Raw genomic sequence first — 72,089 nt, 5'->3', positions numbered from 1 at the left:
TTTGATTACAGTAGTTCCGTTTGTTATTATATCAGTATTTAATGTTATGATAATGCGAAAACTTTGTTTACGAAAATCACAATTTCGTGTATTCGGCAGAAAGCACGTGAACAGACGTGATAATCGATCGATCACATCTCAATCAACATCAGACGAGAGTTTGATAAGACTTGAGTTTACTCTTATATTGTTTACAGTTTCGTTTTGCTATATAGCATGCAATGGACCGTACTTTATTGTTTGGTTTAGGAATTTTCTACATAGTAAACATTTATCAACACATGTACATTTACAATATTCAAACAATGGCGTGGAGTATTGGCAGGGAATTTTGTATATAACCAAAACTATATTTTATATGAATTACTGTATTAACTTTTTTCTCTACAGTATCACAGGGAGGCATTTTAGACGTGAAGTCAAATCGTTGTTAACATGTGGACATAAAAAGACGTCATTTAGATATTCCCAATCAACTGCAACATGTTCAAAAACGTGTTCATGGGTTTAATTGGTGCAACGTAACAAGCTTTTTTCAAAAATACTCCTAAAAATAAAGAACACATCAGTTTTAACTTAGGTTGTTTATGAAGTTTGAAAGATCATTTAATTTGAATTCAAAATTATATATTATACAGATATTCCACATCCATACAAAAATCGAAGCAATCAACTATTGGATAGAAAAATAAAAAAAACCGAACTACTCAACACAATAGAGAAAGAAATTATAGTTGTTCAGAACAATTATTTCATGTTCGACACTAAAATATTTCGCGAAAAATCAGGTTCTGTAATGTGTACAGAATTTGCATCTAGTGATAGGATACCTACAGATTAAGATGTATCTGAGTTCACAACGAAATTCGGACATTTATGGAAAAGATACATAGATGACTGTTGTATTCTATGGACTAACTGCTTAGATATGTTAAGCATGTTTGCTCCTCTCTTTTTTTGAATTTTTGCCAGATTTTCGAAATCCCCTGGTTTTATCCATGTATTGCCATTAAAAAAATTGCCCACTAACCCCTACTTTTCTTTTCATAATTTTATTACATAAAAAGCCATATTTCAAAATTTTATAAAATCCTTGTTTTTTTTCGTATTTTTTTAAACAAAAAATGTGCCAATGTTAAATATAAGATAAATCTAGAGAGAATTCTTTCCCGCCAAATTTTCTATGGCTTATATCTCGAAAACAAGCACACAGACCTTCCATTTTTTCTGCTTTTTTAGTTTTTTTATTCATCAACTATTATTTCATATCAATCTATAAAAAAGCTTGTTATTTTTAAACAGAGTAGCGAAAATCTTTGGATTGTGCTTTGTCTTTAGCAGTCATAGTAAATAAACTCATCATAGATACCAGGACTAAATTTTGTATATACGCCAGACGCGCGTTTCGTCTACAAAAGACTCATCAGTGACGCTCGAATCCAAAACAGTTAAAAAGGCCAAATAAAGTATGAAGTTGAAGAGCACTGGGGAACATTTCTACACCTTCTTATCGTAAAGAACGGAACACATATAGAAACAAATATTTCCTATACATCGACTTATTCCAAACCATATAACCGAGCTGATCGCATATGCACTATAATTTCAATCCTGAATACAAGATCAAATGAATTGAGATACTTGCTTTTAGACCGAAAACAATCGAAGGGAATAATTGATGACGGTATAGTCAGACCAAACTTGATTACATCACAGGAATTAGGACAATCTAAATCGCATAGTACGAAGTAATCGTTTTATCATAAGTTTCATCTCACAAACCAAGAAATAATGAATTATTCAATACCATACATAATAATTTACCATTTATACAGAGCCATGATGAAATTATATAATTTAATTAAAGTCAGCAAAGGCAAACAGTAACATACATCATTGAATCGTTACTAAACCGTGCCCTATTCTACACAGAATATAGTCAACCAAAGGTACAATAATATGACAAAAAAATAGTGATTCTGTTTAAACTTATCCAAGGAACAGAATTTGTTTTTAATCCGGACACATTTTAGTCATTTTATTTTTAAATCCAGAACACTTTTACTTGTGCTTCGGAAAATCTTCTACATATTATCATTTGCAGTGATTGTCCTGAAAATTATATTGACCAAACCGACAACACCATTAGAAAACAAATGACAGTACATAAATAGCAATTTCGAGATCAAAGTACAAGACAAATCCGATCTATATTCATAATTATCTATTTAATATCGAAACCGGTAGTAAGTAATTGGGAACATTTAAGAACATTGTTATGTAAAAATACAATCATGTAATAGGAAAGGACAAGGTACGATAAGCATCAGAGATCGGCCCCCTAATTTCTATCAAATAAAAAGTGATTTGCCATTAATTATAATACATTATTTTTAAAGTTTAAAACCTATATTTTTGTAAACACCAAATTACGAAACTTCCGCTGATATTATTCATGCTCTGTTGCTGTAAAGACCTCAAGATTCGCAAAAAGGGCAGAAAAATTGCAGTTTCCAAACCTTTTTTCTGCATTTTAAACTATGAGCGTACCTACGACCCATGATAATATTTATACCAGACATACCTTGAATATAAATGTTGATACCGTTCAAATATTTATGTGGGTCGTAAGTACGTTCATAGTTAAAAGTTCAAAAAGTGACAAAAAACGTCGTAGTTTTCATTGAATCATCGAAATGTTTAAACGAACTGCGGACCGGAGATGATTTCCGGTATTTACTGGATCCGACGATGGACATGTATTCATGCTACGCTAAAATGGCTTGTTTCTTTAGGACGAAAAATAAACATATTTGAGACAGAAAAACCGGACATACCTGTATTCATTTTTCTTGAATTCAAAGTGAAATTTTAGCAAATCGTCGAAATTTGACCCAAAATTAGACTGAACTATGACAAACTTCAGAGGAATTATTGGAACGTAATTGTGAATGAATATAATAACTGGTTCATACTCAAACAGTGCACATACGTATTTTGTTTCATGATTGACGAAATCGTCGCCCTGGAATGTTGACACCTTTGTGAAAAGTGCTTTCTTTCACATCTGCATTTTTACCAAGTATGGCATGCCAAGTTAACATTTTAGGCAATTATTTAATATAAACATAAATGGCGAAAATAAATGACAGAACTGTGAATTATAACATACATTGTAATTCATCTGACATACAAAGACACCATGTGACAATTTTAATTAGTTAATTGTGTCAGTGTAACAATAATCAAGATTAAACAAAACTATCCAACACTTTTATGATCTAAATTATGTATCTTGAGTTATTTTTTGGTCATAGTGTTGAATTTATTGAACTTATTATTTGTAATTGTCGCCCGCCTTCCCGTTGTTCTATCTTGACGACAACGCGTGCTACTTCGTATTTCTTGTTTGCAAATCATCTTCTACATATCTTTCCATTATAAATATGCATGCATAAAGTATTTGTCACTGGACGGTCAGAAAACAACATTCAATCATATATCTTCTAAAATAACAGTACTATAATGAATTTAAACATATTCAAAAGCATAAAAGCTTCTTTTATTTTTTAATCAGATATTTACACGTCAACATGGTCAAAGGAAAGAAAATCTATACTATTAAACGAGAAGACCTCATTTTGTGTGTCGCTTCTCTTTTTTCCACAATAAATTAATCATCACGCTTCTGTGTCCTATAGGTACAGTGCATAGTCGCATTTGTCATCCATTCATATGATTATTCAGATTGAGTTATTTTGGGAGAAAAACGAGAAAAAAGGCATCCGGATATTGTCCCGTCATTGGACGAAATTTAAAGTCAAATAAGACTTCCGTTGTTCTGTATACTTTGAACATACATATACTACGAATAAAGTGTATTTTCAGAATTCTATCTGCTTTCATTTTCAAGTTTACTTTCCACGGCGGTCACAAAGTTTATTAAATAGAGAGGGTCTGTATACTGTATACTATATCAATGACCACCATGGATCGATTAGAAAACTTAGAATTGTAAGTAAATACACTTTATTTATATAGTAATGAATGTTCATAATATACAGATTATTTATGTGAACTTTTCATACCTTTTCTGAAATTCTCCAGTCATTTAAAAAATTCATTGATTACAAACAAAAAGAAGATGTGGTATTATTGCCATGTTGAGACAACTCTTCACAAGAGACCAAAATGACACAGAAATAACAACTATTGGTCACCGTACGGCCTTCATCAACGAGCAAAGCCCATACCGCACACTCAGCTTTAAAAGGCCCCGAAATGATAATGTAACTTAGAATTGAATGTTCATAATATACAGATAAGCGCTAAAATTATTCATGTGAACTTTTTATACCTTTTCTGAAATTTTCCAATCATTTAATCTTTTACAAAATTCATTGATTACAAAAAAAAAGAAGATATAGTATGATTGCCATGTTGAGACAACTCTCCACAAGAGACCTAAATGACACAGAAATTAACAACTATAGGTCACCGTACGTACTGCCTTCAACAACGAGCAAAGCCCATACCGCATACTCAGCTTTAAAAGGCCCCGAAATGACAATGTAAAACATTTCAAACGAGAAAGAAAACTAGCGGCCTTATTTATGTACAAAAAATGAACGAAAAACAAGTATGTAACACATAAACAAACGACAACCACTGAATTACAGGTTCCTTACTTAAATTGTCATAATATATACTAAATGTATGTTCATATTGAAATTGATAAAAAACTAAATATTCGGAATTTTGGAAATAAAGGAGAAGGGTTAAAAAAAAATATTTTTCTGTCCCCAATAACCTATGACTTATGATACTTTTGCTGAAATTCTCCATTCATTCAATATTTTATAAAATTCTTCCAACAACACTTTACATACTATAAATTACGCTCTGAATGCCCGCGATTTCGCGGGATTGTTCTAGTAAATATTGAATATAAAAGGAATACAACGCATCATAATTAAAGATATCTTGCTTGTAAGACGTGTGTTTCGTATACAAAACACTCATCAGTGACGGTCGAATAAAAAAATGTCAAAAGACCATGAAAGGCTCAAAATTCCGTTTTTTTTTGGCCAAATACAGCTAATAAAGGTTAATTATTCCCGCATATATCATCCGTAGTTTTTGCAAACAATATAATGTTTTGTTAACAGTTAATTCATTAAATTGACTATTTCAATAATAATTCATGTTTTCACAAGTGCTAACTTTTTGACATTGTGTTGCTGCATGTCTTGTTTTTGTCATTAATTTTTATTGTGCTAGCTAAAAAGGTTACAGTCCGCTAAAAAGGTTACAGTCCGCTAAAAAGGTAACAGTCCGCTAAAAAGGTTACAGTCCGCTTAAAAGGTTACAGTCCGCTAAAAAGGTTACAGTCCGCTAAAAAGGTTACAGTCCGCAGGAAGACATATTACCCTAACTTGACACTCCGATCCAACTAGTCTTTGCCCTTAGTCTAACCCCTTAATGCCAATTGATTAACGGAAATCTGCAAATACCAATTTGTAAGTCTTAGGTTTGACCAGGCCGGTATCAGAACCCATGATATCAGGCGTTTTAATTCATTTGTTGTATTTATTTAATTGTACAATGAATTAATAAAAGGGTGCATACTGTAAGAATCCATCTTGAATTCTATATGAATTCGCGCTAAAACATACACATCCACCCAAAAGAAACAACTTCTGTACCATATATAGAAATAAGAAGATGTGGTATGAGTGCCAATGATACTACTCTCCTTCCTGGACACAACATGGAAAACGTAAACAGTTGTAGGTCAAATTACGACCTTTAACACAGAGCTTTGGCTTACACCGACCAGCAAGCTATCAAGGACACAAAAGTGACTAATGTACCAATTAAAACTGGAAAACCAACGGTTTAATTTTTATATTAAAAAAATTAGAAACGAGGAACACGTATGAACCACGGCAACCACTGAACAGGTTCCTTACTAGTTGCAAACAAACACAGCATGTGTAAACGTTTAAACAGGCAAAAACCTTCACCCTAACCCGAACTTATATACTCTTATTAGTTATTGCATGTCCAATTATAACTGCAGTTCATTTTGATATTTTTTTTTATAAAAACACAAAAACAAAACGAAAAAATACAAAATGCAAATTAATCACATACATGCATTTTACATGATATTTCACAAATTATTTGACACTGACAGGAAAAAGATGCCATTTTTTGTCATTGTCAGTATGCACATCATAATAACAGATATAGAAAATGTTCTATAGATATAAGAAGTTGTGGTGTGAGTGCCAATGATACAACTCTCCATCCAAATAACAATTTATAAAAGTAAACCATTATACAATGTAGGTCAATGTACATCCTTCAACACGCGGGGCCTTGGCTCACACCGAACAACAAGCTATAAAGAGCCCCAAAATTTCTACTGTAAAACCATTCAAACCATAGTCCATTTCATCGTGAAAGAAACATCAGTTTATTCTGTACTCAGTTCTCACTTGTCATTGTCAATTTTCCCTGGCTTCCAAAATGAAATGAATGGATACATTATGTTAAGAAAGCTGGCTTGTCATGTTTTGGATTTTTTGTCCGATTTTCGGAATCCTCTGGTTTTATCCATTTATTCTTGTTTTCCTGAAAAGACCTTCACATTGAAACAAAGGTGTTATAGTGGTCTACAATTAAAAATAAAATGTTTGCTATTGCTAAGCAATATGTTGGATTCTATACTCGATAAAGAATTCGTCCGAAAAATAATGATAATCTAGATGTTTATATTATAGTGTAACACCTAATTAGGATGTATATTCCTAAAAAATAACTCAGTTCATACTTCAAAAAATATAAAGAACCTATTATTGTATGGTTGATATGCACTTGTTATGTAGCTAAATTGTTGATCAGCGTGTAGTGACCTACAATTGAACTAACTTTTCATTTCTAACTAAACATGTTCACAAACAGACAATCTGCATTGCATTCAATTTATTTTGTTCAATAAAATGACTAATTGATTGTAGTTGGCTTAAATTCAAACATGTTTTGCTGTTGCTAAGCAACACTTGTGTAGCTATGCTCAATACGGAATTTGTTAAGAATAAAAAAAGATGTATATGAAAAAATATTGGAATGAAACATCATATGAAAAGAAAAATCTTCAAACAATTCATGCTTAATTCATCGTTAAGAGGTGCAAGCACCCATTTTGTAACCGTTGCTAGGCAAAATATATGTTGCTAAGGTTGTTTTTAAGCATATAGAAAACAAAATCAAAGGAAATTTTCATTTGTGACTTCAATATAAAAAAGAAGATGTGGTATGATTGCCAATGAAACAACTATCCACAAAAGACCAAAATGACACAGACATTAACAACTATAGGTCACCGTACGGCCTTCAACAATGAGCAAATCCCATACCGCATAGTCAGCTATAAAAGGCCCCTATAAGACAATGTAAATCAATTCAAACGAGAAAAGTAACGGCCTTATTTATGTAAAAAAAATGAACGAAAATCAAATATGTAACACATAAACAAACGACAACCACTGAATTATAGGCTCCTGACTTGGGACAGGCACATTCATAAATAATGTGGCGGGGTTAAACATGTTAGCGGGATCCCAACCCTCCCCCTAACCTGGGACACTGGTATAACAGTACAACATAAGAACGAACCATAAAAATTAGTTGAAAAGGGTTAACTCATCAGATGAACAAACATACAAGTGGACGTGGCCCGGTACTTATACATCTCGACACAAAAAGACACAATGAACAGATCTGAGAGTACTCGCAGTTATCTGACAGCTCGTTCAAAGCCATTAACAACAAATAAAAAAATCATGCATCTAAGACTAAACTATCAATCCGTACACATCCAACATCCAATGAATTTAGTGTAAAGACGTCATAAACAGCCAGAGAAAAACATGACCTTGTGCAATGCAATGTGCAAGTTCTTCTTGAACAAACAATATTATTTGCATATATTAAAATTTGTAATGATAAAGCAATTTATATATGATCATTTTCATTATTAATAAAAACCGTTGCTAGGCAACCTTACTTTCACTTTATACTGCCGATCCCGCTACCATCCGCTTTTCTGTTTTTAAACAGTAGGCAGTGTAAACCTGCTCGATTTTCAAACAATTTGGATTATTTTGCCTGTTTAATTTATTCTATTATTCAGACAGTAAAACAAATATAACATCGATTGTATCTTTATTATGTCTTGTATGTCTGCTTCAATTGCTTTTTTTTCTTTGCAGCTAAAGCTTATAAAAAAATGTGTATTGCATAGGATTGAATACTTAATACATACATGATATAAGCTTGTAGGTATTAAAGGTCTTTTTATATGTGTTGCGGTGCATAAACCGAAATATAAAACAGTGTAAACAGTTTAAAAAAAATTCTAATATATTTCCATCGCGAAACTGAATGGTATGTTTTTATCAGTATGTACATGACGTAAGTAAAAAACAGTAATTATGCAAACGACAAATGGATGTTCATAAGCTGATTGTTAAAATTTGTTAAAGTGTCTCTTAAGAATTATGGAAGTGTATAAAATAATAGAATCCTTTGATGAGATAGGACATGGAAATGGGGATTGTATCAAAGAGACACCAATCTGACTAAAGAGTAAAATTAAACAACAGCTGAAAGTCATCAATGGGTTTTCAACACAGCGGGGATATCCCGTACTAGGAGGCTTACTTCAATTGGCCCCAAGTATGATAGTTATGTCCTTGCGCTTCTGTGTTTATTACAAATAAACACATTAACATGATTGAATAATGTTCTATCATTTTCGATCAGGGAATTGGTACAATCAACATCAAACCGTTTTATCTTGCTCAATATGTATTTGAAAAATATAAAACTAAATATGACGATAAATTATTTATAAACCAACTTTTTGAAATGTGTTGACTTTAATTATCTGTATTCGAATAATTATACTAGGTATTGATTTTACAGTCAGCTTGTTCATTCTGTTAAAATAAACATTGATATAAAATTGGTTTTGCAAATAGGATGTTTTTGTCAATTGTAATTCATTCGAAATATGTATAAAGATTGAAAAGAAAACAAACACAGGTCATTATTACTTGCATGTTCTGTGCAAGTTAAATTCTTATTTGTGTTGCTAAGTTTTTTTTTTTAAATATCTATGATATGTCTTGTGTACTATTATTTTTCTGTTTGTCTTTTTCATTTTAAACCGTGACGTTGTCAGTTTTTTATCTTTAATTTTGAATAACCCTCTTTTATTTTTCGCCCCTCTTTTATCACTGATTGCTTATAACTTATATATGTTGTGTACAAGTTATCATTTTGTACAAATTATAAATTATAATTTGTATTTTGACTTTGTACAAATTGTAATTTGTACAAAAAGTGTCTGTACAAATTACAATTTGTACAAAACTTGATGACAATTCACTTATAACTTGTACAATATTTTATAATATATATTTTGGTGAAAAAAGCATTGAAACACACAACAGAATTGCTAATTAATGACCACATAATTCACCATCATTATCAAATACTAAATTAATTCTGTATCTTTCGTTTGAGATGGCATCGGGAATGCAGTACATTATCTTTTGACTTTCACATTTTTACTTTTTAAAGTACTGTACCGGCCTATGCATTCACATGAAAGAAACCCCTGACAACCTGTTTCAAAGGCTGTTTAACTGCGATACATAGCAAAAGTTGAAGCCCAAGAACAGTTACTGGGAATAAAATGTGTTTTTCCAAATTGGTCATTTAAAACCAATGGTGTGTATCAATGCTTTTTATGGCCCCGCAACAAAGTTGTCGATGCCATATAGTTTTACCCTTGTCCGTAGTTCCGAAATTCCTTCATTCCGCAACAAACAATTATACTGAGTTTTTTTTCTAAACAGCTGATTTTTGGTAAGTGAGTTGACCATGATGAGTTACAGATCGATTTTCAGTTTCTTTCCGCTCCGTTAATTTTTGCAGAAATAACGGGGTTTGGACTTTGATAAATTGTGGAAAATCACAGTTATACAGACTTTTTTTCTAAACTCTTTCACATGTTTGGCTGATTTTTGGTATGTGAGTTAACAAAGATGAGTTACAGATCAAGTTTAAGTTTGTTCCGCTCGGCTAATTTTGTCCTAAATTACAGGCTATGGACTTGTTTAAAATCACAGTTATAGACTTTTTTCTATACGCCTCCCCATTTTGAGTTGATTTTTGACTACCATCATGTTTGTGTCCACATGTGTTATTAAAATTGCAGATTTTCAACTTTTTGAGCATTGATTACCTTAGCTGTATTTGGTAAAACTTTTAGGAATTTTGGTCCTCAATGCTCTTCAACTTCGTAATTTATTTGGCCTTTTTAACTTTTTTGGATTCGAGCGTCACTGGTGAGTCTTTTGTAGACGAAACGCGCGTCTGGCGTACATACTAAATTTAGTCCTGGTATCTATGATGAGTTTATTTGACACATCTAGTTTCATCAAAATCCAAATTATGAATTATTGTTCAAGTTATAAGTGAATTTTCGTCAAATATTGTACAAATTGTAATTTGCACAGGCACTTTTTGTACAAATTTTAATTTGTACAAAGTCAAAATACAAATTATAATGTGTACAATTTTTTTGTACAAATTATAATTTGTATAAAATGATAACTTGTACACAACATATATATAGAACTATTCCTATCAACTAAATGCTGCTAATGAGACATAATGTCGATGATAAACTAGTTTTTTTGTTTAGATAGATGAAATCTGGTTATTTCTCAATCAGTTCTAGCATCAATACCTTTGTTTGTGAACTTCAAGTTGAAGAATGAACGTTTTTGCAGTTCCTCCAAATGTTCAAAAACGGGTCTGAATAATCTATGGTTAGCAATATCCATCACCATGGCAACTATTTTATACTTCGTAGATCGACTATCTGTAGTGTTGCATTCTTCACACGCTTTCAATGGAGGGTTCAGTCTAGAAAGCGGAAGTGAGTACATTTTAGAGCGAATGTGATGAATTCCAAGAGGTTTATTGATATGTTCGGCAAGGCCATCTATAGAAACATCATGCATATCAGGTGGATTATAGCGACAATGTCTGTGACTCCTCGGCCGACGAAGAGACCTATTGAATAAATCCATCACATTAACTGAACTACAGATAGTTAAATGTTACACTGGTATTTTTCGTACTTAGGTATGACATGAAAGAAGGACTTAAATGTAGGTATATATCTTGCTTTGTATTATTGTGTGTTAGTTTCCGGGTGCTTGATAATGTAAAAGTTACGTTGTATGCGAGTTTCAGAGAGTATTTTTGATATTACAAAGCAATATTTGGTTTCATACGGACACTTGTCGCTATATTTCAATTTCGATTCTGATGTTGACAAATGCCTTATCAAATATTTAGTTAATCATAAACATTTAAGTATTCCGGACTGATTGCTGTGTTTAAATAAAATAGACAATTATAACGGTTTGGTAATTTAAGATATATGTAAATATGATTTACTTGAGTGTTTTGGTGTCACGCAACCAAGACGTAATAATCAAAATTCAAATCAATTGGAAATTAAGACCTATTCTTTAGATATTCAAGTCATGTTTTTAGTTTTGAGTATGTATATGTAAGAACCGTTATGGAACAATCAATGTACAACACGATTTCGCATACCTTAGTTAAAAGTTAATTCAATATCAGACTTTTATTCCTCCGAGCAGTGGCATAATACTTAAATCAAATTAGTTAGTAAAACTTCTTATTAGCATCTTTGTTATGTGTTCTTGTAATTCATATTTGTTAAATGAAGAATAACTTTATATGTTTATTTGTTCTGAAAATGTCTAAATTTGTCATGGTTTAGGCCAAATCAAATATTTGTTTCACCTTAATTTTGTCCGTTTGTTAGAGCGCAGTTGTTAAAATAAAAAGTTACACAATTAACTTATTGACAAATGAGAAGCCTTGTATCCAAATTTGGTTAAAGACGTGTATCTACAGTTACAAAACATAGCAGCTAGCTATATAGTTATTCGTTTAAACATTGTGTTCTAGCAAACTATACACCTTCGGATTTATTTTGATCCGTATTATGCCAATCTAAAAAATAAAAGGATATGCGGATTGTTATACGCAAGTGATACAGCAGCCCAACAAAAACAAATATCTATACGATATATAAAGGGCACCATACATTCTTCAACAAAAAGATGGCTTACTATACAATATGTCTATCTCTTTATTGCCCAAAGTCTATAAAATTGGATAAATTAAACGAATAAAATATAATTATTAAATGGCTTAGGACAAACAAAACACTATGGGTAACAACACCATCTTAAGTACTTCTATTTCGGGAATATCTGAAATGAAATTGAAGTACTTGTGTGACGTTCTAGTGGTATCCATATATAAACATTTGAAAGTCGTTAAAAATGATTTGGTCAAATAGCAATGAAAACCAAATATTCTATAAAGTTGTGCATTGAAGCAGAAACAATATTTTATTTTCGGTAAACGTACTGAACATTTTGAAAAAGTGAGATGTAATGTAGTTAGCAACTATTTGACATGTGCAAGTATTATTCTGATTCAAATTATACCCTATATACTTATAAATTTAAATTAATTAACTTTTTATCTATAAACGAAGGTAATTACCAGCTTGTTTTAATGTTCGGAAGTTCCTTCAGCAAAAAAAACATCAAAACAGAATGGTTAAATTGTGTGATTATTTTGCATTAACATGATTTTGTTTGTGTGATTTGAAAAAAAAACAGATACCAGAGGGACATTCAAACTCATAGATCGAAAGTAAAATGACAACGCCATGGTTAAATGAAAAAAGGCAAGCAGACAAATAATAGTACTCAAAACACAATATCAAAACTAAAGACTAAGCAACATGAAACCCACCAAAATTTTGAGTTGATACAAACCGCTCCGACAGGGTAAACAGATCATGCCCAACACGTGGCACCCGTCGTGTTGCCCATGTTATTACCAGGTAAATAGTCAAATTCGGTAGGTCACACTTGTGAAAAGGGAACAGGATTGTATTTTACAAGTTAATTGCCACTTTTTATAATAGTAGTTCATTCTGAATTCATTTATTTGTGAAATATTTAATTTATCAGTGTTAAACAACCATCAAGCCAGATGAAGTTTTCGTTTTGTATATGGTGTGTTGGTGTTATGAAAGTAAATAGAATTTAAGTTATCATCAGGTTAGAATTGAGTCATATTATTTTGGTATTCATATCCTGAAATAAGGATTAAATATGTCTTTTTAGTCATCATTAAGTACCTGACAACATCATTAAAAAGAATTCCGTGCGGAATTAGGAATTTTGGGTACCTTATAACGTAATTTTGCGAACGTCATGTATGTGAGAGACTTAGGTAGATATAAGGTCAGGCTTGATCCTCCATGATTTGCATGGAGCAGTGCTGTACTAAGTCAGGAATATGACACTCCGATTGATATGTTTGGACTTTTGATTTTGCCATTTGAATACGGACTTCTCGTTGTGAATTTCCTTCGGAGTTCGGTATTTTTGATGTACTAATTTTTACCTACATCATGCTCATTGACTTGTACTTTTTTCTTGGTTCTAGTGATTATTTCGTTTACGTAATATGATGACAGGTTTGTCTTGTTTATACAATTTTTTTTTTATATATCACTTTTAAAGATACCATGCATGATGAAACCGTCAATCAATTCAAATGGTGGGCTAGTACACTACTGTACCATGTAAACAGATGTTTAAACTCACCAATCTATATATGTGCCTGTCCCTATTTGAAAACATATATGTAAAAGTTATTGTATGTTTTGTTTATCATATTTGTATCCGAATCTAGACTTTTTTCAATGGTTTGAATTATTTTACATTTTTTATTCGAAACCTTTAATATCATGCTACAGTATAAGTTTTACTGATTCCGAGAGTGACCTATAGCTATTTACTTCAACAACATTTTGTCTTTCGTAGTAGGTGGATAGTTTCTTATTATCGAACATTCCGCATCCTTGTATTTTTTTAATAAACATGTGTGTTTCATTTGTTTAACTTTATTATGCAGCAAATATATCTAGACGAAAGCTAACGTACCATCACAATCGACAGTTTCATTAAACATTTAAATCGTGGCATTTAATTGTATTTACTCATTTGCTATATATATTGAAGTTACTAGGGGCAATCAAATGTATACTGTTTTTATTTACACTTATACATTTTGCAAATAAACGAATAAAATTATGACGAGCAAGGCGAAATGTTTTTATAAAAGTGTCGATTAAGCCAACAAAAGCACCATCCCACAAAAAATAAACACATTTGATTAAAATACAGAAAATATAGTCTTTTTCATCATAGACTGATATGAATTGCTTTGTTATGCTATATATCTATAGTCAAGACAGCGCATAATGTGACCTTTTAAAGTAGGTGAAATACACATGAGCCATAATAAGAACAAGTCCTATTGCCGTTGGTCCTAGCAATCCAAGAAAGGATTCTACATTCAGGGTGAACCCTATCACGCACATCAGCAGTAGACAGCTTATTATTACCATAGAAACCCATCTAACAACAAAAATGATCTTTGCGTTTCTAAGCCCGTCCGGAATATTAGTTGTCAATTTTGTTTGGGATGAAGATACCGCTGAGGGAAAATCATTGTTCATTGAATATGATGACGTCATTTCACTACCAACCACATTCCTTTCCTTGGTTTGATAACTGGACTCTTTTGTTCTTGTCTGGTCCAATTCTTTAGGAGGAGCCTCGTTCCCATAGTACCAAGCTACTTGGAAACCGTTGACGTATGCTACACTGCTTGAAAAATAGCACATGATGACATACTGAATAGGCATGACAAGGATGTTGTTGGCGAGAAAGTCGGTCGTCTTTCCTACCATAGCTATAACAACTGAACCGGTCGCTTGACCACTGGTTGACTGTAGCCTCATGTTCAGTAACACCTACAAAAAAAACATACAATTTACTGTGGATTCATTTATTTTTGTGGGCATCAATTTTCATGGATTTCTCTAAACTTTCATATTCGTGGATATTTGATTTTGTGGTTTTGTCAATCTCTGTTTACTAAGCCTTATGAAAATATGTTATTCGTTGAAAATTTGAAGTTTATTATCTATTAGATTCTTGTATTCCTATGGAGCAGGAGTAACCAATACATGAATGTCTCATATTTTGATGAAAGCTTGTTTTTATCATCTCCCAAAGTAAGATCTTGTTGTTATTGTGACAAGGCCAGTTGACGTGTATACGCAACAAGTAATCGAGGTGAACAGAAATCTTACAGTTTTTACTATTTCAATCTCAATTAATCTATCTCTGTTTATATAAAATCTAGTATATCTTCATTGTATTGCAGCTTTTTCACATACAAAATAATTTAAAAGAACAGCTGTATTGATGATCGAAATACTATTTCATTGTAGAGAATGTTTTACCAGGAATAAAAATCAGGCCAGAAATGAATTCAAATACTTTCTATAATCAGAACAGCACATAACTGTTGTTACTCAATATGAAACGATGAGTGGTCATACTTTAGTAATTATATATAAAGTAAAATCACAAAAATACAGAACTTAGAGGAAAATCAATTCGTAAAGTCCATAATCACATGGCAAAATCAAATAACAAAACGCATCAAAAACGAATGGACAAGAACTGTCATATTCCTGACTTGGTACAGGCATTTTCAAATGTAAAAAATGGTTGATTAAACCTGGTTTTATAGCGCTAACCCTCTCACTTTGATGACAGTCTCATCAAATTCCTTTATATTTACATTGATGCCTTAACTATAAAAGGTCCTTATTTCCAAATAACTACAGAAAAGTTACCCCTAGAGCTACATAACTCTCAAACAAAACATTTTTTTTAAATACATAATGGAAAACTGTTGTTGCTTCGTTTCTTTTCTCACCTTTAACAATAGGATTATGAACAATGCATATGAGATGTGGTATGATTGACACAGTTCACGAGGGACCAAAGTATGATAATTTAAACAAGTTGAACAATTATTTGTCTCACAATATTGTATTATATTTTGTATTGCGTTTATTGTCCTTTTGTTTTGTGCCAGCTAACAAAACAATTTCGATCTTAATATGGAACAATATTAACGTTGAAAGTGAAAAAGTGCATGTTTTTTAAATAGTACATCAAACCTTTAATTGAACGTGTTCTTTTAAAAACGGTCCTAACTAAGTTATTCCTCCTTATTTGTGAATTCTGCTAAAAAATTGGACATCTGAATGGTAAAAAGTAATTAAGACTTAAATTTCATTTTCCGATTGCCCTCCTTACTTTTTAAATGTAAGTAGCACAGCTGCATTAAGATACTGAACTACTAACGACGTCATTTCATTCGATATAGAGTGTGAATATTTTATCTTAAATTCCTAATAACCAAATGTGAGTGCAATTATCAATCCCTCTGACGATATAGCCTGTGTAAATATGTTCAACACTCCCTTTAAAGTAACAAGAAGCACTGATATCAAATTAAGGCAATCCAAAAGAAAATTGATTTGTTGAAAATTGCCCTAATTTCATGTCTGTTCCTTAATAAAGAATGATGAATTATCAAATCAAAAATGGCTAGAAAATAGAAAAATTATAAGATTCTTGATCGAAGAACTGACGACAGACATTTCTTAATTGATACATGTTTCTATGTTATGACATTGGTTTCTTATTTATAACAGTTAAATTATCTGAATGTATGTCATACTTTTACGTTTTGTATTGTTATGACGAGAGAGCGCTCATATATGCTAAGGGTCTTCTTATATTATGTTTAAAATAAAAAACCAGTTCAATATAGGCGTTTAAATAATGATTAATTTTCTTATACACAGTTTAGATGATAAGTCGTAAGATTTTGTTTGTGTTTTTTTTTTTTAAAGAATAAAGACAATTCGAAAGTCTGTGACGTATGATGCGGCAATTTTTGTTTTTCGGCTTTCCTCAACAATAATAAGAAATACTGCAAAACCAAATCTTCAACGTATTTTGTGTTACCGATTTCGCGTTCTTAAATAACATGAATAACAAATTGTATGAAATTGGAAAAAAATGAGATAATAGTATTAAAAGCACAAGAACTTGAATTTCATATGGGTTTTTTTTTTTCAATTGACAAATTCATCGTAGATACCGGAATTAAAATTGATTACACCAGATGCGCATTTTGTCAACAAAAGACTTGTGAAGCTCGAAAAATAATTCAAGAGCTAAATAAAGCACGTAGTTGCATTTCATTGAAAACCCGATATTGCAAAGGATTTTGATAATTGCAGCTAAAAGGTTTGAGCGTTTACCTCGTGAAACATTAAAAACACTGGTAAAAAATGTGCTAGAGATAAAGCGAATACTGAAGGAATATATAAACTCAAAACGTTAAAGATACACTGACAACGGAGTGCTACAAATTGAAACACACCTGTCCCAAGTCAAGAATCTGATATTCAGTAGTTGTCGTTTGTTGATGTGGTTCAAAAGTGTTTTTCGTTTCTCATTTTTTTTTATATAGAAATCAGACCGTGGGTTTTCACGTTTGAATGGTTAACAATAGTATTTTTTGGAGTCCCTTTATATTCTGTGTGATCCAAGGTTCCGTATTGAAGACCGTAACTTGAGCTATAATGGTTCACTTTTATCAATTATGACTTGATTTGGTACTCATACCACATCTTCCTATATCTATTAAATTGAATTTATTGTTCCTTTAAAATAAATATTTTGGTATATTAATAAGTACAAAACGAGTTTATACTTCAGACATAGATTTTCGGGGAAAAATGAAACCTGCAGTATTTTCGTTGAATAGGTTAATTCGTATTGTTGTATTATTTGATCACGCTGCACATATAGATTCAACTACTACCCATATCACGGAAACGTTTATTCTACATCAATCATTATTGTGCATAATATGCAAAATAGTTTCTTTTAAGTGCACCTAAAATATTATTATAAAAACTTTATATTTAACCCTCTAATTCTTGTAAAGTAAATCAACAACAAGTGATATGACTTTACCATGTTCACATCCCTACATATGTTTCACATTGTTGTAGGCGTGTACCATAGCACTTAGAAAACTAGTATGTGAACATATGTGCACCAAAATATAAATACAACACATATTCTATGAAATATTACCTGTGGAAAGGTTTCTATGCACCATAATACAATTGCCACATATTCTATGAAATTCTCCACCTTGAATAGCAGTTCAACAGCAATAATAGCCGACCACGTGACAACACACACAGCAGGGTAAATTATTTTCAGCATCTTTTGGTACTTTCCATAAATCAAAAATTGCACGAGAAGTGCAAATTCTAAAATAGGACAATACACCGAACTTATTTGACCATAAATTGGTATTTTGGCATATATGAATACGAAGAATAAGTTTATCAACGATGCCGTAAAATTCGATGTTGCCCATAGTACACTGAGTCCTCTTACTGACTTCCGGCGGAAGTTCTTCCATACTTGCGGAAGTAGAACAATGAACCACAGCGTGGTGCTACACATGCCGCTTACATTGCCAAGCGTGCATGTCCAAAGAGGCCAACTGTCTCGACAGTTTTGCTGTAGGAATTTGTTATTGTCACTAAAATTCCCATCTGCCATAATATGTGTGATATTATACACCTGCAAGTAAATGTAAAACAAAAACAGAAAACGATTAATTTAAACAATCGAAAAAAATAAACGTACGAAAACTAAAAGGTTCAGAATGACGCATGCCACAATGTGACGCAGGATCTGCCTACACTTCCAGAGCACTGAGATCACCAAACGTTTAAAGTTGGATTCATGTTGCGTAGACTTAGGAATTTTTTATTTTGTATTAAAATTTTTCTGAATTGCAGCTTTTCTTTTTTACGATGTCTGCAGGCCGACTATATGATTTTAGAAATTATACTTTATCTAATAAATTAACAATTGGTTTCTGAAAAAGGTAAAGCGAGGTTTTGTTCTTCCACATTGTTTTGTTATTTAAAAAATATCAATATACTGGTCCTTTGTTGGAGATCGATTGTTAACATTTTGGGGCTTGTCATAGCGTACAATGCGGTATGGGCTTTTTTCATTCTTGAAGACCGTATTGTGACCTATAGTTTTTAATTCTGTGTCATTTGGTCTCTTGTGGAGAGTTGTCTCATTGGCAATTATACCACATCTTTTTTTTATATAACCTTTATTTTCTAAATTTATTAGTTACACTATTTGTGTTTCATTTTCTCTTGTTAAGTCCGAAAAATTGGAATTAACAGTTAGCAGGTCTAATGAAGCATAAACTTCATGTACTAAGCTGTCAAAACGTCTGGTTCATAAATAACATATGTATATTTTATATTCACGTTTGATCAATCAACATATAATATTCATATGTATTCATATGCATTTGAATAGTTATAGTAGCTACATTTACTTTAAAAACTACCGCCATGATGCAGTCAATTGTGCTTTGAAAGTAGCAATAATTCCCAAAAACCAAAAAAATGCATATTCCAGGAGATATGTAATCACTTACAAGTTTAAAAACATGATCGAGATGTGCATCATTCGTCCATTTATTTCACTAACTTAAGGTTGATTCATTTTTTTGAATCGACTGAAATGTTATATTTTCGCTTCTGTCCCTTTTAACTTTTCTATTTATTGTGTTATCTATTTTCGAATATCAATACAAAAAAAGAAGATGTTGTATGACTGACAATGAGACAACTCTCCACAAGACACCAAATGAGACATAAATTGATAACAAGGTTATTCGTCAGACAAGGTCTTTGATGTCAATTAAACATCTTTGCTATTATAGAACAATGATGCGTGCTGCATGGTAATTGCCCAAAGCTACCGAAAACAACAACACAGATCACAATTAAGTTATTTAAGGAAAACAAAAGGCAGTGTGAACTATTGGCTTTCTTCCTTGCCACATGTCAAGTTCTAAAAAGCGCCGAGACAATGTTGTGATTTGATTTTACTAAGTCGTCATCTGTTATATATAAGTATATAAAGTAATACTTAAACAACCTGTCTGCACTCAAACGATTCTAATCATATTAGTATACGAAGGTTGCTGATTAGATTTGATTTAGATTTGTATAAGAGAGACATACCAAAGATACATTTAAAGTCATAAGTTGAAAACATACTGACAACGCTATGGCTAAAAAAAAACTAAAAAACAGACAAACAAACAAGAGTACAAAGTAAACAGAGCATATCAAATAGAAGACTGCGCAACATAAACCCATATACATTTTCTTTTCTTTTATATAGATATTATTTCCGTTACTTATTATTTAATTCTAAAACTACATAAACTATGTATATCCTTGAATAATTGACATCGTTTTCTTTTTTTTTTATATCAAATCTACTTGTTGACACTAGTAATGGTTTATCCCTTAAAAGTCATAGTTTTGGCAAGGGTTTGCTCATTGTAGTCTTTCTAAAAGTGAGTTTATTTTAAACTCGGGGCAATTATATTATTTGTTTTCGTTTCATTTCAGACTCATCCACTGCGATAATTTCAGTAGTGTTTCAAAGTCAACTCGCTTCCATTCAATTTAGATATGTTTCGTCTATATATAAAAAAAAAATAGAAGATATAGTATGATTGCCAATGAGACAATGTCCACAAAAGACCAAAATGACATAGAAATTAACAACTATATGTCACCGTACAGCCTTCAACAATGAGCAAAGCCCATACCGCATAGCCAGCTTTAAATAGCCCCGAAATGATATGCATGGTATTCATATCGTCTGCAGTAAATAGTTACTTGAACAGTACCTACTAGTAGTTGTTTGGAAGAAAAACAAATCACTCTCGAACACTCCTTAATACTTTGATGTTTAAGTTTCAAATTGGTGTATGTATTTTAGATAAAGATAACCATTTAAATCGAACAATTCATTCATCAATGATCGGTGTACACAGTTGAAGACATGGTTGTACTTGTGTAAGACAGCATATTGAATCTATAGATCTCTTTATTCCGTTTGTGTTGTAAGGTTGTTGTCAAATTGTATGTATTGTCTCTTTATACAAACACTTACCTGTATCTTTTTTTTTTAAGCTCCTACTTTCATTTCAAATCAACTGAATATTATGTCAGTAAGTAAACACACAACTGCACGTTGTTATCTACATATTACACATGTTATATAATTTCGACTTTGAACACTTACAAGTATTTTTAGAAAATGTATGTTGAGTGCACTCAAAAGCCTTATACTTTAAAGTACTTTACTGTTTACGAGAAAATATATTCAAACTCGTTGATAGAGTTTACATTGGATGGCAAATTATATCAGCTATCAGATTTAGTCCTCAATGCGTGCTCTACAGAAACAAACATGTATAAGATATCGCTATCACAAACAGAATATTGGCTTTTAATTTACCGTCCTTGAACTAATGTTTAATTCTTAAATGTGTCAGAAAGAAAATTGTATTGTTTCATTTTAGAAAAAAAAACATGTAATGCCAGGAAACTGAAGCTAATAATCCAAGGACTGTATTGCACTTGCATTGAGGTTCCATGTTGTATCTCGTCATTAAGTCCTTGTAACGTACGTTAAGACGATTTTTTTGTACAGTGCTATGAATGAATACACGATATTACTAGTTCCTATTTTTAGATCAAGGATGTAAAACATTTCAAACTTATCTATTTGTTTTAATTTGTTTTACATGTTTAGGAATACCAATCAAACAGTGTCTGCAATTACATTAATAGAAAACCGCTAATATTTATTTGATATAATGTCCATTTAAAAAACAAATGGTTTAGAACAGATTTTTTTTATAAAAATTGGGTGTTTTTAATATCCTATTAGATAATTACAATGATTGCCTAATTACTAAAACATTGATCATTTATCTATAAAGTTATCAATTTAGCAATATTTGATGTCTGCCACATTTGTGTTGATGTTTGATAGATTAAAACCGTTAGCTTTCAAATTTTAAATATTTCACATTTTATCTTACCTGTTCCTTTTAACGTTTACTATACGGTATTGGTTCTGTTCCTTGTTGAAGGGTCTATGAATTGGTTGCAGATTGTCAGTTTGACTTAATTGATAAATGTATACATCTCGTTATTTCTATATACATGTACATAGGGGTGGATACAAAGTTTGAAATCCACTTGAAACGCACAGATAACGAATGAGTTACGGAGCATTCCAACGAAATCTCGTATAGACTTTCATAAACAAAGAGGGTATCCGGAATAAGATAATATATTTATGGAGCTTTATTACTGAGTGACTTGATCAGATTTGCCCAACAATTGCATGCACATGTATTCAAAATGTAATTGAAAGTAATTTAGCAGTACATGCTTTTTTTTTAATGTAATTAAGTACATTACCAGTACATGTAATTTAAAAAAATGCTTAACTACACATTACACATGTATCTGTGTCTGAGTGTTCAAATAAAATCTTGAACATTCAATTACATTGAAAATTGTAATGCATTACACTTAATTACAATTACATGTTCAATTACCCAATCCCTGCTAAGTACAACCTGAACGCTGATATCTTTCATGAGTTAACTGGGTTGTCTCAAACTGTTTAAACATCTTACCGTTGATTGAACTAGTATACTCCTTTTTTCGTTTCTGACAGAAAAAGTACTGTCGACAAAGAAACAACTGCCAAGAGTTATCTCATTACATTATTTTGACTTTGAGTGTAAAATCATTTATAGCTAAATGTATGTTGATTTCATTTAATAACTGTCTACTAAAATAGTCTTTACTATTTATTATTAGTACATAAAAGATATATTCGAACTAAATCTATCGTTGACAAGGTCAATTCTTTGACATATTTCTTTAAGCTATCGGATTTAGTTCTGAATGCGTGTTTTACAAATACATTCATCTATCAGATATCGATAACAGCATTCGTTTTCATTTGAAGGGCGAAATTACAGACTAAATCATGTTTTTTGTTCACCTGTTCATGTAATCCCCTCGATATCTATATGTGGTCATCACCACATGATAGTCGTTGCTATCCAATCATACACATGTATGTATCTTATAGGGACACATTTAATAATGAAGATTTCAGTGTAATCCATGTATTCATTGGAAAACGAATGCCGGTATACCAAAATCGTCACCCTTATTACTATTTATGATACCTTCTATCTACCGAAAGCCTAAAACTAAATGATTACTGATTACAGAATGGAGTTGTAAATCAAATTGGTGAGCTAACTACAAAGAAACGATTGTGAAGCATTCAGGTCAAAAATCTGTAGAAATTGTATGGACATGATCGAGTTGACCTTGCTCTAGATATCCAAAATGTTTTTTTCTACCATTTTCCAATTCCCCTATGTTATCGAAGATGATAGAGGCTCATCGTTTAGAAAATAATTGTGACCTTTCTATTTATTTTATTATAAATGGAAATATAAAATTGAATTCATATTAACAAATGCATAAAACTTAAACCAGATAAACATCAATGTGACCAGTAAAACATACATACAAGCACACAAGTTATTTATTCACGACCATTGCTGTTTTTGGGACGACCTCTTACATTTTTACTGGTCGATGTCGTTGTCGACTGTAGATGTCATCATTGTTGCTTATAGTAGCAAACCTGTACTTGCTGTGTTTAAATATTGTTTGTAAATTTAATTGAAACAAACATATACTGTGGATTCATTAATATTCGTTGGATACCAATTTTCGTGGATTTCGTGGGTACAGGATAACCACGAATTTAAATGTTCAACGAAACGTACATTTTATATATGCTTTGTATGCAGATATTGACATAACCACGAAATCAAATATCCACGAAAATGCAATTTTTCGTCAATCCACGAAAATTGATACCCACGAAAATAAATGAATCCACAGTACCAACAAAGATGCTGTAGAAGACTTTTATTTTTCAGAATTACTTTCAACAAAAACATTAAGATTAAAATAAAGGTCATGCACACACTTAGTTATCTGAAGTAAAATGTTAACTAGGGTGCTTTATTATCTAAATTGTTTGAAAGATTTGTCAACATACAAGGTAGAGCTATGTCATCATTGTTTCAAGTCGATTTTCGTGACACTGGTCATGAAATACATCTTGCATTGTTTTGTATTACTTTTATGTCTTCTATGGATTAAAATCCAGGATCGCGTGATTACATTTCACTTGACGTTTTCGATGAAATTGCATAGATTGGTTCAGTTACTAAGTCAGGTTCTTTTGATTTGATCTTCATTGAACTTTTCGTTGATATAGCATAAATCGGTTCATTGCTTATGCTTGACGATGGGTTATGTGACTTTGAGTTCGTTGTAGTCATATTTTGAATGTTCGATATTGTTTCAGGTACTAGATTATCTTCTTTTGACTTGATTTTCATTGACTTTTTCGTTGATATAGCGTATATGGGTTCATTGGTTATGCTTGGTGACGAACTATTTGAATATATGTTCGTTGTAGCGATATTTTCACTTTTCAATAATGTTTCAGGTACTAAACTTGATTCTTTCGACTTGATTTTCATTGACTTTTTCGATGATATAGCATATATTGGTTCATTGGTTCGTTTTCCCAACGGCGAGTGATTTGAATTTGTATTCGTTGTACTGCTACCATCACTGTTCGATAATTGTGTCGCACGGATCCCTTGAGACATGTCCATGTATTGTTCTTTAGTCGCACTGCTACCGTGGGACATGCCAATGTATGGATCTGTTGTTGTATACATTGTATCACTGGAATCTTCAATTTCATCATAGTCATCAAACTGACTAATAGACGATTTGCTATCATTCTCCTCGGTAAAGGTAAACTTGGACAGATTGTTAGCAGGGATCATTTCGTGAGTTGTTTCGTCAATGCCATCATATATGCCTTTTAGCGATAGTTTCTTAGTAAAAATATGTTTCTCCTCATTAGGAGTTACTGCGTCTATCCTTTCATCAATTTCATCATAATCTGGGATACGCTCACTTGTGAAGACATGCGTACACTGGAAAGGAGCTGACATTTCTTCTGAAGTATCAATATCATCATAATCACCCCCAGTAAAATCATTTGTAAAGACGAGTGGTCCTCGTGAGGAATCTGTCACATCTTTAGAATCCGTGATATCATCATAATCACCCCCAGTAAAATCATTTGTAAAGACGAGTGGTCCTCGTGAGGAATCTGTCACATCTTTAGAATCCGTGATATCATCATAATCACCCCCAGTAAAATCATTTGTAAAGACGAGTGGTCCTCGGGAGGAATCTGTCACATCTTTAGAATCCTTGATATCATCATAATCACCGGCTACTTCATCTGTAAATTGATTTTGTCTTCGGGTAGCATGTGACGCATCTTCGAGATCTTCAATGTCATCGTAATCACCAGTTAATTCATCTGTATAGTCAATTTGTCTTCGAGAAGAATTTGACACATCTTGAGAATCTTCTATATCGTTGTTATCACCAGATAATTGATTTGTGATAAGACTAGCAGGATTTGAAAACTCCTCTGAGTCTTTAATATCATCAAAATCAACTTGTAAAGCCAACTCGGGACATATCTTGTTTTCTGTTTCTGTTTTACTATCCTGATGTATGGTTATTGTAGGCTTGTTAGGTTGATATTGCTCTTTGAAGTCCTTAGTAGGATGATAATTGTCTTCGTGTTCAGATCTACTGTTGATACAGGGAATATGCTCCATGTGATGTGATTCAATATTCTTAGTGTTCGAGTTAAGTACTGATTGTTCCGTTTGTGTTTTAGTATGACAAATATTGTTTATTGAGTCATCATAATCACTTGTTTCGTCAGCTTTTCCAGTAGTAATGTTTCCGAGTTCTGGTTTTGATTGGTGACTGCCTCTTTTGAAAGTTGTAAGACGTTTATTTAATTTATCGTTTTTGAAAGATGTCTGCACTTCCAACACCCTTCCGTTTCCGCTGTTTCTTCCATCACTTAATTGTTCATTGCTTGTTTCGCTGTCTTCTATTATGTCTTCCAATGGGGATTGCAATTCGGTAATTTGTACAGAATATGAACGTTTGTTTACAACAACAGCATGCTCTTTCACATCTTCCTTTTTCCGCTTGTTGCTACTAACATGATTACTGAAACAAACAAAACAACGAAATATACTTTAAATTGTTTTAAGTGTGTTCCTTTGGTCGAAAATTAATTTTAAAATCTTGAATAAATCAGATACCAATTACAAAAAGTAAGCTAAATAGTCGAAAGAAAAACCAAACAAAAGTAGATATATCCCCAATCACTACCCTATGAAAAGAAATTAAATTAACAGAAAATGATCATCAAGCATGTTTAAATTTGATGGTCTAACCTTGGTTTATGTTTTTTCTGTATTGTGGACTAAAATTCATTACAAAAAATGAGTTTGTTGATCTTGTATTACGGATCCTTTTGGTGATTTACAATGTCTAAGTATTATGGTTTTCAAGACAATAGGCAAAACACCAAACATAGGTAAAAATCACTACTAAGAGCCATAGCTCCAATAAGAAGTCAACTGACGAATTTTGGCCATTTAATACGGAAAACATTGGTAATACTCTTCATGAAAGGGCAATAATTACAATAAGGAGTTATGGACGATTTCAGTCATGTTCTACTTATATAGATATTAGAAGATGTGCTATGAGTGCCATTGAAACAACAATGCATTTGTGCTTTTTAAGTGTCCTATTTATTATAGTTTAACTCTAATAAGGAGTCTTATGACAATTTCGACAATATTGACATTTTTGTAGATTGTTATATGTGCCTCAATTTTGAACACTAGAGTTACTAACTTAATATATCTATTGTGTTTATTGATATAAAACGCACAAACGCAAAGAAATGTGAAATTGCTGTTAAAGGGCATTACTCCAATAAGAAGTAGTCAAAATTTCGACAATGCTGACTTCTTGCTTTGCTAATTATTTTTAGCTGTATAAAGTTTTCCCCTGTCATTTGTAGCTAGCACGATAATAGGCAATAATGGAAAATAAACACATTGTGAAACTTGACTCTTTGGGTCAGGTGAGCTAAAGTCTTATATGTTCCTGTCATAGTAACAAATTGTGGTATTTGTATGTGCCTTAACAAAGTTCAAATAAGATTTTTCATAAAGATATTGTAGAACATGACATAATTACATAAACAAATCATTATCAGAGTTAATTATAAAAAAAAACTGGTAATGACGAAAAACAGTATGTATCAAATTTTTTTCGAATCACGCTACGACGCCATTATTAGTCTTAATCAATAATCACATCATCTTGAAATAATTACTTAACAAATAACGGTTCTGATTGGTGGTATTATGGTGTGACTAAGTTTTCATTGGTTAGAAAAAAGTAATATTACGAAAATACTGAACCCCGAACAGAATTTAAAACGGAAAGTCCCTTACCAAATGGCAAAATAAAATGATAAAACACATCAAACGAATGGATAACAACTGCAATATTCCTGAAAAAAGTAATATCACAAAAATTCAGAAATCCGAAAAAAAAAATTCAAAAAGGAAAGTCCCTAATCAAATGGAAAAATCAAAGGGTAAAACACATCCAACGGACTTAGTAAAGGCATTTTCGAATGTAGAAAATGGTGGATTGAACCTTGTTTTATAGCGCTAAACGTCTCACTTGTATGACAGTCGTATCATATTGTATTGCATTGTATTGCATTGTATTGCATTGTATTGCATTGTATTGCATTGTATTGCATTGTATTGCATTGTATTTAATTGTATACCTGATGTTTGTATTAAATTGTATTGCCTGACCCTTATGGTTGGAATTTTGCAATACAGATTATATAACAGTTCAAGATAGTTTAGAACTTTGTACTTGTTTGGCTTTATAAATATTTTGATATGAGCGTCACTGATGAGTCTTATTAACAACATATTTGTTACGTTCGGAGGACGTGTTTTTCAACAGACTGTTGGCATTCCAATGGGAACAAACTGTGCCCCTCTGCCTTCCGACTTGTTTCTTTATTATAATGAGGCTGACTTCATGCAGGAACTTCTTAGAAAGAAAGATAGAAAATTAGCAATATCCTTTAACTCTACTTTCCGTTATATAGATGATGTTCTTTCACTAAACAATTCAAAATTTGGTGACTATGTGGAACGCATCTATCCCATCGAACTAGAGATAAAGGATACTACAGATACAGTTAAGTCGGCTTCATATCTTGACTTCCATCTATAAATTGACAATGAGGGTCGGTTGAAAACAAAACTTTACGACAAAAGAGATGATTTCAGCTTTCCAATTGTGAACTTTCCATTTCTAAGTAGCAAAATTCCAGCAGCGCCTGCATACGGGGTATATATCTCCTAATTGATACGATATTCCCGTGCTTGCATTTCCTATCATGATTTTCTTGATAGAGAGTTGCTGCTCACAAGGAAGCTATTAAACCAAGAGTTCCAAATGGTGAAGTTGGAATCATCCCTTCGTAAATTTTACGGACGCCATCACGAGTTGGTTGACCGTTATGGAATAACCGTTTCAAAATGATACCGGATATGTTCCTTACGTCGTAACTACAATCCCCTTCCCTTTCATGAATGTGACCTACCGAATTAGACTATTTACCGGATTTGTAACCACATATTCAACACGACGGGTGACACATGTGGAGCAGGATCTGCTTACCCTTCCGGAGCACCTGATATCACCCCTAGTTTTTGATGGGGTTCGTGTTGTTTATTCTTTAGTTTTCTATGTTGTGTCATGATTACTATTGTTTTTCTGTTTGTCTTTTTCATTTTTAGCCATTGCGTTGTCAGTTTGTTTTGGATTTGTGAGTTTGACTATCCCTTTGGTATCTTTCGTCCCTCTTTTATGTAAACGAAACGCGCGTCTGGCGTACTGAATTATAATCCTAGTACTTTTGATAACTATTTACACCACTGGGTCGATGCCACTGCTGGTGGACGTTTCGTCCCCGGGGGTATCACCAGCCCAGTAGTTAACACTTCGGTGTTGACATGAATATCAATAATGTGGTCATTTTTATAAATTTCTTGTTTACAAAACTTTGAATTTTTCGTAAAACAAAGGATTTTCTTATCCCAGGCATAGATTACCTTAGCCGTGTTTGGCACAACTTTTTGGAATTTTGGATCCTCAATGCTCTTCAACTTTGTACTTGTTTGGCTTTATAAATATTTTGATATGAGCGTCACTGATGAGTCTTATGTAGACGAAACGCGCGTCTGGCGTACTAAATTATAATCCTGGTACTTTTGATAACTATTTACACCACTGGGTCGATGCCACTGCTGGTGGACGTTTCGTCCCCGGGGGTATCACCAGCCCAGTAGTTAACACTTCGGTGTTGACATGAATATCAATAATGTGGTCATTTTTATAAATTTCTTGTTTACAAAACTTTGAATTTTTCGTAAAACAAAGGATTTTCTTATCCCAGGTATAGATTACCTTAGCCGTATTTGGCACAACTTTTTAGAATTTTGGATCCTCAATGCTCTTCAACTTTGTACTTGTTTGGCTTTATACATATTTTGATATGAGCGTCACTGATGAGTCTTATGTAGACGAAACGCGCGCCTGGCGTACTAAATTATAATCCTGGTACTTTTGATAACTATTTACCTTGTTTTGATGCCAACGATAATAATTATAAGGACAATCACCAGTGAAATTAATCCCATCAGTCCATACATTGATATACCTGTAAAAAATTAAATAAAAAAGATACCGACCTCTTAGGAAAAATTTTAACAAAAACTCCTCTAATAAGCAACTAAAATATATTTTTTTCTATTATATCATATGAAATTATGATTAAATTTTATGTAAGAAGTGACTCAAATAACGATACCATATCGTAACTAAAAATTTCGTATGTGTTTAATAATAATCTCTCAGACAGCGACCAATGAAGGTCATACTTGTTTCTTTGATTTAGTTATATATTCTATCAAATAACATGCAGAAACAATTTTGTTTCTCCATTTAATACTTTTTATGTTTGGTTCTTTCCTTATTTTTTATGAATACATACAACATGTATAATTAGAGGATGTCGTATCAGCAGGTTCACGTGAGCAGGTTGATTGTTTAGCCTTCTTTTAGAGATTACGAACATGCTATATGTTACGTTTAATATTTACTGGAGTTTAGTTTTTTATCTAACAGTTATAATATAGTATGCTGTGTTGATTTGCGTTTTATTTTCTGTAACTGTATGTTGTTTGAATTGTCCATTGATCGTGATTAAAACTCGAAGGCAGAGTGAGATAATACAAATGAAATGTCTGAACACACGATAATTCAGCATGTGCCGATCCCAGTTTGGACCCTAGTCAGTGGTTGTTTATTGGCCTACTTTAATGATCTTTGTAAGTCGGAGAATTTCGCCATGTTTATATGCTTTCCTGGTTGATCTGTAGATTAATTTGTGCTGATGTGAACCGTGGCATTTTCATATGTCTCACATCATTTATATATATGCAAAATCCGATTCATGCATGTGTTATATATGAATAAAAGATTCGTAAATCGTCATCATGTGCAGTAGATAAACACACATGTCTATTTCATATGTCTCACATCATTCATATATATGCAAAATCCGATTCATGCATGTGTTATATATGAATAAAAGATTCGTAAATCGTCATCATGTGCAGTAGATAAACACACATGTCTATTTCATATGTCTCACATCATTCATATATATGCAAAATCCGATTCATGCATGTGTTATATATGAATAAAAGATTCGTAAATCGTCATCATGTTCAGTAGATAAACACACATGTCTATTTCATATATGTCTCACATCATTCATATATATGCAAAATTCGATTCATGCATGTGTTATATATGAATAAAAGATTCGAAAATCGTCATCATGTGCAGTAGATAAACACACATGTCTATTTCATATATGTCTCACATCATTCATATATATGCAAAATTCGATTCATGCATGTGTTATATATGAATAAAAGATTCGTAAATCGTCATCATGTGCAGTAGATAAACACACATGTCTATTTCATATATGTCTCACATCATTCATATATATGCAAAATTCGATTCATGCATGTGTTATATATGAATAAAAATTCGTAAATCGTCATCATGTGCAGTAGATAAACACACATGTCTATTTCATATGTCTCACATCATTCATATATATGCAAAATTCGATTCATGCATGTGTTATATATGAATAAAAGATTCGTAAATCGTCATCATGTGCAGTAGATAAACACACATGTCTATTTCATATGTCTCACATCATTCATATATATGCAAAATTCGATTCATGCATGTGTTATATATGAATAAAAGATTCGTAAATCGTCATCATGTGCATTAGATAAACACACATGTCTATAGTACTTGCCTATAATATTATTTCTTTCAACTGTTTCACTTGGTAAGACAATTTTCTCTACAAAAAATAAATCATTCACATATGAATAGAGCTGTTTACTTTGATTTTGTCATTTGATTACTACAATTGCTAATACACTGCTTATGGTTTTTATCAGATGCATTTACACGTTGTTTGTAACCGGTTTCGACCGATAAATGCACTTGATGCACTTCAGGTAATTGTTACCTTGAAAACTGCATTTCTTGTTTGCGAAATGTATGTTCTAGGTCAGAACAAATCTACAAAATACTTGTACTCTAATCTAATAATTATCTTTGTTAATATATCAATGTACAGTAAGCCCCTTATTAAGTATGATATAATTGCATAGCACAATATCCAGTGTATTATTGTGTACCGGTTGCGTCCATCTAATGAATATAATTCATATTTAGTCGCCGTTGTGGTAAACCCAATCCCAATCAAAGAGCAGATAACTGTTCAGAATCCAACCATTTCAAGGATATGGCCAATTTGAATAATGTAGAAAATGATATTAATGTTGTATTACAAGAGAATATTAGTGAGTATAATACTGTACTTAACCAGTCTATTTGTGAACAGGAAGTTGTAAATGCAATTAAGTCTTTGAAAAATAACAAAGCATGTAGCGATGACATGATACTTAATGAATTTTTGAATCATGCAGCTTGTAAACTTATGCCCGTATTTTTGAAAATATTTAATATTGTATTTGAAAGTGATATTATACCGGACTCGTGGTCAAAGGGTTTTATCTGCCCTATTTTTAAAAAGAAAGGTGATCATGCAAATGCTGACAACTATAGAGGTATTACAATATTGAGTTGTTATGGAAAATTGTTTACATGTATTTTGAATAATAGATTGTTCAATTATTTTGAAAGTTTAGGATTATTATGTGAAGAACAGGCAGGCTTCAGAAAGGGGTATGGCACTGTTGATCATATCTTTAATTTGAAATGTCTCATTGATTTGTATTTATTTAGAAGAAAAAAATTGTATTGTGCCTTTGTCGATTTTCGTAAGGCTTTTGACTCTGTTAACAGAATATTATTATGGCAAAAATTGTTACACAATGGTATAGAAGGTAAATTGCTGATTGTATTACAAAACTTGTATAAAAATGCAAAATCTTGTGTAAGAGATGGATCTAATTGTTCAGATTTGAGTGCATCTAATATTGGTGTGAGGCAGGGTGAAAACCTGTCACCCCTATTATTTTCTATTTTTCTTAATGATTTGACTGAGTTTACGTCACATGCTTATAGTGGTCTGAATGATGTTTGTAATATGTCTCATTTACTATTTGACAATGATGATATTGAAGTGTATTTTAAATTGTATCTGTTGTTATATGCGGATGACACAGTCATTTTTGCAGAATCTGCAGTTGACTTACAATCAGCATTGAATGCATTGTATTTATATTGTGAATCATGGAATCTCAAAGATAATACTGAAAAAACCAATGTTGTTATATTTTCTAAAAGTCGACATGCTGATAAAGTTCATTTTGTATATTACATTGTGTAATGACCGTTTATCTGTTATTGATGACTTTCAATATTTAGGTATTGTATTTTCTAGAAAAGGTACTTTTCATGTTAATAAATCTAGACTGGTTCAACAGGCCAAAAAAGCAATGTTTTATGTATTACGTAAGGCAAGAAAATTGTATTTACCTATAGATGTATTGTTACAACTTTTTGATGCTATGGTTGGTCCTATATTAATGTACGGTGCAGAAATTTGGGGGTATGAGAAAAATGATATTATTGAATCTGCATTTAGAATTTTGTAAATATATAATGAAAATTCAAAAATGTACACCTAATTGCATTGTATATGGTGAACTAGGTAGAGTACCAATGTCTGTTAACATTAAAGCAAGAATGGTTGGTTTTTGGAAACGTATTGGGACTGGAAAAAAAGAGAAAATTTCTCTTCGTACATTGTATGAAATGCTATATAAACTTGATTCTGGTAATAATTACCACTCTAAGTGGTTGAATTGTGTAAAAGATATTATATCTGAATGTGGTTTTATTAATGCCTGGAATAATCAATATATAGATACAAATTGTCAGTTGTCTAAAAATGTGAAACAGTATTACCTCAATTAATTTGTAAATGAATGGAAGGCTCAGATATTTAAATACGTCAAAATGTTTAAATCATAGAATGTACAAGTCTGAGTTTGGTTTCGAAGATTATTTAACTACATTGCCTTTTGATCTTAGAATTAATTTGTGTAAATATAGGTGAAGTAGTCATATGTTACCTATTGAATGTGGTAGATTTTATAGCATTGGTAGATCAGAAAGAATATGTGATTTATGTAACAGCAATGTGCTAGGAGATAAATTTCATAATATATATAATTGTACTTTCTTTAATGCTGAAAGGCTGAAATTTTTGCTTGCAGATATTTGTAAAGTTAAAAATACTATGAGTTTCTCTAATTTAATGAACAGCAAAGATAAATTTGTTCTTGTTAGCTTAGCCAAGTTCTGTAAAATTGTAATGTCAATTTACAAATGCTATTTACCTTCCCATTTATTCATGCATTTGTAAATATGTTTGTTCATGCATTATATCTTATTTGTTATATTGTTGTACTATCATGCCTCATGTGAGGCCTTTAGTGAAATAAAATGTTTCAATGTTTCAATGGTTTTCAATGGCCTCAACAATAACCTGTTGAATTTCATCGATTTTTTAAAGGAATTTATGCATAGAGTCCTTCAATATGGCGTCCAAGGGTAAATAACTCTTACAAAACCATTTTCAACTAAAGATAATCTCTTGTTTATATTATTTCAGAGGACAATTAAGGATTTGGAATAATATGGTCAAATGCATAAACTTACCAAATCTACATATAAATGTCCGTCTGTCTGTGCAGTTTCCTAACGCTGTTGATGAATTCCGGATGTCCATGTACTGACACATCATTGGATTAATAGACGAGTCTTGGTCTGAAAAAAATGAATCATGCATTAATAAAGGTATATGCAGTTGTTGGATATACTTCAAAGGGATACCTAATTTACCCACATATAAAATCAAAATACATTTAGATTTCATTATTTAGGGCTTAGAGGATATCGTTGTAATAGAAGATATAGTCGTATTTGAATCTATACTACAAAAGGATTTCATTTTGCCGCAACTCCTCTGAAACCATAAATTTGTGTTTGAAACACAAAATAATCCAGTTTGTCAGTAGGAAAATATCCGAATTTGAAGACCATTATCGTTCCATGTCTTAAGAACATTATCAGTCGACGTACTGCTGGCGAAATTTAAAAAGTCATTGTGTCAACACTTGCCGAATTATATCGCAATTTCTCGAGCATGATGATCTAGTATACATAAAAGAAGAAGGAAGGTTTATGTCAACATGGCAGGGAAAAAATTACACAATTAATTAAAAGACATTTTAGTATTTAAAATTCTTACTAACCATTTTTTGTTAGATCGTATGTATGAATGACACGTGTTGAACTGGTCCATAGTTGGTTTGTTTTTCCAGTGTCACAAAAAGATTTGTTATTGTACCACTGCAAAAATGAATCAGCGTTGACACATAATGTGGCAGCGGATTGTTGTGTTGTATTGCTTCCATTATTAAATCCAGATTCTTGAAAACAAAATGATAGGTTACATGAGCTAAAACAATTGTTCAAATACAATATACGGACAACAACACGAAACGAAAGCATCACAAACTCATATGAACACATAGGATGAATAAAGATCATTCGAAAGTGTTATATGTTCCTTCATATCGATATATTTTGTTTCTAGTAAGCCATTTATACTGCAACATTTTACAGTATGTTCTTATAATGTATGTTGTGCTGTTACGCAACTGTCGTAGGTTATGGGAGGGTACGGTTTGTTTTAACATGACGTCCTTCAAACGCTTTGAGTACACACCCGTGGTAAAATATGATTATAGTGTTTGGGCTGTTCCGATCGTACTCCCACGTCATATGGTTTTTTTTTATGAATGAGCTACCCGACGTCAGAATATTAGCATTTTACGGGAAAATACACGCTTTTAAACCCGAAAATCATCACAACAAGGAAACGTAAACAATCTATGCTAAATGTTTTATATAAGCCATTTTTGTATACAAATAAGACATATATAAGTAGATTTATCATTTAGATTCATTTAAATCTATCTAAATATGTTATTGCAAACAGTTTTAACACGCTACCTATTCTGTTTTCTCCGTTTAATTACGTCAATTTAATAGTGCGTTTATTCATGGGAACGGCAAATAATGCCTTCACCTAGAGCGCTTCGATCAAAAACAGTTGCTGTATTTGTCCTATTAGAATCGAAATAATTCATGGGGGCTGGAATATATCGTTATTTTACCACGGGTTGTCCCTTTATGCCGATATGTTACCCCTCGATATCGCTAAGGGTAAAATATTTGTCATAAAGGGACAACCCGTGGTAAAATCACGATATATTCAAGCCCCATGAATTATTTCTTAAATGTTATTAATATGTTTAATCCTGTCACATTCTCCATTAGCTTGCCCATAGCCAGAAGCTTGTAACTCAGTGGTTGTCTTTGATTCGTGTTTTCTGATATGAATTGTTTCACATTTTTCATGCAGAGGCATTTAAAGTTGACTATACGATATAATTGGTTTTTTTTTTCTCATTGTTGAAGACCGTGAAACGACACATGTCCGAATTTTACTGAAGAAAGGAGATACACCCTGGAATCGTGTTGGTCGATTTAGTATTATGTTAGACATATTGCATAGTGACTTGTCTGTCGTTGAAATGTATGCTGTTGGGTACCTTCTTATTGACGCATACCTCACACAACATATGTTTTATATTATATGTATGAGTATGTACACTTGCATTCTTAAAGGTATTGTTTACCACATATTCCTTCATAATAACTGTTGCAGGTTTCTGATCTGAGAATGATTTCTCCTTCCTGACACTGAGCTGACATACATCTTAGTTGATCTTCATGTATGTCGTCTAATGACCTCTGTACTCCAGTTATATTTTCTATAAAAATATATATAAATAAATAAGGAATAGTTAACCTTTCTTAAACGACATACATTTTAGTTGATCTTCTGGTGTGTCGTCTAATGTTCTCTGTACTCCGGTTATATTTTCTATTACACAAATATATCAATATAAAAAAGAAAAAAAATAACCTTTTTAAAACAGAACGGATTTTCAGGGGACGGATTTATATAAGCTTTTCTTGCTTCCGCGACTCTTTTCACCAAAAAAAGGATCGTAAGTTATACTGAAATGTTCATGATTTAAGGATGTTTGCTTGTCATATTTTGGAATTTTTGTCAGATTTTCAAAATCCTCTGGTTTTATCCATTTGAATGCCTTAAAAAATTTTGCTCATGAACCCCCATTTTTCTTTTTATTTATCTTTTACATGTATAATTATAAGTCATTTGTAAAAGTCTTATAAAATCTTATTTATTTTTTAATAGTTTTTGAGAGCTTTAACTGGTCAATGATAAAGCTATGAAAAGTCAAGAGAGAACATTTTCCCGCCATAATTCCAATGGCTATATCTCTAAAACAAGCACATTGACCCCTATATTTTTTTGTTGCTTTTTTGATTCCTCAAATAAATCCCTATCAATATATACTAGTTTTGTGGAAAGTTATTTATTTTGAAACTGAGCAGCATACATATTTAAAAAAGCTCACCTTTAAGTGGGTTTTTTTTGGTCATTTTTCAATAAGCACTGGTGAAGTAAATAGTATTTTTTTTCTATCCTGGACATGATCCAAACTATATGTATCATTCTAGCAAATATCACACAGCAGGGGGGGCAGGGAGCCCGGCCCCCCTTTTTGGGAAAAAATTTGGTTGCTTATATAGGGAATCACTGAAGCGTGACTGGAGCAGGCCCCCTCTTAGGTCATTCAGTGGGCCCCCACTTATGACAATTTATAGATCCGCCACTGGGCAACCATTCAGAAATTGTATTTGCTAATAATTTCAAAATTTTGTGAAAACAAAGGAAACAAATACCTTTGCACCGTGAAGCGAGGCAATACAACATTTTGGTACATGATTTTAGATCAACAAGACATTGTCGTTTTTTGTATCACTCTTTCTTGCAGTCAGGTCCGATGAGCCTCTATTGCCAATGAATAATTCAGGAATATTCCATATCGGTATTACATTTGTGAAGTCACAACCAGTGAACGACAGTCAAGGTTACATTCAACCATATTTCCTAATTGTAAACCTTTATCAACATTGTATGCAAGATACAATTGAGAATGGAAATGGTGAATATGTATAAGAGACAACAACCTGACCAAAGAGCAGGTAACACCTGAAGGCCACTAAATGGTCTTTAAAGCAGCGAGAAAATCCCGATTAGCTACCCCTAAATAACATTGTGTACTACACATATTTCAGTGAAAATGGACGTTTGTATTGATATTTTGAAATTGATACATGTATGTACATGTAATCAATATGATTTTGGTTTTACAATAACTGCAATTAGTGATCTCCTGTTCCAAAAGAAATTTTAAGGACAAAGATAAATTATCATTATTTTAAAATGTGCAAAGGGAGGAAAATCAAAATACTCTCATACTTCCGTGAAAAAAGACCCACAAAGAAAAAAAAAATATCTATAATACTAAAATGACGAGGTCCAATTTGTCAGCCGTCATCAGGTAAAAACGGCAAATCAAAGAATTCAACTTTATATATAGCTAATATAGGACATTGGTGTTGATTAAAAATTACATCACTCCAGACCCTTTTGCAGTCCACATATATAATATTGCCAATAATTAACAAGTTCCGGGTCGAATTCAATACCGATACCAATAGTATATTCACCTGTTACCTATTACCTTATCTGTACGTTCCGCATCTAACAGGCGCACCACCATACGGTGTATTTAGGATTTTGCTAAATACACGGGTCATACATTTGTAACCACAGGGTTGACACTACTAAATTCAACCATCAGAGGCGGATCCAGGGGGTGGTCACCCGGTGCCGGTGACCACCCCCTGGGTTTGCAAAAATGGTGCACCATGTACCAAAAAATGGTGCACCTTGAACATTTTGAAAAATAAATTCGTCGATCAAATCAATTTGTCTATCGTAATCACCAGTCATAAAGTTGTCATTACTTACCTTAAGGCTAAATACATGTACCTTGACAGGTATGTTTATACAATGAACATGTAATCAACAATCGCTAATTAGGTTCATTCCCTCTATTCCCACTTTTTATAAATCTGGTAAGAAAAGGTAAAATTTCATGTGGGAATAGAAGGAAAACTTGTGCAAACAAAGGATTATACTGTACAAACATTTTTTAATCAACTGTTAATTGACCAGTGTTTTTTTTTTATTAGAACAGGTAATAAGTTATTTTTGCATCTGTATGAATTCTGTTTTTTTTAAACAAAATAAATAATGAAGTTAAGTTAACAGTTTTCACCCATTATTTTATATCTTTGATTATTGGTCCAAGTAATTATATTTTAAAGTATACTTTTATTCCACATCTTAAGCCAACAGGAATCACCAAAAAGCATTAAATTATCGTTAATTTAAAGTTTCTTTGGAGTTTGAGAAATATTTATTTTGGATGACCGGCAGATATCCTTATTTCTTAAATTTGGAACTTTGAACATGAAATCTCCAATAGAAACTGGAAGATGGCAAAACATAGAAAGAGAAAACAGAAAATGTGTATTGTGTTATTCAGATGCCATTGGTGATGAATACCATTACATTTTTAATTGTTCAGCTTTCGATAATTGTAGAAAACAATGTATTGCATTTTACAATAGAAATAGAACAAACACATTGAAGTTTTATGACTTAATGAATTTCCCAAAATGTACAGAACTGAACGAACTTTGTAAACTTATTAAGGAGATCAATAACAAATTAAACTTTTCTGGGTGAACAATTGTGAATGCCTCTATCTACTTTCGTACATTATATATTTATGTAATTGTATTGAAATATGTAAAATTATCTCTATACCTTTCAATCTGTAATTTGGTTTGTGAGAATAAAGATTTATATATATATATATAAGATTATACTTGGTTATAATATTATTTATATCATATGATGATTTATTAGTAAAGCAGACAATTTTTTAAAGCTACAAATTCAAAAATTATTAAAAATAAATCTGACTCCAATCTATTTATCATGATTTTTCTTTATTTTGAAGTACACATTCAAAAGTTTAAAAATAAATCTTAACTCCAATCTTTTCTCTATTTTTAAGTTTTTATTTGATGAAATTCTAATTAACCCTGATTGTTATAAAAACAAATTATTTATCAAAACATCTATTGTTATTTGCAAGTGGGAATAGAAGGAATAGTATTTTTAAAAAGTGGGAATAGGAGGAAGACACCGCTAATTACTTGGTCGATTTCTTTGATGTTAAGGTGTAAAAATGAAGAGACAGTCCTTAATCTTAGATATTTTTAGCAGGTAATTTATACTTTTTTTACATTACGTTTATCTAAATTTTTAAAGTTTGTATAATAACTTTTCTCGACCAATAATATTTTTTTACTGTGATGCCAAAATTAAAAAATAATTTAAAAGTTTTAAAGTCACATAAATATTCTATATTGAATGAATACCCCCGTTCCATCATTTGTTTGTCTAAAAGTTTCGTTCATTCCAATTTTTTAGTAACTTATACCCTCTTTCCTTCAGGAAACGCCACAAATCAGCCCCCTCTGAAATACCAACGACTTGTAATGGACCTAGCATTGATACGAATAAAAGTGATCAGATTAAAGAAACAACCCCGACTTACATATAAGTACAAACGACATTGGTTTTGTAAAACAAACAACACGTAAATTAACAAACGAAGAGAAATTTAATTTGATAAGAAATCATGTCCAACCTGGAATAAACTATAACTTTCCTATAAAAAAGTATGCAGGAAAGAACAGACTGTTTCAGCTGAATTGCATGGCTAAATCGCTATGATGGGCTAGTGTACTCACCTTCACAAGAAGGAGCTTACTGCATATAATGTGCTCTGTTTGGGGTTGATAGCTTGCCATTGGAACATTATCATGCAAACCACTAACAGATATGGCACATGCAAGTACAAGACTTAACGATCATTTCGGCCGTGATGAGAAATCATGTAAAAAAAGTCATACTGAAGCTAGAGCAAAAGCTCAACTTTTTCTTGACACATTGTTCCATATTGTAGTATTCAGTTTTCAATTTGTTAGCCGGCATGACGTAAAACAGCGAATCAAAGATCAAATAACTAATATAGGACAATGCTGTTGATTAAAAAATACTCCATTCCAGGCACTTTTGTTTTCCAAATAATTAATATTACCAATAATTGATAAGTTCAAGGTCGACGGGTTCAAACAGAAAGCATTTTAAAGCAGAGAAAACTGTGCATCTTATAATCGGCATGACTTTATCAGATAATATGCATAGCACATTTATTCTAAAAACAGTTGTTGGCATGACACGGGTTATGTTCTTCTCATATATGTTATGATGGTATGATACTAAACCCCTAACGGGAAGGATTGTGCCTGATGTTCATATGATGAAATCATAATCTTTCAGTCAGTTTAGTTGAAGTCTGGAGCTGGCATGTCAGTTAACTGCTAGTAGTCGTTATTTGTTGTTATTTATGTATTATTGTCATTTTGTTTATTTTCTTTGGTTACATCTTTTGACATCAGACTCGGATTTCTCTTGAACTGAATTTTAATGTGCGTATTGTTATGCGTTTACTTTAAGTACTACATTGGTTAGAGGTGTAGGGGGAGGGTTGAGATCTCACAAACATGTTTAACCCCGCCGCATTTTTGCGCCTGTCCCAAGTCAGGAGCCTCTGGCCTTTGTTAGTCTTGTATTATTTTAATTTTAGTTTCTTGTGTACAATTTGGAAATTAGTATGGCGTTCATTATCACTGGACTAGTATATATTTGTTTAGGAGCCAGCTGAAGGACGCCTCCGGGTGCGGGAATTTCTCGCTACATTGAAGACCTGTTGGTGACCCTCTGCTGTTGTTTTTTATTTGGGCGGGTTGTTGTCTCTTTGACACATTCCCCATTTCCATTCTCAATTTTATTCTATACTTTAATTTAGTCACGGACCCGCGATATCACGGGTGTGTTCTAGTATCAATAAAAAATACAAGTACATATCATCATCTCCCAGTAAATTTAATCAGAATTTACCCTAACCCCAACCTACAGGGTACATGTAACTTGAATGGTATTGTCCATAATAAAAAAAAATACTAACGCTTATAGACAATCACATAACTTGTTGTTTGCCTCGGTGTTTTACAAAAGGAATATGAGACGGAAGAACCGGTTTCATTTAGACAGTAGCACGCACCACCCTGTAAATACAGAACGAAAATATATCAGTAAAAATAGAATAAATTTTATCATTCGAGCTAATTTCCTAATGCTTGTAAAGTAAAGTCTTTGGTTGGCTTGCTTTCTTTGTTGGTATAAACATTTGATCAAGCACCAGAATAAAGTTTGACGTCATCGCAGATACAATTGTACGATATACAAATAAAGCAAGCAAGCTTACTAAAGTCTTACTCTACATGCATTAGGAAATAAGCTGTAACAAAAGTAAATATTATTAACTAGAAATATGTTTTAGCAAACATTCTAGTAACTTTGTATTGCGCCATGACAATTAAAATTGTGTTTCTGTCCAAATATATAGGACAGCTATATATATACCGGTATGTATCATGGATTACGTACGAACTACAGACTGTTCCCGTTATCTATAATACAAAAGAAACAAATCTTTAACACATGACATGAGTAAATTATCTTTGTTCTTACTGTGCTATAATCTGGATAATGCACAGCAAAGGTGTGAAAATTTGAAAGTACACAATTTGTCAAAGTCTTAATCGTCACTACTTAAATAAAAATTGGGTATAAATTTAACAGAAACGATAAAAAAAAAAATCTACCATTAAATCGCGATTTTAGAATTAGTCTAAATATTAAAAAAGTTATAAATTTAAAACTTACCAAAGTCGTATTTCCCCCTTTCTTTACCCTACAAGAAACTTTCCTAGGATCCGTGGATTGCGGAATATCGTCAACATTTCTAAAACGTTCACGTAAATTGACTGCGTCATGTGTTAAAACAGTTATTGGACAATCAAATTGGTATATACAATTTAATCTGCACGCTCTCACTGGATGACCCTTTAACCCGAACTTCTACGTCGTTCGGGTTAATAAGGGTCACCTGAGCCGTCTAGATGGATATAAAGTACTAAATTGGGGCCCCATTGCCGGCAATGCTATTTTTAGCAATTATCTCCTTAAAAGGCGCTTCTAATAAACTAATTATGGAAAAACTGCTGTTGTCTAATTGAAGCTCGATATCTATTTGCGATTTTACCACACTCAAATATAATTGGTCCCATGGCTTTTCTTGGTGAATTTTGGGGGTTTTCACGATACCTGACGATTTCGCAGAAAAAATTCCCTAATTTTGAGCAACACAAAAAAAATATTTCCGGCCCTTCATACTATACATTTAAGGACAAATTTGTGCTTGCATGAAACTTCATTCATAATGCTTTCCAGAAGAAAAATATATAAAAGATATAACAACCAATCACAGAGAGCCATCTATTTTTATCTCTATGTCATGTTCCCTTTATAAAATGGCTGCGCCCATGTAATTTTATTTGGTACATTGTAACCAGATTAAATCGTATATACCGACTTGCTTGGTCAATTACTATAACATATACATATGACTTTGTATAGAACTTTTGACTGGCGTCTGGAAATTAATTCGCGGTCACGCTACATATAGTAATGCTAGTTCTCTATCAACCTCGGGATTATTTGTGTGTGGAGCATGTAATACATGATAATTGGAGGATTAATCTTTAACCGAATAATTATGATAACATTATCTTTTAAGAACGCACTGTCTACATCGAGTAAACAGATACTACCATCAATGCAAATGCACAACCAATACAAAAGTTTAGCCGTACAACCTCATGGCATATCGAAATAAATTTCATAAAATTGTGTAGGAATTGTGTGGGTGGTAATTCCTGTAAAGCATTTTACTAGTTTGCATAATTATTTAACATATTTGTTTTTCAAGTTGACTAAATGTGAAAATAAGGTAGTAAAGTCACTTATTTAGAAGAAAAAAAACTGAAAGTGAATACTGTAACTGTACTAATGAACTCAAAATCGTTCAAATTTTTTTTGTCGTGTTTTGAAATCCCGGACCTGCGCAGAAATGTACAATGTACTTCCTTTTTCCGGTCTCGTTTGTATGAAACTTTGAGTAAAATATGTATTTATCAGTCTAGTATAAAATAGGAAGGAACGCGCAATACCAATTTCATTTTTAATAATTCCTTGTTATGAAAAACGTTACCTGATGATAGCGTTTCTTTGTTTACATTGCATATGACGTCATAATTTAAATAACGTCACAACTAAAATTCCTAACAACAGAACCAAAATCGGAAACGTTACGGTATTTCCGTTTCTTTTTTTTTTAACAAATATTTAAGTTACAAAAAAATAATTCATAGAGACTTCGTCCCCATTTACAGGTAATGCCTGCCTCATATTAAACTACAATTAAAAACCAATTGTTCAGAGAACAATTGAAAGTCTTTCCACATCAAAGAAATTTTGATAAGAACATAGTTCTTCATACTGGTTTAATTATATTTTTGAGTGATGTAAGGGAGATAATATTCTTCTTCCGGTGAAATGAATGTCACTTCCGGTCTTATATGATAGCTTCTTTCACACTGATTCCAAAATATATAGTTTCTATATACTTTTGTATGTAGAATAGGAGTTAATTGGCCACTTCCGGTTTGTTGGAAGTCATTTTTAGTCTTCAGTAATCAGTTTATGTATCTATATGACAAAATATATGGATTTGGAGTAATTCTATTTGAAAAAAATGCAAAAAAGTCTACTTCCGGTTTTCCCAAGGTCACTTCCGGTAATTTTTCAAGGTCATTTGTCACCTAACCTTTTGTACAAGGTAAAATGCCTTTTCAATGAACTTAGTTGAAGTTTTAATTAAAGAACCTCATATCAAGACATTTCAGGGGCACCAACTCCTACAAGATGCCATTTAATTGTATCAGACTTAATGTAGCATATCTTCATAACAATAAAGCAGACATTTTGCACTTGTTTTTTATATGTATCTTTCAAAGTGTCAGAGAAAATGCAAAAACAAGCAGAAGTCACAATTGAGAACTTGACCTTGACCTCATTTTCTAAGTTAGGACCTAAGGGACTCAAATAAAAACATTCCAGGGTTATACGGTTAACTGTTTATGAGTTAAAAAAAAAACATACCGACAAATTTATTGTGTAAAGGTAGATAACTCCTTTAAATTTCATCGAATCGCTTCGATCCAAATTAGCCAAAAAAAATTCCTGAGGATGTAACCAACAATTTGTAAAAAGAATTTTGTCACTATCTTTTTTTGTTACAAAGGAGATGCACATATTTGATAAACAGTGAATAGGGAGATAACTCTTACAAAGAAAATTATTCGTCCTAGCAGGGTGAAAGGAGTAAGGGCCGATTTTGGCCCCAAATTTCATTTTCATCTAACGAGATATTTAGGACACCTTTTAAACACTTAAGTGTCTATTTCAGTTGATTCGATTAGTTTATGTAAAAGATTTTAACTGATTCAGTCATTAAAAACGCTCCGATTGAAGCTTAAATATGAAAAATCTATCAAATATGCCAAAAAACGTCACTTTTCAGATGGTTTTCGTCAAAAATGAAAGTGGCCGCATCCCTGTTCATCCTCAACCTTTATATATGTTATGTATTATCATTAAATACAACTTACATTTCAATATTATGAATGAACACGAATGCAGCCACTTTCATTTAAGACGGGAACCGTCTAAAATTTAACTAACATGCTATAATTGTGAAGATTTCAGTAATTAAGCATGACTTTATGATGCTAGTACACGATATATGTACATTGTATTGTCAAAAACAGCACATATTTATGTAGCAGAAGCATTCTACTTTCCAAAAAATAGCTAAAAGATTACATTTTCACAGTTTTGCAAAACTGCTTAATTTTGGGGCCAAAAAGGGGTCTTACTGAACCTACTCCTTTAAAAGCGCATAAACTGTACGATACAATATAAGAAATACCTAAGCGACATATTGCGAAACAAAAATTTCAAAATGTGGCGGGAAAAAAAAATTAATAACAATCAGAAAAAATACAATAAGTCTTTCCACAGAAAATTGGAAAGACTTAATACATGTACATGTAGTTAAAGGGTTGCCGCCGTCAATTGACTGTTTGACGGTTGCACATACAGTTTTACTGGTCATGCTTAGCAATTGAAAATCACGGCATAAGATCTGTCACTTGTGGATTTGACGGTTAATTTTAGCCAATGAAAACATTTGTTGCATAAAGATTGTATAAGAATACATGTATCTTATATATTATATTCAACAAACCTCAAAAGCAAAATATTGTGACGATTTACAGTACTGTTGACAGTCATATCTCCCGTCGTTTGTGTCCTCAAACGTAGCAGATACGGTACGGGGAGACGCATAACAGCCTATAATTACAAAAACAACAAACTCATAAAAGGTTACTTCGATGTTTCCAAAATAGTGTTTCAAGCAAACAATTGTTCAACTCGTTACTCAATTTAACAATAACAAGATTAATGTGTTATCTTAGGGGATCTGATAACATTAAGCCATACTTCTTAACATTACATGAGTTTCTTGTAAATTTGGTTTGGGTTGATTCCGTCTACAATTAGCTTCTTAGTAGACATCTTTTCATTTAATTTCTGCGGAGTTTTTGGCTTGTGCTGTGTAAATACAGTAAAAGGTGTCTCCGTGCCTGTCGTGTATTTTCCCGGTACACCCACACCAACTAGATTATCAGTCTAGTATCCATTTTTTTTTTATCGCGTTTTGGATTAATCTGTAACGTAAATATAGAACTTGACTTCTTGTAGATAAAATAAACGAAAAACAATATCGGGTTTAAATCAATGTATAGCAAAATCAACAACGTGGTAATGAACTTGAATTATCCAATGTAATTAACCATTAATTCAAGATCAGTTTCAACATCGATCCTGTTTATCTTTCGTAGCTGTCACAGATATGATTCTTTGACGGTTTGACTATAAATGGTTGTTTTAACTAGCTATGTATAGTTGTCGGTCCTGTTGACCTTCAGATGTAAATCGATTTTCATGTCTCACATTCTAAGTCTATTTGACGCATTACCCTTAAGTGCAGTATACTGTCATAAAAAACATGAAAAAATGTAATTTTATGCACCATTCAATCAAATCAGCTCACTCACTCATGTTTATAAGCTTGTGCGTAGCTCTGGTTTTATTTAGATTGTTTTTGCAATGACGGAATCTAATAGAAAAGTTCATTACTAATCCAGATGTAAAAAATACAGAGCTTCTTGTCAGTGCAAAGTTTCAGGTAAACATGCTTTGACATTTGAAGGCTGTATTTTGTATATAATATTCCATACAAGGATATATTTCCATTTGCGAAAGAAGAAAAAAAAATTTGAAAAACAGAACTATCAGTTTTTAAAAATGGTCTGCATTTAAATTGTTTTCCTGAAATTATAGTGTCTATACAATATCCAATTTATAGCAATGTGTGTTTTTGTTTTGTAATTAGTTTAAATTATTTAAGTTGATGTTTGCGTTGGAGTTTTTAAGAAATAACATGTATCAGTTTGGCGACTTCGATTGCACATCAATACTATAAGGGGTCCGAGTGGGTTTTATATGGTACTCAATCTACAGACTAGTTGATTAAAAATATGAAGAATAAGGAATAATGGGCAAAAGTAATAAAGAATACTAGAGAAAATTATTTAAAAAAATAAACGAATACAGAAATAAAGTACCCCCGACCAGACCCTCTTTGATGAACGACAAACGTACCCCAGATCACAGCCCAGTCAGACCACGTGGTATAAGATCCTGTCCATATTTGTGCTGTCTCATTTTCAGACCTTATCATGGTATCTGTATGGTTAACTTCCAGAATACTGCTCTGATTAAAGCAGAAATCTTTGGCATCTGTCCATGATAATTCCGTATTGTAATAAGTTCTTTCTATAACGGTCTCTAACGCAACTGCAAAGAAAATAAAGTAAACGAAAATTAAAGAAAGTGATTATTATAGTGTTTCTCTAGTTCAATACAAGATGATTGAAAAATAATCATAATGTGCTGACGTAGTCAATCAATATTTGTGTAAGTCTTCCCGTAGAAGAAAACAAACCTTGTACTTGTATATTGTTTATGATTTTCTTTATTTTTTTACAATAAAAAATTACTAGATTTTTTTTTGCTTTTTCAGAAAGTCGTACTAAAGATATTGACCGACTACCTCAGCACATTTAGAACATTTATAGAATCACGTAAACGACTAGTCAGAGAAACCCAATAAACGTTTTTCTTAGAAAAGTCTACCAGCTAGTTTGCTTCATTCAAACTCGAGCACTTATATTCTTCTTCTCTTTCATTGCCCCCTCCCTATATGAATAATACAAAAAAGCATTGTTATACGTCATACTTGTATTGCTTCTCTTTGTCTATGGAACACAATTTGATCCATATATGAGATATTTATACCATCCCAATGATTTTGTATACTCAAGTTTAATAGACATATAAACCATTCGTTTCAACTCGGCCGATTCCGTACCTTCATAGAAGGAGAGTAGCGGATTCTACCGAGGATTGCCGAATGACATATAAACATGTAAAGACATACATGTATCATAGATAATTGCTCTTCTAGTATTTTGAGTGTGAGTTATATAAAGTTACAAATTGATGTTACTATCTTTTTTAAGTTAATAGAAGGGTTGTTTAATACTTCATCGAATTAAACAATTGACTGATTAATTGATTGGTTTGTGTTGTATGCCACTGTGCTATTTCGTGGTTGTCAGTTTTTATCGGCAGACATTATACACCTTATTTTACAGAAATTGTAAAAACAGCTAAAATAGAAAATTATTAGGTGTCTTACCTTGATGACTGTTCAATAACATGAAAATAAACAATATTGTCATAGGAACCATGATTCTATGTCCGAGTTATCTCCCTTTAAATAAATCTGAAAAATTCAATATAAACAAATATCTATTAAAAACGAACTTCACTTACATATGCTACTATAACGCATTTAGACATAATTAAAAGTCCAAAAAGAATCTTAAAATTGAGAATGGAAATGGGGAATGGTTCAAAGAGACAACAACGCAACCGAAGATCGGGAAACAGCCGAAGGCCACCGACGGGTCTTCAATACAGCGAGAAAATCCCGTACCCGGAGGCGTGCTTCATGCATTTTTTTTACATGCTTGTTTTATGGGCAAATGTCTCCACTTACAAGCTGTAACAAGTAATACTATAGACTACATGTAGTTGTTAAAGCACCCAACTAGCGCTGAAGTTTCGCTTATACAGTGAACGTTTTTACTATCTCACTATAGAGTTTATCCAACATCATGTTGAATATACAGAAAAAAGTAAGGTTCAAAATACTTACATGTATTCAAATCGTAATTTTACAGCAGTCATTATATACATCTAAAACAAAAGTATACATAATACTTACAAATATTGTTTTTGATGCGGATATACTCTTGTACATATAGTTTATTTAAGAACAAGAGTATATTTTATTTGTAAATAGATTGTTTATAATCCTAAGATCCTGTCAGTGTATATATTTGTAGTGTGTTGTAAATTGTTCATGTATAAGATTAAAGATACCAGGATACTGCACGACAGTAAGTAAGGGGAGATAACTCGGACGGTTAAGTTGCCTTACCATACATGTATGACATGTATATACATACATATATAGCTGCATAACAAAGTTTATCGACAGGTTGTAGGTATCCTCATGGGCACTAATTGTGCCCCTTTAATAGCAGACTTGTTTTTGTACTGTTACGAATCACAGTTTATGACTAAACTCAGTAAAGACCCGTCGAAATTGCATTTAATTGATAAATTCAACAACACTTACCGTTATCTTGATGATATCTTTTCGTTAAATAATCAAGAATTTTCTCAATATACTGCTGAAATTTACCCTAAGGAACTCACTTTAAATCAATCAAATTTATTCGGTAATAACTGTCCTTTCCTGGATTTAGATATTTCGGTTTTAAATGGGAAACTCCACACTACGACAAAAGAGACGATTTTTCGTTCCCTATTGTTAATTTTCCATTTTTAGATGGTGATGTTCCTTTGGCACCATCTTACGGTGTTTATATTTCACAACTTGTTCGCTATGCCCGTGTCTGTTGTGACGTTTTTGATTTTAACGAACACAACCTATGTATTACTGGTAAATTATTAAACCAGGGATATCGTTACCATAAATTACTGAAAACCTTTACTAAATTTTTCCATAGATATAAAGATTTGGTTTTGAAGTTTGGATGTACCTGTAGAAAACTTATTTCAAACGGAATAGCACATCCTCATTTTTACGGAAATGTTGTTAACCGTGCCCGGAAATTTAGAAATGATCCATGTAAACTTGTCGCTCCTTTAAAAAAACTTATTCTAAAAGGTTACCTATTCAACACTGTAATACGATCATTGAATATTGTTTTTATTAGAATAAATATTGATTATGTTATCAGTAGATTAAAAGCTAACTAAATTTTACTAGTATGTTATATATATACATATTCATGGATCTATAATCTGTCGATACCTGTAACTTGGCATTGCACAAGGTCATGTTTTTCTCTGGCTGTTTATGATGTCTTTACACTAAATCCATTGGATGTTGGATGTGTACGGATTGATAGTTTAGTCTTAGATGCATGATTTTTTTATTAGTTGTTAGTGGCTTTGAACTAGCTGTCAGATAACTGCGAGTACTCTCAGATCTGTTCATTGTGTCTTTTTGTGTCGGGATGTATAAGTACCCGGCCACGTTCACTTATATTTTTGTCAATCTGATGAGTTAAGCCTTTTTCAACTGATTTTTATAGTTCGTTCGTATGGTGTACTGTTATACCACTGTCCCAGGTTAGGGGGAGGGTTGGGATCCCGCTAACATGTTTAACCCCGCCACATTATTTATGTATGTGCCAGTCCGGAGCCTGTATATTCAGTGGTTGTCGTTTGTTTATGTGTTACATATTTGTTTTTCGTTCATTTTTTTACATAAATAAGGCCGTTAGTTTTCTCGTTTGAATTGTTTTACATTGTCTTATCGGGGCCTATTATACCTGACTATGCAGTATGGGCTTTGCTCATTGTTGAAGGCCGTACGATGACCTATAGTTGTCAATGTCTGTGTCATTTTGGTCTTTTGTAGATAGTTGTCTCATTGGCAATCATACCACATCTTCGTTTTTACATTATCGCTAAACGAGGCGATTAATTGTAGTTCGTGTAACGCTCAGTGGCAATTATTTCATGCATGTTCAGGACAAATTGAGCAGAATGTACAATAACGAGATTATAATAATTATATTATAATTATGTGCTCTACATTCAAATTTTAAATCAGGTGTCTTAAATAGCTTCATTTACCTTACTAAACTAAATTTTCAAACCCCTTGATTTTTTTTATCATTTCAATTCAATTCACGCCTTTATTGCCATAAAATTACATTTGTACATATTTATAGTATGTGTAACATCAAAACAAAATCAAAATATAATATTTTTCAAAGCATCTTATATTCTAAGATTTCAACACACGATTTCTTAAATAGAATGTTTGTGTTATCTTGCAACAGTTTGCGTCACATGTTTGCTTAGTAACGCAAAATCTAGTGTGTTTTCGCAGAGGTCTCAAAACAGCTATCTCCTTATTTTTGAATAAATATGACTAAAATAAACACAAGGTTTGCGTGAACACTGATGGACTAACTTGTACTTTATTTTTTTTTGTATATCTATACACTTCGTTTATAATAAATTTGTATTTGTCAAATTTTAGATCAATATGATCATGTCCAACAATGCACGGTTTCCCACGTGTCTGTCAACCAATTCGTGGTGGTAATCAATTTTCAGATTAAAGTCATGTAAAACATGTGACTGGTGAAAAAAAAATGTTTTTTTTCTTTCTGATTCTTGAACCCTGTATAATTTATTTACATTTATCATAAACTTAGTATTACTATGGCAAGCCGTTCTCGTCAAAACTATGTTTAAACCCTTTTTTTCGACAAAAATAAGTTTGTTGCCTATAATTCAGATAATTACTACTACCAGTAATTAAACATGGGTCCCTTTTAAAAAGTCTTCCAACAGTTTTCTTGATTTTGCTAGTTAATCTTTTATACTTTTGTTACGTTTATATGCTATAATAGACACTTGTTTAAAAATTCCACTGCATTCTTTTGCAGATTGTTACAATGTTTTCTTATAATTTTAATAAAGTTTTTCACCATTTAGTTATATTTTGTAATAAGAGTAAGTGGGTATTTTCCTTGTTCTTGTATTTCTAAAGTTTTTTTATTAATAATTTGGAACCAAATCGAAGGACTAACGAGTTCTGTCCCCTTGTTGTTTTAAGCTTGTAATAGATTCAGATTAAGTATGCTAATTAGATATGTGCGCATAAAAAGTGCGCACAAATCTCAGTGTGTAATTTTAAATTCTCAGTGTGTAATTTTAAATTCTCAGTGGGTGTTTTCAGTTTATTTATTCTCAGTGTGTCTTTTTGAAATCTCAGTGTGTAATTTTAAATTCTCAGTGTGTAATATTCAATTCTCAGTGTGCATTTTTCATTTTTGTAATCTCAGTGCGTCTTTATGAAATCTCAGTGTGTAATTTTTAATTCTCAGTGTGTAATTTTCAATTCTCAGTGCATAATTTTCAATTCTCAGTGTGTGTAAATTTTTAGAAAAATGGTTTAAACATAGTTTTGACGAGAACGGCTTGCCATATATTACTGTATGTGCACACACTTTATAATTTTTTACACTTCCATATCGTATAATCTTATAAGATAATTCTAGCGGTCTGTGTGAACATATGGCAGTTAATTAGTTGTCGTGTTCTGAAGCAGTAGTTTACTACAGAAGCCGGTCAGTGTGAGGTTGGAGTTTTATTTTAAGTCCTTATTACGACTTAGCTAACTTGTTATACCGACTTAGCTAATATAAAACCAAAAAGGAACAAATGAAGTGTTTTGTTTTGAATTGTAAAGAACGGACTCGAACCTCTAGGTGCTTTATTTGTATGGTCTGATTTGCTAACAAGGAAAAATCACAACCAAACCTTCTTTGACTAATATTTGGCGTCAAATGGTATATGTCGTCTCTTTTTGGCATAGATATAATAAGTATGTAAATTGTCAGTTTCAAAGAGATTTATAGTTTGAATCAGTATTTGTTCCTTATTTATTTTGATTTATATAATTTATATAATCTGTAAAATTAACCATAACATTTATTTTTCAGATTTGCATTTCAATAATAGCTCTTCCGATGAAATCAGTACACGCCCCGTTTTTTATGGGATTTGTGTTGCTCAATGTATTTTATTTCGTTTGAAATAGGGTTTTTCCCGTTTGCTATTTGTAGTTAATATTTACAGATGGGAACTAGTATAACTAGTTCGGATACTGGTTTTGTAACAGTATGTACTATTTATAAGTTTGACGTTAGGTGCAGGAGGCACGAGGAAAGTTTTGGCGGTTTTTATGGGTGGGGTTTAAAGGTACTATATAAAGTTTGGGATGTAATGTATTAGTATCGAAGGTGCTCGCAGTTACGTCGGATTGAAGTTGGTCACATAGGTATATGTGCAGTTGCTGCTATGTTTATTGTACGTACAGGCGTTGGAGGCATTAGCCGGGGGAAAAGAAACGATGCGAAAGAAGAACAATGTTATATGTCATGTGTTTATATAATGTTTCGATTGAAGAAATATGTACAATTCAGTAAAATAAAATATTGTATCGCAAGAGAAAATAAGATGTTACTGCGAGCAACTAATCCTATATCTGTGTTTGTCTTGTTTATAGCCTATTGAATTAGAAATTAAATGCTTTAAATTCGGACGAGCAGGGCGAGGGAGAATTTAAGTCTTTTTATTTAGTGTTTTTTTTTATACTGTGTAATAATTATTTGTATTTTGGTCTTGTTTCATTTTTTTATCCATTGCATTGTCATTTCGTTTAAAACTTAAGAATTTGAATGATCATCTCTTTGGTATATTTCGCCTTTTTAATGTCTCTTTAGCAACAACCTAGTCGAATGCATTTGATAATCTAAGATTCAAAACAATTGTTGAAGAGCCGATGAAACAAAACATGATTGTAAGGACCAGCAGAAAAAAACGTGGACAAGGAATCAAAGCTACATGTATGTATGAAGGAGAGAAATTACTTAATCCAAAAGATATTCCAATGTTTTATGGTTATTCTTTTTTATGCAACACAAACTAAATTAACACAAATACCGAGCTCAAATCAAAACTCAAAACGGAAAGTCCGTAAAAAAATGAAAAAAATCAAATTTAAAGCTCAAAAACATCAAACGAATGGCAACCAGCTGTCATATTCCTGATTATGTATAGGCGTTTCAGTATGAAGCAAATTGTGGTTTAAACTTGTTTTTGTAGCTAACTTAACCTCTCACTTCTAAACATCAACCCTACAATGTTAGATCTGTAAATTTACTTTCGCAAATTTTGTGTTCTTCCCTCGCCGGGATTCGAACCCAATGGCATGCTACTGAGATATCGTGATAATGTGACCGTCGCATAAGATAAGACTAATGTCTACATCTGTCTTTCAGTTTTTACATGTATAAAAAGAATGAGGAAATTGTTTTTTTTTTTTTTTAAACTATTGCACAAAAAGAACTTCCAGGACTTAATGTATCTCTTTTAGTAATCTAACAGATCTTTTTAACGATCTGGTATCAATATGTGATGTTCATTGCTTGTAGAGGAGTTGGAGTCACAGCAGTGTTGAAGCCTGGGTTTTTCTTGCTGATTGTACTAAGTTTGAAAAAAAAAATTGTCGTGAAGCACTTGAAAAACCATTCAGATAATTAGAATATCCAGGAGAGTTCCAAGTCGATTGTGGAAGTTCTAAAGGAACAGTAATTTTAAGCATCCATATAAGTTAGTGTCGTATGAAAATAATTTGGTTTTGAAGCGAATTTTAAATATCTAATTACTTTACTAGACAGTTCATTTTACAAAATATATGTGCTTAATAAACAAAACAGATATAGTTTGAATTGTGTTTGCACGGACAAAATATTTAGATTCAGTGGGTATTTAGTCCAGTTCTATTCAAAGCAGGACACGTGTTGCTAAAAAATGAAAATGAAAAATGTCCTTCACCAATAAACCTATAAGTTATAAACTTTAAGTAAAGAACATTTTTCGCCTCTAGTTAAGTATTTGCCGCTTCTTCATTTTGTCGTCTCTCAGACTGGTGGACAGCTTTTTCACTGGCAATCATACCACATCTTTTTATTTTTGTATACACAATGCATCACTAATCTTTCAATGATATATATTTTTGTGTGCTTTATACCAAAATACAAGTTAAATAAAATTGAGAATGAAAATGGGGAATGTGCCAAAGAGACAACAACCCGACCAAAGAAAAAAAAAACAGCAGAAGGTCACCAACAGGTCTTCAATGTGAGAAATTCCCGCACCCGGAGGCGTCCTTCAGCTGGCCCCTAAACAAATATATACTAGTTCAGTGATAATGAACGCCATACTAATTTCCAAATTGTACACAAGAAACTAAAATTAAAATAATACAAGACTAACAAAGACCAGAGGCTCCTGACTTGGGACAGGCGCAAAAATGCGGCGGGGTTAAACATGTTTGTGAGATCTCAACCCTCCCCCTATACCTCTAGCCAATGTAGAAAAGTAAACGCATAACAATACGCACATTAAAATTCAGTTCAAGAGAAGTCCGAGTCTGATGTCAGAAGATGTAATCAAAGAAAATAAACAAAATGACAATAATACATAAATAACAACAGACTACTAGCAGTTAACTGACATGCCAGCTCCAGACTTCAATTAAACTGACTGAAAGATTATGATTTCATCATATGAACATCAGGCACAATCCTTCCCGTTAGGTGTTTAGTATCATACATTCATAACATATACGAGAAGAACATAACCCGTGTCATGCCAACAACTGGTTTTTTAATAAATGAATTTAGTTCCGATGCAAAGACCTTTCCAGACATTTCAAAATTTTTTAGTCTTTCTTATCTTTCAATCAAAATTTGTTGAAGACTAAAATATTTGTTAGTAATAACTTTCTTCCATTTTCTGTGGCAATGGTATAAATATAAAATAAATTGGGAAGAAATTACCAGTGAGATGTAAATACAATGCTTTATAATCATTTTTTTTTATCGTAATAACAATCATAACAAGTCCCTTGTAGATATGTGTTTAGCAGTAGACTCATGTATCCTAAGTGGGAGAGCTCCGATATATAACGGAGGATCATACATTAAAAGAACAGAACAGTTCGTTCATACGTGATCATAGTCTGCTGAAGAGTTTTCCGACTCTTTAAGAGTGTTCCCGTGTAACATATCATATACTGTCTCATCGCCATGAGTGTCCAAATGCATTGATTGATCGTAAATTGATTGGTCATTGTTTTCTTCCAGTCTGTTCGTATGCAGTTCATCATAAAAGGTTTCATGTACATCGCTGTCCAATTGTTTTTGCTGTTGTTCATTTGATACTGCAAAATATCCAGGTTGAGAAATAAGTCCGAAATCCCTTGAAAACACTTTTGGTAAAGTGTTTGTTGAAATTACAGGTTCGGTTACAAGATCAGGCATTGATTTTACATTAGACGAACTCTTGGAAGAAACGGCATACACCGGATGACTTACAACGTCGTATGTGCTTTGAATATTCGAGTTCACCGACGTGCTTGCTGTGTTTTCACTTTTTGTTAAATTAGACCTAAATACACCAGCTTCGTCATCGAAATGGCTTGCACTGGAATATACTGAATCCCCTTCGGGTTCAAGTTCAGCATACTCGTCATCACCAAATGTATGTTGAGAATTCGAGTTCATCAATGTTTTTACTAGTTTACAACTTTCTATCATTTTGTTGTCATTTGAAACGTCACCAATAAGGCTTGCACTTGAATACACTGATTCAACTGTATCTTCGATTTCAGCATACTCGTCGTCAACCATTGGCATTGAGAACTCTGACCTTTCATCTTTTGTAAACTTGTGTGGATCATTCACACAGAAACCATGTTTATCTGAACCTTCTATAATATCATTAACAGTAAATATCCCACTCTGCAATGCACCTTTTGATACGTTCCCCGCATTCATGGTTAAGTATCCTTTTGGACTAAGATCTTTGGCACATACAGTTTTAGATTTTGATGGCACGGAAACATCATTATTATCTTCTATTTCGTCATAGTCAACATCCATTCGGAACTCTTGACTTTCACTCACTTTTGCCGTATCCATAGCAGCCACAGTTTCGTTTTCAATCTTTCTGTTTAAAATGTTTTCCTCAATATCTGTATAGCTTTCAGATCCGATACTTTTTTTAGGATTACTCTTGTGTTTAATTTCTTTGCATTTGTTACTGCTCTTTTCTGAGCCCGGTTTTGAACTCCCTATTTTATCTTCCATATCATCATAGTTGTCAAAATGTCTCTGTGTTTGACTGTTTTTAATTTTGTTTAGGTTAGAACTTTTATTCTTTTTCTTGTCTTTCTGAGTTACACTATTGCTGAAACACACTTTACTCTCAATATCATCATAGTCGTCTCTAGATTCTTTTGTTTCGCCTTCGCCTCCAATTGCCAAATTTGGCATATTTTCTTTTAATGAATTTTCTGTTGAAATTTCTTTAAAATTCTCCGTGTCGTCATGGTGTGATGGATGTTTTGTTCCGTTTACGCTGTTGTTCTCATTTGAGTCTTCGTTGAAGTCTACACCAACTTTGCTTTTCTTGTTGGACTTGCTGTAATAGAAATGTTCATCAAATTTGCAATCTTCCAACCAAAATTTACTACAAATGAGTGCATGTGGCAAATCAACATCGAAACTATATACAAGAAGTTGAACAACGAAACGTGCATACTGAAAGTAACCTTTTTATATGATGAAAATTGAAATCGTGTCAGCATACAGACAAGCCTAAAGAAATTTGTACAACGATGAAATTTACAATTTTGGATGTACTGTACCAATGAAATCTATGAACATGGGTATCTCAAGAATAGAATATTATGAATCCGCAGAAGTGATACGATTTGGCATTCTCGTCAAAAAAAAGTTCAACCACGTAAAGTCAACCACACTGTCATTTGATTCAAGATTGATGTTTGTTTTTTTCTCATTCTGACTAAAATACAGATCGCCGGTACACACTTTCATTACAAGGACCTGCACTTTTTTTTCTATTTACTTAATATCTGCCGCCGAATATGTGATGATGCAAATGTATTTATTACGACAAAAACGGAGAATCTCGAAACGGTCTGGTAAAGCGAAATTTAAATGATGCGTTCTCAGATTTTGGTAAGCGCAGAGTTGAATCAGGGTCCGTATTCAAATCAGATATATGCTTTCTTGTTAGAAAAAGTACAAAGAAGTATATATCATATATTCATTGCTAGTGGTATAGCAAATAACAGTCTTAAGGTGGTACCCAACACTTTAACTAAAATTAATTTGGCTCGTTTAACTTTCTTAAAATTTTGACAAAGTATTTACTTTGACCCTTTGACAAAAAAATAAAAATTTAAAAAATTTTGAACCAACCGTTTTATCAGAAAAATTACACTGGTTATATAGCAGTTTGACAAACACTCATTTTTATCATTGAGAAGCTTAATATCCCTTTAACAACACAACGTAATTAAAACATTTAGCTGATTTTACAGAGTTATCTCCCTGTAGTGTTAGGTACCACCTTAAAGTATTGTAGTTTGACACACCAGATGCCAGAAAAATTATCCAGAAACGTTTTACCCCTTTAATCATTGGAAAGACCTTTATTCAATGACATGATTCTATATATTGTCGGCAATCTTATGATTTGCTTAGTATTATGTATACCTTTTGTTTGTTTTTCTACTTTTTGCTACGGTAATATTTTCTTCCTTGACTTATTTAATAACATTGGTATGTTCTCTACTCGTTAAACCACATCATAAAATGTAAAATGCTTAAAACTTTACCTGAACTTGTACAAAAATATAGCCAGAATAACAAGTACTACCAACGAAAGACTCCCAATAAGAATAAACATCAACATTATGGTACCTGTATAAATACAACATAACAATAATATTATAAAGTTAATCATACACTTTGTAAACTTAACCTGACCATCCATTTTAAAATATTTGCCACTGGACGTTAAGCAACTAACAACCAATCATTTTATAAACTGTGTGAAAAATCTGTTCTCGGCAAATGATTAGTTGAAATTTGATTGTGACGTTAAATTTCCTGGTTTTCTTCCAAATTTTCTTATTGTGACGTCATGAAAAAAGGCGACCATGATGATGACGTCACATCAGAAGTACAAAACTTTCCTCAAATTTTTGAAAAGGAAGGATAAAAATCATAAGAGAAACAGATTCCACCACTCAAACTCGTGTATTACGACATTTCTCCACTCTCAACTTTTTTAAAGAGCTCGGCAAGCCTCGCGCTTTAGATCTTAAAATTTAACTGTCTCGAGTGGAGAAATATCGTAATACACTTGTTGCAGTTGTGGAATCTATATATAAAACTTTGAACTTAAATTAATAGATAGTACATTGTACATGTTTGTCACATATATATCAAGTCACAACAAATGGACAAAAACACAAGGAAGAATGTTGCATGTTTTGAACATTTTTTTGTTTATGACATATCTTTGAAGTCTGTTGTGTAAATTAGTTTGACATTTGTCTGTACTCTGTGTGATTTAAAGTGTTATATTGGTTAAAAACACTTTACTAATTGATCTGTAGACGTTTTCTTTCGGTTTATTGTTGTTTGGCTGCTGTCTCTCGACGAACATGTACAAACAATGTATATCCTACATTGATGTGTATTAGTATTTTTTTCAATGTATTTTAATTTTGATATATTTGTTTGCTTCAGTTTTCATCAATCAATCAATTCCACTTTTGAAAGGCCGTGTGGTGACCTTTTGTTGCCAACCTTCTACGTCATCTGCCTCTGGTGGAGAGTTCAACTTGTCTTGGCAATCATGCAGATCTGTACCACATCTTCTTATTTTATATTTGGCTCCGTGGAGATTACTCGTTACTTTTGTTCTTTATATATGTTTTTGGGGTTTATGGATACACGTTTGCTCCAATTTTTTTTTGAATATTTGTCAGATATTCGGAATCTTCTGGTTTTATCCATGTAGTGCCATTAAAAAATTACCCCGCTAGCCCCTACTTTTCTTTACCTAGTTTTATTACATAGAGTTCAAAAAAGCCAAATTTGAAAATGCTATAAAATCTTTGTTATCTTTACATATTTGTTTTAGGAAAAACAGTGACAATGTAAAATATATGAAAAGTCTAGCGAAAATTATTTTCCGCCAATTTTTTTTATGTCTTCTATATCTTGAAAACAAGCAAATTTTTTTTTGGCAGTTTGTTTAGTTCCTTTATTTGTTTACTATCAATATACAAACGTCTTTAAAAAAAAATAAACGCTTGTTCTTGAGAAACAGAGTAGCAAACGTCCTACAGTTATATGATTACCTGTAGTATCCGTATCTCTGCTAGTTTGTGTTTTATTTACTATAGGTACTGTAGTTACTTCTATTTTCTCTGAAAAAATATATCCTTCACTTTAGCTTAAGTTACATATATATAGTTTTTAAATAGCATTGAACTTTCATTCTCATATTGCTGAATAGATTTAATTGTATTTATTTTAAGTCACCATTCTTGAGATAACGATAGCTAATTAATTGTTTGTGAAATGGCCTTTTTTCTAATTTTTAGTTCTTTACCGTAATAAAAATGTCAAGCAAAGTTAACGAAAACTTTGACACTTCAGATAATTAGATCAGATCTGGTATTTTAGACTAAAATTTTACAAGCTTTATAAAACTGCATGTACTCACCGAATCGACATATAAATGTACGAGTATCTATACATTTACCAGAACGAACTAATGAATTATTCATATCCATATACTGGCACATCAGTGGATTAAAGGATAATCCTTTTTCTGAAAATGTATTTAGGCATATTACGGTAGTTATAATATATAAATACGTGTGTTCAAATGTTTATCATACAGCAACCCAACAATGTAATTTTAATAAAATCACCTGACCACTGTGCATTTAGAGGTAAAAAAAAAAATGGAAACTACACGTTTAACAATTTCTTGCGTCCGAAGCGCGTTTCTTGATTTACCTTCATCAGGAACACTCAAAGCCAAACATTTGAAATCCGAAGATGTATAAGTACCGAAACCGCTGAAGAGTTATAAGTCAAAAATACCTAAAATAAAGAGCCATATTCGCCTGAGGGAGTTGAAACCTTAAGTTTCTTAATAATTTATAAATTTATAAAGTTTAACGGACAATTTTAAAAGAGGTTGTTCAATCATGTCAGTACCGAAGGTACTACTGAGCTGATGATACCATGGGGACTTATAGTCTACCAGCAGAGGTATCGACCCAGTCAAGATACGATCTAAATGATAAAACATGTAAAATCCCATGCAAAATGCTGTACAACAAGCTGTTAAAAACTTCAAAGAAAATCAAATCCGCACCAACTTCAAAGTAGGTGACAATTATTAAATTTGTAAGATCACATCATATGTACACGTATCTACATAGTGTTAAAAACAGCTGATGTATCTTCAAAGTGTAAGGATATAGACAATAACTGTTTAGTGTCTTTAAATATCAGCTGTATTTGTACGAGGCTAGGAAACAAGGTGTATGCGAGCTTTTAGCGAGCTACTACACCTGTTTCGAGCCGAGTACAAATACAACTGATATTTAAAGACACTAAACAGTTATTGTCTTTATCCTGCAATTAATTCTGTATATTGTTTGTATTTTGAAAGACACAAAAACTAACATATTTAGTATTTATTTTCGATTTGTAATCCCTTGGGGCCCGCGTAGTAATATCAAAATCACACATTACGCTGACGACGGTTTCGCAAAAAAAGAATCTCAAATGGTCAACAATAATACATCGCTCAAGGTGAATAATTATCTATTTTAACATAATAACTAATTTCAACAGTAAAAAGATATAACAAAACATTGTCAAATTTGAAACAGAAGTGTACGGGTTGTCCTACGCTTCAGACTTGAACATTACAAAACATACATGCTGAAATTGACATGGTTGATTTTGTAACACAATCACATTCAAGTTTTGAAATCGACAATTGTCATCGTCATTGGAATGCAACTGGAATACACATTCTGAGGTCACACAGGTTCAAACAATACTCAGTCCGGCAGTGGGCGGAGCTTTAAAGCGATATCTGTATAGTATACAGATACAGCATAGCGATATCTGTTGGGCTGTATCTGTATAGTAGGACATCCAATTGCAGGATAAAAGACTTTATTCATTGCTGTCTCCGAAGCTCGTTAAATGGTGAAAGTTCAATAACCCATGCACACATTTTAAGAATTGTAAGCCATACCACATCTTTTTTTATAATATATAAAATGAAATCTATAGTCAATTACACATGTTGAATTGCAATCTTGCAAGTAAGGAAGCTTTCAACAAAACAGTATCAACAGAGTAACAGATTGAGGGAAAAAGAAAATCACTACATCATTCTTCGTAGCGTTGCAAGATACCATGAAGGAAGAAAAAAAGCGAGTAAAATTAAACAGTTCGGACTAACCACTTTCTGATAGACCTCGAGTATAAGTGCCACGTGTCGCACTGGTCCATAGCTGGTTCTTTTTGCCAGTGCTACAGAAGGACTTGTCAAACCACTTTAGAAAGGATCCAGAATTGTTGCACAGGTTAGCAGCGTCTGTCTGCATTGTATAAGTTCCGGCGCTAATTCCAAAATCTACAAAACAATGTACTAGTAGCAGCGGTTTATTCAGCTGTAGTCTTTTCTTTAATTTATTTTGTTTATTTAGTTTTAATTGTACATGTATACTTTTTTTGTCATGTAGGTATGTTTGTCGAATATAGTGATATCAACATAATGTATGGGAAAATAAATAATTTAGAATTAAACTGGTCGTTTTGAGAAAAATCCTAGTTCGTTTGTCAATTACCATGCACGCGCTTCAAAAAGCCATTTTGGAGTTTGCTGCATGTCTGGATACAGGTACATTTAAAAGTTCATTTGGTTCAACTTATCAATTGAATACTGAAAAGACAATAATAGTGTTTTTAAATTGTAACCACACAGCGTTTTCAAATAATTCAGTTTGTTATTACACCTCTGCATAATTGTTTTACGAACCTGTTTACCTATGCTCATTGCTTGGTTGTTGGTAGCTTTACGTCCAATGGCAAATATCTCATGCATGCTTTGAACGATGTATACCCATGAGGTTCGGAATTCAGCTTTATATTTCAGCATTTAATAGAATAGAATTAATAGAATAACGAAAAGTCAATGCTATGTTCAATTCAGATAGTTTCAGAAAAGAACATCAACATCAAAGAAATACAGCATTCGATCTATGTGACAGTTAGTTCAGATTATACTTTTGAAATAAAGATTATTCATTTATTTAGAAAATTATCTAATAGTATATTCTTACCACAGATTCCTTCATATAGATAACGACAGTTTTCTGATCTGAGAAGTATATCACCATCCTGACACTGCGCAGACATACATCTTAGTTCTTCTACCGGTGTATATAGTAGTGGTGCCTTAACTCCAGTTATATTATCTAAATAGAAGACACAAAACAATTTACTTTTCTACATTGGCTAGAGGTATAGGGGGAGGGATGAGATCTCATAAACACGTTTAACCCCACCGCATTTTTGCGCCTGTCCCAAGCCAGGAGCCTATGCCCTTTGTTAGTCTTGTATTATTTTTAATTTTAGTTTCTAGTGTATAATTTGGAGTTTAGTATGGCGTTCAATATCACCGAACTAGTATATATGTGTTGAGGGGCAAGCTGAAGGACGCCTCCGGGTGCAAGAATTTCTCGCTACATTGAAGACCTGTTGGTGACCTTCTGCTGTTGTCTTTTCCATGGTCGGGTTGTTGTCTCTTTGACACATTCCCCATTTCCATTCTCAATTTTGATTGGTCATATTTCATATAATTAAAATTGAATAATAAAATCGGGTTCAGTTGCTAACTAATGCTACAGCATTCATCAAAATATAAAAATTGGCAAGCAGCTGTAGATCTATATTTTAAAAATGTCAAAATTTCCTTCTTTTTTTTTTCAAAAGTCGAAATTTTAAGACTTTTAAAAGTAAAACTATGGAAATTTGAAACTTCAAAATTTCGAGTTTAAGTCGATTTTTTTAAATTTAATGTGTCAACATTTCGACTTTGGAAAAAAAGTTTACTGCCAATTATATTTCTACTCTTACCCATATTCGCTTTTATACTGTATGGTACTGTGTATCAGCTTTTGTTTAATGTTTAGTGCAACACTAAATGTATATTTTCCTTTGTGATTTTTACAAAGTGTTTACTAGCTATTTTAGACATATGTTTAGTTTCATTGCCATATGTCAACTGCCGTATCAAGCATGGTGTCATTTGTCTTTATTTCTTTTTTTAGTTTAAACATATTTATTTACAGTGGATTGGGAAACAAGTTTTGCAACTTATATTAATCACTTTCCATTTTGCGGCTGCGAGTGCTGCCTTGTAGCGGAATTAGCCTACTCTTTTTCGAAATCTATTTCTTTATTTATGCAGTCAACAACAATATTAAATTCAGAGAAAGACCAAAGTACGGAGCATTGGCACACACCGAACAGAAAGTTATAAAGGGCACTAAAATTACTGGTGTAAAACCATTCAAACGGGTAAATCCACGGTCTCATCTATATGAAATACGACCGTGTAACCAAAATTATTAATTTATACTCAAGTAACGTACGTTTGTAGACTTTGATAAATTCTTTAGGGAAACTCTTGCAGAAAGTAAACAGTGTTGAGACACGTGGCTTGTCCATACAGTAACAGAAAGATCCCTGTAAAGGAATAAATCAATTTTACATGTACATTGTAGCTATTCAATGTTTACAATATGAATAAGAAATTTTGAGTAAATGCTTGAGTTGCAAAGTGCATATACCTTTACATGGAAAACTTACTTAATGTTAATCAAGGTCAGTATTAATGAACACATTAAAATTTACTGGTTCATCCTGTGAAATTCGTTTTCTATGCAGTATGGCTTTTGTTCATTATTGAAGGTCGTACGGTGACCTATACTTATTAACGTCTATGTCATTTAGTCTCTGATTGAGAGTTGTTTCTTTGGCAATCATACATCATCATATCATTTTTATATTGAAAATTAAGGTACATGTAGTTCGCTTCTCATGTTTTGGGTTTTTTGTCAGATTTCCAAAATCCTCTAGTTTTATCCATTTGAATGCATTAAAAAAAATGCCCATTGACCCCAAAGTTTTCTCATAAATCTTTTACATGTATAATGATAAGCCATCTGTAAAAGTCTTATACACTTTTAATTATTTGTCAACATTTTTGATAACTTCAACTTGTCAATGATAAAACTATGAAAAGTCTAGAGAGAATATTTTCCCGCTAAAATTCTATGGCTTATATATCTGTTTTGCTCTTTGGAATCCTTTATTCATCCCCTATCAATATAAACTAGTGTTTTGAATATTTAATTATTTTGAAACTGAGAAGCGAACTCCCTTAATGTACGAAAATAATCGAACGATCCCAGAAACACATGTCTACACACGGAAATCACTATCCTACATTTTCTTTTCTTTTCTTCTTTGTTTTGGTTTATTTTGATTTTTTACGCGAAAGATCAAATGTATTGTATAAAACACGTATTTCTAATTATGATTGCCATTCCACCATATTGTTGGATCTGTATAAAAAAACATACGTTATAACCAAAATATTCCGTTGCCAGACAAAATCTTTGACATTTAGAGTAGTCGTCGTCTTCAAACACTGCTGACACGGTTGCTGGGTGCACATTACAGTCTAAAAGTAATAAAAAATAAAAAAATAAAAGATGGATTCTGATAACTGAGTTATTCAGATGCAGATCCGGTGTTGAAGAGAAAAAGAGAAGGCGTGGGCGGGGTAATGCCGCCTCTAGTATCAAATTATGTACTTTAAAAAATATAAGCTTTTTGTGTAACTCATTCTTTCTTAAATGGATACTAAGAGTAAGTATATGCACATCATCATGAACCAGACGAAAAGAGATTACTTTCGATATATATATATATATATCTAAATCTATCGTGGGCTAACATAATGATACGGTGTTGCGTTCAATATTGTAGCGGCTACGTAGCTAGATTTATGACTATTGAACGTGTAGCTAGCCTACATGTAGCTTCTATCAATATCTACGTAGCAGCTAGGCTAGCTACACGTTCAATAGTCATACATCTACGTATCCCTATGTAGCCGCTACGATATTGAACGCAACCCTGTAAACAAGTACAAGTATGTTCAATATATGAAATTACATAAGAAATACTTACCCCAAATTGCGGCCCATTCGGACCAGCTTGTATAAGTTCCAGTCCACACATCTTCTGTTTTATTGCCTAAAAGGGCCGTGATTTCTGTTTGGTTACTTTCAAGAATGCCACTTTGATTAAAACAGAAATTCCTCGCCTCTATCCATGTTAGTTTTGTATCGTAGTAAGATATAGATGTTTCGGCTACTAAACATACTGAAGGTGAATGATTTTGGTAAGTAACACAACATATATTTATATCCCAAATGTATTACCATTTATCAAAAAATATAGAAAAAAAATCTTTTTTAAATAATTAACGTTTCATGCATTTTACAAATATATTCACAGTTCGAAAATAAATAATAATTTCTTATTTAACTCACTTCTACAAATATAAATGAGACATTATTTGAAGGCATTTCAGAAAGAAAAAAAAATTCTTAACAACGCATTTAACTTTACAATCATTAATATAACAGATACATTGTATATCCATAGCCCAAAAAATAAATAATAAATTCTTTTTTAGACATTTAAATTCATGTATATTGTCAATTATTTTAATGTGTGTTTTAAAAAGGAATGGTTTTACATGACTTTTTGTAACAAAATCTGTATAGGTACATGTAATGCATATATCATCCACATTTCGTCAGACACTTACCTGGGTATATATGCAGAAGAAAATATATCACGATATACACTGTAAGTTTAAATAATCCCATTTTTGGTTGTCATTCTTGGAGTCTATCTGAAAACATTACAGCAACTTTATTATTATATTCACAATCCTTTTTTTTTCAAACATGATTTTCACATGAATTCAAAATTATAAAAAACATGACTCTGTTGTACATTTTAATTTCGATTGATGGTAAGGACCCAAAAAGTATTAAACGGTTACAAGAATTTTTATTTTCAGCTTCCTGGGCTCCCCATGTGTTGAGCAGAACTTGCTTACCCTTTCGGAGCACCTGATATCACCCTTAGTTTTTGATGGGTGTCGTGTTGCTCAATATTTTAAATTAGTTTACTATGTTGTGTTTTGTGAACTGTTGTTTGTCGAGGTGGGTCGGAGGGGTCCTGATGCCGAAATTCCGGGCTTAAAAACATGAAATCCCGAGGTCCTAACGTTTTTCACCATTCCTTGAATTTGTCAGATTGTTTTTGAGTTGTAAGTTTGAATATCCTTATGGTATCTTTGTCTCTCTTTAACACGCTTGTTTCTAACGACAACAACAACTTTAAACAGTACAGTAATTTGCCTCTTGAAAAACAATATATTTCATTTCAAGAAAAAAAAAAGGAAAACAAAAGTATACATTACGGACTGACAACTTAAATATAAATAGGGAATTAGAATCACGAAGTGTTCAGAATTATTTGAGAATTATAAGATTTAAAATGAAAATAGAGTTTATCAGTGTAAATTACAAAAAAAAAATAACAATACACTTACCTTCATTGTTTTGAAACGGATATACATAATTTTCCAAAACAAAAATACATCTCATAAATTTAATTTATAATCCTAATATCCTAGCAATTACATGTACAGTGTAACAGGATTTAGATGATGTTAAAGATATGTGGTATATTAATATACATGACTGTGTACGCCTAAACAACTAATACATGTTTAACTGTATACATTTTTTATTTATTTTACTCTTTACGTGCAGGTCCATATGCGGATCCAGGGGGGCCTTGAGATCCCCCTCCCCTCTGTTCGTGGGAGATTTTTTTTTTATAAAACATAGGGAATCACTGAAACATGGTTGTAGCGGGCTCCTATGGCAGTCAGTGCTCCATCCCCCTTATTAAAAAGGTTCTGACTTCGTTAATGAGGCAAGTAAACCTACCCTTATGTCCGCACACAAATCATTCTAAATATTTCTAGTAATCGTCTCCTTAAGACTAAATAGCTTATGTTAGTGCCAGATGAGTTCATTACATACTGGTGCATTTTGGGATAATTTTTATAACAGTTACTATTGATTTCATAGTAATAGGTTTAAGTCTTAGATGCATGATTTATTTCATTAGTTGTTATTGGCTTTGATCTAGCTGTCGGTAACTGTGAGTTCTCTGACTCACATCTATACTTTTTTTTTGTAATAAGTTGAAGATGCATTAATTCCCGTCCACGTCATGTCTTTGTTTTTGTTAGTTGTTTATGTGCTTTGTGTTAATCTTATAAGTTATAAAGACTTGATTTTTATAGTTTATTCTTATAATGCACTGTAACACCGCTGTTCTAGGTTATTGGGATATATAAAATAAAATTGAGAATGGAAATGGGGAATATGCCAAAGAGACAACAACCCGACCATAGAAAAAAACAACAACAGAAGGTCACCAACAGGTCTTATCAACTATTGAGAGATTATATTGAACGATATCCATTTCATACGAGTTGCTGAACCTAGTTCTCTTTATATGTGGTAGACATTATCTTTGTTTCAAATGGAAATTCAGTACCTAGTCTCCTACACATACCAACGTGGTGCTGTGGCACAGGAGACAAACTATTTCATTTCCAAATTTAAGTAGATTCCAGCTTTTTTATTGTATGATTTAAGAATATAAACTGGACCCCTATTGTGTTCACTTATCGCTACACTAAGAACTAGTACTGTTAAGTACCACAGTCTGCTTTTTGTCTATGTAATTTAATAATTCAGACGAGACTAGTGCATCATGCGATGTGTTTGTTATGTACATGTTGTATTACACTGACAAGAACTCAAACGAGAAACACACACATTCCTACCGCTTCTGAGTTCTCAAGAAAACGAAAGATAGCGGCTCACATTGTCAAGAATATGGCAACTGCGAGTACTCTTATATCATAACGTCTTTTTGTTGTTGGGATATACAAGTACCCGGCCACGTCCACTCGGTATTTGTGTTAGATGTGTATCAATCTGATGAGTTAAGCCTTTTCAAATGATTTTTATAGTTTGTTCTTATGTTGTACTGTTACAATATTGTCACAGGTTAGGAGAGGATTTGGGTCCCGGTAACATTGAAGAGACGTTGTGTAGTGGTTAGCACATCTACATATCCTACCGCTACTGAGTTATCAAGAAAACAAAAGATAGAGGCTCAAATTGTCAAGAATATGGTAACTGCGAGTACTCTTATATCAATACGTCGTTTTGTTGTTGGGATATACACGCACCCAGCCACGTCCACTCGGTATTTGTGTTAGATGTGTATCCATCTGATGAGTTATTAAGCCTTTTCAAATGATTTTTATAGTTTGTTCTTATGTTGTACTGTTATAACATTGTCACTGGTTAGGAGAGGGTTTGTATCCCGGTTACATGTTTAACCCCGTCACATTGAAGAGCCGTTGTGTAGTGGTTAGCACATCGGACTACTAACACAAAGGTTCCTGGTTCGATCCCCGTTGCGGGTAGAAAATTTCAGGGACTGAATTTTCGACTCTCCCTTGACACCATATGCGAGTATGGTCTTGAGGAACGATGATAGTCTGACAAAAGGGGACGATAAATGGCTGACCCGTGTTAAGAGAGAGCCGTATCTCTTGCAATAAAAGGAACCCTTGTAGATTTCGAAAAAGAGCAGGCCAATACCGCTACATGGCAGCACTCGCACCCGCAAAGTGGAAAGGGATTAATATAAGTTTCAATAATTTGTTTCCCAATCCACTATAGATAAATATATATGCTTAAACTAACCCCGCCACATTATGTATGTATTTGCATGTCCCAAGTCAGGAGCCTGTATTTCAGTGGTTGTCTTTTATTAATGTCTTACCTACTAGTATATGTTTTTCGTTTATTTTTTGTACATCTCGTTTGGATTGTTTTACATTTGTTATTTGGGGTCTTTTATATCTGACTATGCGGCATGAGCTTTCATTGTCGAGGCCATACGGTGACCTACAAAATGTATAGTTGCTATTTCTATGTCACTTGATCTCTTGTGGAAAGTTGTCTCATTGACAATCATACCACATCTTCTTTTTTGTATCATATAGGGCTTTGGATTGATTTTCTTTGCATGTCAATTTTTGTTTCTTCTAGGTTTATGGTATGACTTCTCCCTTTGTTCATTGTTGGATATCTTTCATTAATTGTCGAAATTATAGAATATAATTACAAGAACTCTTTTTGATTATATTCAAGGGCTTTGTACTTTACGATTTGTAAATTGTGTGTTGGTTGCTGCCAATTTAACAGCTTGTCTTTTGATCACCGAACACTATCAAACACCAACAAACACATACATATACTTACCTTTCAGGATGTATACGTTTTTATATTAATTTGCAAAAATGATACGAAATAGTAATCACATATCATAATAAAAACCTAAAGTAATCGATGATCGAGTGCAGTGAATAGTCAAACTGATTGTGATTTCGAATCCCGCACATGACATTTGCGATCGACTCCCAGTGGCGGATCCAGAAATTTTCATAAGTGGGGGCCCACTGGCTGACCTAAGAGGGGGCCCGCTCCAGTCACGCTTCAGTGATTCCCTATATAAGCAACCAAATTTTTTCCCAAAAAGGGGGACCCGGGCCCCCTGCCCCCCCTAAATCCGCCTCTGACTCCAATCCTAGTTGACAAGGGTTGATAGCTTTCCTACCAAACTTCGATAGATCTCTCTGGGACCTCCGGTTTCTTCCACATATAAAAACTACATAACCGCATCGGAAAAGCACGAATTAGCGCTTAAAGTGGCGCATAGCATCAGGGACTTTCAATACTAATATATAGTATTCTTAGTATATAAAGTCCTTGATAGCACCTAGCAATCAATCGATCACCAGAGATAAAAAAAAAAAAAAAAAAAAAAGTAAAAAAGAACAGACTCAAATACCTGATAATTGTATGAACATAATACACCGACTCTGAAAGTCTTCTTATTCAGAAATAACACCACAAAAGAATCACTTTAAAACATCTTTTTCAATGTAGTTACAAATGTACCACGACCTCGTGCAATAACTTTCATCACCGTTGAGACTTGAAAAAAAGTAAATTTACAAATGTACTGAACTCCGAGGAAAATTCAAAACAGAAAGTCTCTAATCAAATGGCTAAATCAAACACCAAACGAATGGACAACAACTGTCATATTCCTTACTTGGCACAGGCATTTCTTTTATGTAGGAAATGGTGAATTGAAGCTGGTTTTATAGCTAGCTAAACTTCTCATTTGTAGTCTCATTAAATTCCATTATATACAATGCGTGAACAAAACAAACAGACAATGAAATAATCACACTCAATAAATGTTTATATGCTTATAAATTAACATCAGGTAGAGACTAATTTGGTTTTGTTACATCTTCTGACATCAGACTCGGACTTCTCTTGAATTGAATTTAAATGTGCATATTGCTACATTGTATGCGTTTAGTTTTCTACACTGGCTAGAGGTATAGGGGGAGGTTTGAGTTCTCATAAACATGTTTAGCCCCGCCGCAATTTTGCGCCTGACCCAAGTCAGGAGCCTCTGGCCTTTGTTAGTCTTGTATTATCTTTAATTTTTGTTTCTTGTGTATAATTTTGAGTTTAGTATGGCGTTTATTGTCATTGAACTAGTATATGTTTAGGGGCCAGCTGAAGGACGCCCCCAGGTACGGGAATTTCTCCCTGCATTGAAGATCTATTGGTGACCTTCTGCTGTTCTGTGGTCGGGTTGTTGTCTATTTGACACATTCCTCAATTTTAATAAAGCAACAATAAAA

General features: G+C 32.5%; 4 protein-coding genes across 5 annotated transcripts in view; 1 reads left to right on the top strand and 3 right to left on the bottom strand.

Moving 5' to 3' along the window:
- Positions 1–556, top strand: part of LOC139497201 (neurotensin receptor type 1-like) — a 1,221-nt gene extending 665 nt beyond the window's left edge. Inside the window, exon 1 of the mRNA XM_071285294.1 lies at positions 1–556. This exon is cut by the window's left edge and continues 665 nt beyond it. Coding sequence (XP_071141395.1) covers positions 1–511 — 511 coding nt within the window. The 3' untranslated portion in view covers positions 512–556.
- Positions 557–14,244: 13,688 nt separating this feature from the next.
- Positions 14,245–22,211, bottom strand: LOC139498777 (uncharacterized). 2 transcript variants are annotated; one of them, XM_071287316.1, is made up of 3 exons: positions 22,114–22,211; positions 18,252–18,752; positions 14,245–15,028 (listed from the first exon to the last, which is right to left on the bottom strand). In XM_071287316.1, the coding sequence occupies exons 2-3, from the start codon at positions 18,729–18,731 to the stop codon at positions 14,459–14,461; spliced, it is 1,050 nt and encodes a 349-aa protein (XP_071143417.1). In that variant the 5' UTR covers positions 18,732–18,752; positions 22,114–22,211; the 3' UTR covers positions 14,245–14,458. The 2 variants fall into 2 exon arrangements, with proteins under 2 accessions (XP_071143417.1, XP_071143416.1); XM_071287315.1 differs by lacking the exon at positions 22,114–22,211 and adding an exon at positions 21,177–21,714.
- A 1,961-nt stretch (positions 22,212–24,172) lies between these two features.
- LOC139498764 (dentin sialophosphoprotein-like) lies at positions 24,173–29,849 on the bottom strand. The gene is made up of 2 exons (XM_071287301.1): positions 29,771–29,849; positions 24,173–26,242 (listed from the first exon to the last, which is right to left on the bottom strand). Exons 1-2 carry the CDS (start codon positions 29,839–29,841, stop codon positions 24,298–24,300), a joined length of 2,016 nt encoding a protein of 671 aa, XP_071143402.1. The 5' UTR covers positions 29,842–29,849; the 3' UTR covers positions 24,173–24,297.
- A 3,517-nt stretch (positions 29,850–33,366) lies between these two features.
- On the bottom strand, positions 33,367–67,823 carry LOC139497680 (uncharacterized). Its single transcript, XM_071285914.1, has 20 exons — positions 67,818–67,823; positions 67,061–67,109; positions 66,377–66,571; positions 65,764–65,864; positions 64,771–64,864; positions 63,457–63,591; positions 62,574–62,747; positions 60,804–60,911; positions 60,436–60,504; positions 58,900–58,984; positions 56,204–57,677; positions 49,228–49,268; positions 48,706–48,713; positions 47,607–47,801; positions 46,126–46,232; positions 41,881–41,980; positions 36,469–36,603; positions 35,017–35,193; positions 34,421–34,528; positions 33,367–33,470 (listed from the first exon to the last, which is right to left on the bottom strand). Exons 1-20 carry the CDS (start codon positions 67,821–67,823, stop codon positions 33,367–33,369), a joined length of 3,465 nt encoding a protein of 1,154 aa, XP_071142015.1.
- Between the last annotated feature and the right edge of the window lie 4,266 nt (positions 67,824–72,089).

Source organism: Mytilus edulis, chromosome 12 (genome assembly GCF_963676685.1).
Source record: "Mytilus edulis chromosome 12, xbMytEdul2.2, whole genome shotgun sequence".
Lineage (NCBI taxonomy): Eukaryota > Metazoa > Mollusca > Bivalvia > Mytilida > Mytilidae > Mytilus > Mytilus edulis.
The sequence above is the reverse complement of the archived record's forward strand: the minus strand, read 5'-3'. Positions and strand labels throughout refer to the sequence as shown.

Coding starts and splice junctions, on each gene's coding strand:
- LOC139498764 (XM_071287301.1), bottom strand. CDS start 29,841: ATGTATGGACTGATGGGATTAATTTCACTGGTGATTGTCCTTATAATT. Junction 26,243..29,770: donor ATCGTTGGCATCAAAACAAG/GTAAATAGTTAT, acceptor TGTTTGTTTCAG/TAATCATGTTAGTAGCAACA.
- LOC139498777 (XM_071287316.1), bottom strand. CDS start 18,731: ATGGCAGATGGGAATTTTAGTGACAATAACAAATTCCTACAGCAAAAC. Junction 15,029..18,251: donor GCATAGAAACCTTTCCACAG/GTAATATTTCAT, acceptor TTTTTTTTGTAG/GTGTTACTGAACATGAGGCT.
- LOC139497680 (XM_071285914.1), bottom strand. Junction 36,604..41,880: donor TTATGTGATTGTCTATAAGC/GTTAGTATTTTT, acceptor ATATTTTTATAG/AAAATATAACTGGAGTACAG. Junction 35,194..36,468: donor TTATTATGAAGGAATATGTG/GTAAACAATACC, acceptor TTTGTTTTCAAG/AATCTGGATTTAATAATGGA.